Here is a 72,089-nt window from a genome sequence, read left to right on the forward strand (position 1 = left end):
AATCAGTGATTACCAAATTAACTACAATGTAAAATCGGATCCGACAGAGGGTGGAAACATTTTGGTAAAACTATAGACATACATATATCATAATTTTATCAATGATTATCGTTTTTTTTTCTATTCAGATATGTTTTTTTTTTTTTAATTTTATTGGTCTGATATCCCTTTGGTACCTTTTTACATAAATACCTAAAGCTGAAATAATTAATAATCCAGTGACGCAAAATAAGTTGAAATAGTATGTGTTTACAGAATAAATACCTCATTAACACCATCTATAGAGTGGGAATATGATTTAAAATGTGTTAGCTGTAGAGTTATACTTACTACAACGATAAAATTGAAGAAACGGTCAATTTTTGTATTAAGGGTACAGTACAGTGAAACAGATCAAACAGTTAATACATTGTATGATAACGAATGTTGACACAGTGACAATAGAATGTTACATAATTTATCACAAACACTATATGTTCCTGCTAATATTTTAATAGATAATCAATGAATTTTTTGGATACGTTAACCAGTGAGCATCACTAAGAGTTGGTATATTTTGTTTTTATCACTGATGATTCCAAGTACGTTCTAAAGATGTTGTATGAATTTCAAAGTTAACACGAAAAGTTGTTACAAGGAACATGGACACTGAAAGTTCAAACATAAATAATTTTTCATAAGATTACCCTATCTTTCTCTTAATGAAACGACAAGCGTGTGTCGTGGAAAAAGTTGTTTTTGGACGTTAAGCAACACATATTGAATGATTGAATCAAACATTAAATAGATAGTTCAATCATTTTATCAATCCTTTCTGCCACGGAAATAAAGTAAACCAAACGAATATTAGATTTTTATTTGTACGAATATTTTGTTTGTCTTCGTTACCGTTGTCATATCTGTAAGTAAAAGAATTCTACACCGATGCATGGTGCTTTCTTATTTTAAACATTAATTGATAAGTGCAAAGTTCTGATCAAACCAAATATTTTAGTAATCTTTTATGTTTCAGTTGTTGAAGCTTTTCAAAATGTTAAATCTATAACATCGAACAAACTAAAACATAACATCAAATATGGTAGACAGCAACCAACCACAACCAATCAATTACATGAACCTGATATTGGAGGGACACATACAAAATGATTTGAGGTTAAATATACTTCTAAGCGCTCAACCAACTTCTTAATTTTGAACAGCTTTAATTCTAAAAGAACATTATTCAATAGATAATAGACAATTGATTGGCAAATACATCACTACTATAAAACGCACGCTTAATATAAGAAGGTTGTACACAAAGACATGCCATAAACTTATGAATATATTGTATGATTACCAATGAAACAACTATCTACCATAGAGTACTTTACAAAGATATAAACATTTATTGGTAACAGTATGGCCTTCAACATGTTCAACAATTAGAAACACTTCAATCGAGAAAATAAATGGCATTATTTAAAACAAAAAAAATTGAAACTACAATTATGACTGACAGTAAACTATTATTACCACTGAATTACAAGCGCCTGACTGGGGACTCGATCATACGGAATGTGGCGAGATTAAACATTTCTACACATACTCAATCCTTCTTCCTTAACATTGAACAGTTGTGTAATAGCCACACATAAATAACTATAAAAATCGGTTGTAAATGGCTGAACTCAATAGATGATTCAAATATTTTACAGAGATTAGACGAAATTGCTTACCAAAATGGCTAGTTTAAAGAGAAAATAATCCATTTGTTTATTCTTAAAATACGGATGTCATTTCAAATTTCGGCTCGAATCATTTCTCTATAATGCGGTTTCTAGACCCCACTCTTCTCACCAATATAACATGATAAATGGTTTCAGAGAGTTAGAAAGTTTTGTCCAAAGGGTTATTGCAACCTGCTCTTTTCATTCAATTTAAGTAGTATTTTCTTGCCATTTCAATGGTGTTAAATTGAAATGTTAAACTTGCCAATACAGTTCAGGGCTGTGTCAGTAACGAGTCAATGTTATTCAATATAATGTTTTGGGTATATGCAAAATTCCTAAAGTGCTTTACTTGAAGGACGATATATGAAAACGGTTATGTCATTGTTTTTTTTATATCTAGTACAATTTTTAAATATTTAAGTAATATTGCATGAACCTAATCCGAAAGAAAATAGTAAGCAATGTTGAATTATTTACAATTTAGCAGTATAATAAAACTCGGCGAATGTTCGGTAAACTTTGTGTCATTTTTTGTTTCAAATGCAAATATAAAACAGCTTAAAAATTAATTCAATGTAACCTTTAGCTAGTCCTCATTTGACTTATAATTCCTCGCGAAATCAGTCAAACGAAAAACTTTAAATGTAGCCCTGAAACTTTCAATTCGGCAGGTTTTATACATTTTTTTTACAGATTTCATTATTAATTTTGAATAATAAATTACCAGACTGAGTGTAACAGCGAGTAGGCAATTGTTTGTTTGTATCTGTTTTTGTTGTCATAGAAAACCCATGTTTTCATATTTTCTATCTGCAAATCTTAATCGTGTGGTATCTGTTATATTTTACAGATGAGAAACCTTATTGCAATGTTGTATGTTAAGAGGTAAATCATTTACATAAGCATAGCCATATTGATGCCGGTTATTAACGTTACTTGACTTGTATAGGCTTTTTTTTTTAGATCGGACTTTGAACTACAATGCTAACTGTTTACAGATTGTAACTTTGATGGAGAGTTGTCTTATTTTCACTCATACCTAAGTTTTATCCTTTTTCATGCTTAACGAGAGGACAAAACTAGAACCGTAGCATAGTAAGTAGCAATCCTTATAATGTTTGATAGAAAATCATCGGTGCACGTATAAACATTTCTGGCAATTTCGGGAAAAGAATGAAAAATGATTAGATCTTTTGTTAATGTCCTGTTAGAGAGTTCAGTGCCAATAGTAGATCTTTGATAAATACTGTAAAATTGGATTTGTTTATCGTTATCTTCTCTTCTCTTGGAGATTGCAATGTTACGATCAGTAGTTATATTCCCACGGTTTACTTTTATATTTAATGCCCCTGTACCATGTGTACTGTGTGTCACATACACCGAAGGGAAGACCAGCCCTCCAGAAATAAAACACGTTTTATCAGATTTCGGAATTCGTATTTGCCCGTATACTGCACCTTAAACCTAAAACAAACCCTTAACAATAAATTCCTTAGGTTAAAGTAACATGCATCAAGATCGAAAACAGTTGACCTCTAAAAGTATGGAGAAGCAATGAAGCCAAAAATAGTAACAGTACAACCCGCATGGTAATGGTTAATTGATTGATTTTTTTCACCTAATCTAGAAACACGTTTTATTTATACTGAACGTTCTTACAGATGTTATGTTTCTGTTGTGTCGTAGTTGTCCTCTTAAATTTGATGTGTTTCCCTCGGTTTTAGTTTGTAACTCGGATTTGTTTTTTTTCTCTCAATCGATTGATGAATTTCGAACAGCGGCATACTACTGTTGCCTTTATTTATAAAAAAACGAAGATGTGGTAGGAGTGCCAATAAGACAACTCACAATCAAATCACAATGTGTAAAAAGTAAACAATTACGGCTTCAAAACGGATCCTTGGTTATAAATAACTATACATAACTATAGGTGTAAAATAATTCAAAATGGAAAACCAACGTTCTCATCTTAGCCATATCTTTGTTTTCCTCACGTTTTCTTTAATACCTTTATAATTTTACCTCTGGTCAGTTGACTTAAGCAGATATTTCCTTATATTCTAAAACAAAATTATTTAGCAAAATAAATGTGAGAATAAACTCAGCAGAGGTAAACACTGATATAGAATAAGAATATTGCATATCTATAGCATTAAAAAAAGCATTTTCAGCTCATATGGCCCATTATTTCCATTATCAATTTTATCATATCTATCTAATATAAGATTTAAGTTAAGACAAAAGGTGAAATCGAAAAAAAGTTGTAAACAATCGTCAGTGTATTGCGTTTACTCCTTTCTTCACAGTATAAACGTATAAAGACATTTGGTAGAACTCAATTTTCCTAATATTTCCGGCCCAATTGAGAAAAATATGCATTTTATTACTATGCTCCACTTTAAGCAATGTTGGTTAGCAGACTGGTCAACGGACACATTTCTTGACCTTGATAACCCAATGTCAATTGTTGACAAGTTATGTTAAATAAGGCCCAGATGTTTCAGAACAGACGATTGTTGTAAAAGTAAATAGACGACAACGGACAACGGACTCCAAATGATCAAAGAAAATCACTTGGATGGAGAGTTGTCTCATTTGCACTCATACCACATCTTCTTATATCTATAGGTTACAGGTTCTTGAAATGCCAATCTGTGATCTTTCACTATAATTAGATAAAGGATAAAATATATATATAAATACAGATGTCTTTTTTGCACATTGTCCAAAATGAAATTGCTATCAATAATTGTCCTCCCGTTGAATCAATGGCATAATCATTAGATTTAAAATTTTCAGAAAAAGAGCTGATGTCATATCATTATTAAAGGTCAACAATTTGAAAAAAAACTCAAATATTACAATTGATTATCGTAGATTATTTGTGCGTTTTCTGCGATGTGTTGTTTTGCAACTGGTTGTTTAGTGTAGTTTTTATAATTGCAGGAATTTTGCATTTCATACTTGGATGGCTGAAGCGGTCCGCTACTGACTCAAAAGAGTGGCGGAAGATGGAAATGGTATAAATATTTCAAAACAATACACGTAACACGTTTTTATAATTAGATATAGGCATTCATATCATTTATCATTCAACGAGGAAAATGTTTAAGAACAGTCCAACGCTAATAATAATATAATAAGTCACGATTCTTCATAAATACAAATTGGTAACTAAAAATATCATACATAAGCTTTAAACACTGATCGTATTTTGTTTGTGTCAGGCCATTCTTCCAACGTACTCATATCACACCAGTTTAACAAATATTCATCTTTTGGTGTGCCATCTGAGCTCAACAAAACTGCAAAAACATTTCATTTATATCACGTCCTCTTATGTTCAACATTTATGCAACAATGCAAGAGTATCTTATCGTGAGCCGGAAGTTGGAATTATGTCAAAAAATTTAAATGAATGATACATATTGAACTTTATATTACCTAGGAGACAATATCACCTGTTATTCTGTTGATAAGGGTAAGATCACATTATCATATAAATAGTGCAATATTGTGTAAGAGTTAAAGATTGTAAAACTGCATAAAGAACTGAGCAATGGTAAGCACATTATTTCAATTATTATCACAATCATTTTTATGATTACTGTAAACATTTGGTAATAAGGTTTTGAATATTTATAGGAAAATTGTTTTTTTTTAATTCCTACACTTATATACTTTGATTTGATACATGGCATAAACTCCACTTCGAAGATATGTTTATAATCGCCTCCGTGACACTAGTACTGCCAGTCTCACTGTTTGCACTGTTGTTTTTAATGCAAGAATAGCTTTGCAATTATTTTAATCTCAAATGTGATGAACCGTTGGGTTGAATGTAATTACAATTTGCACATTTCAAAGTTCAAAATATTTTATTTATCTTGCTGTTGATGAAATAAAAATAAAAAAAATAAGAGGAAGTGGTATGAATGGCATTGAGACAAGTCTCCACTGGACACAAAAATGGAATAATTAAAACTAAAATTTACTGCCTGGAATTATACACAGTAAACCAGAAATCAAAAATAGTAATAACCGTTTTCGAAGATATGTTCCAAAAGTGGGTATAAATTTTCTTTGAAGGTTGACAGTTATCTGTGAATACAAATACATATTTAATTTTGTTACGGTTTGTTATGAAAAAACTAGTTTTAGCGTATGAGGTAGATATACTTTTGTTCAAAGGTGCATAATAAGTGAAAGGAATAGCGCATCTAATGATTGTGGTGAATTGTTATCTTATTTTAAAATGAACTAAATCTGGATTGATAAAAAATTAAAAAATGTATTATTTTATCGTTTGATGTACTAAGATCGTACGTATTTGCAACATTGGTCAATTTTAACATATGATGTTGAACAATTAACTCTTTGCAGAAATATAAAATTGATGCATTGGCACAGGGAATAAACCGCTCATATTCTGAGTTAGCAATATTGCATTTTAGTTTTCAAATACCTCCATCAAAAATGTCATACTTGCGATACCTCTGATATATTACAATACATAAAATATATTCTTTTTTACTTAAGAATTAAACATTGGTTGCCCTCCTTTCACTCTCCTCTAGCGGCATGTGATATTTCAATGTTTTTTTAATAAACTGTTTGATTAAGATAAGTGGAAAGTTTCTTTGCGTTTTAATATCAAAATTCGTAATTCAAAATTTTGATAGTACATTTAGATCAAGAAAAACAAGAAGACTTTAGGTAGATGTGTTAGATAGAGCGAACTATGTATTATCAGATAACAATTCCCGATTATCGTAGATATAAGCTATATACCTCTGGAAAACAGATGCATATTTTGTCTAAATCAGACTATAAAAATAGCAAAATTGTTTCTGCTTTTCAACGGTTTTAAAAATGATTTAAAGAATATGAGAATTTTCTATATCCCTTATGTTTAAACAAATCCTCGAGTCTTCTTATCTTTATCGGTTTATGAAACCATGATCCAATTGGGTGATCGGAAAATGTGTGTTCTCTATAAAATCTAACACTTCCGACAGTGTACATAGTAAAGCTGTTGTTTTCTAATGCAAGCACATTTTGTTAAATTTATATATAAGCAAATTTACAGATCTAACACTGTTGGGTTGAGGTTTAGACGAGTTGTATATACATTATGTACACAGCCATGTATCACCATCATTGATGGCGATCCGATGGATACATCTGTTGTAGAGTTGTCACTGACTCAGACGTACTTATAAATATATTTTTTTTCTGTGACTGTATATTACATTAACTTGTAGGATCCTTTACTATAGATAATTTAGCTGATCTGTAATAATAACATCTTCATGCCTTATATATCATGTACTGTAGTACGCCGCTAGATTAAAACTGACAAGGAAAGGTAACACACGGCCAGGGAAAGCTCTTTTTTTAAGAGCCGAGGTGGTCGTGTGGTCTAGCGGGACGGCTGCAGTGCAGGCAATTTGGTGTCACGATATCACAGTAGCATAGGTTCGAATCCCGTGATATCGTGACACCAAATCGCCTGCACTGCAGCCGTCCCGCTAGACCACACGACCACCTCGGCTCTACAATAATAGAGCTTTCGCTGGCCGTGTGTTACCTTTCCACGTCAGTTTTAATCTAGCGGCGTACTGCAGTACATGATATATAAGGCATGAAGATGTATATATATATATATATAAACAAATATATAGAAGTACAAAAAAGCATTCGTACTCCGTATCTACATCTCACCTACGTGACTTGTACTGCAGGCGAGAAAGTTTCGTTTGTTCACTATCATTGATGATAAAAAATAAATTCTTTCTCACAACCAGGAAACCATTAGTCTGTAGATATTCACTGTGAAATAGATATTTGCATGTATAAAATACAATTTTGAAGATCAGATAGAAAAAACCTATTGTTTGTACCTCCACAAACTGCTTTTGATTAAATTGTGGTTATCTCTCATTATTAGTTTGCATTGTTACATACCAAATATAGAACAAAAACATATCAACTGAACTATATGATATTTAGTTGAGTGAAGGATATGTACCGCAAATTTACCTTTCACATAATGACTGCGTTGTTAGTTTCACGATTGCCTTTCTTGTGTCAATAAAGCGTCTTCTGTTTGAATTTGTCTTATTAATTTATTGCTTGTGTTACTTAATCAAAACAATATCTGAAACTGCTTCATCAAGATGCTTGACAACATAAAAGTCACTTTTAGGGGACATTTGATGAAAAAATCTGCATTCCTATTTATATAGGACACAACTGTGTTTTTCTTCTTGACGACATTTCCCTTTACTTATGAACTTTCGTGCAAATTGCATTTAGGGACTTTACAGGAAAATGAAAAGACGCTAGCACTATTCTTAACTTCCGCTATAAAGATAATGTCCTCTCACTAAAAAACAAACAAAGTTGTAAAACATGTTGAATATGTTGAAGCATCTATCCTATGGAAATCTTTAAGAATATCACGGATAAGTAAACATAATATTTTGACTAACATCTAGAAACTGACAATAAAGGTATGTTAACAACAGAACTATACGCAACACTAATAACTACAGCTTTCTCTTTGTGAATCGACAATTTCTTAGAAAAAATGTTCAACCAGCGACTAAAAAAAATATTTATATTATAGTTGATACTGTAGAACTTTCGTTATCTAACACAATTTCCTTATTAACAAGAACACTAAAACAACACTAAACGAGAAAACAAACGTTGTGTTGAGTTTTAAATAAATACAGGCAACATTTTGTGCAAGCCAGCAGATAACTAGTTCTACTCAATTATGATCATACTTGAGTAGAACTAGTTGTCTGCTGGCTTGAACAAAATATTTAGAGGACTCTAGCTGTTACACTGGGGTAAAGCTGATGACCGTAACTGCATTCACGGTCATCCCAAGATGTCGGATGAAAAATTAGGTCAGTTTCTGTATTGTCTGTTAAAGTGTTTCTATATCATTTTCTTTACAAATCATACATTGAAACGATGTAAATTTATAAAAGAATCACTCGAAAATCACTAATTACTTCCGAGAAATGTGCATGAAACGGGAAATTCGATTTGAAAAAATCGTTAAGATGACCGTAAATCATAATCAAAATATTTTCAAGATGACCGTAACATAAAACAAGGATGACCGTGATTGGTAAAAAGATGACCGTAACTTGTAAAGGATGACCGTAATTTGTAAAGACTGACTGTAATTTATATAGGACGACCGTAACTTTTATAGGATGACCATCAATTCTAAGAATTAAATATCCGTATTGTATTCAAAGCTTTTTTGTTGAGTTTGTCGATCTCAATAGGGGCTCGGTTAGCGGATATAAATATGTTTCATAAATTTCTTTTTTTAAACTATAATATAATTGGCCATATTTAGGATTTATAACAATGATAGTAAATTGCATATTTCTCGTAAACAATGAAATATTTATTGATATCGACAATAAAATTTTAACACAAATTTACAGCGATACGACGAAAATTTGAAGAAACATGAATGTGTCCCTAGTACACGGATGCCTCATCTACACTATCATTTTCTATGTTTAGTGGACTATGAAAATGGGATAAAACTGTAATTTGGCATTAGAATTAAAAAGATCATTCCATAGGGAAAATGTGTACTAAGTTTCAATTTTATTTAACTTGAAGCTGGACAAACGGACAAACAAACAGACGAACGGACGAACGTACGCACAGACCAGAAAAACATAATGCCAATAAATGGAGCATTAAAAACATTAATAATACATACGAATATTTGGTAATCGAGCCCATGTGAATTGGTCCAGAGGAAGCAGATTAAAATCTTAATTTGTCTTGATATATGCAGGCGGAAACACTTTTGAAATAGAACAAAAGAATCGAAACTATCGTGTTTATCGAGAAAGCGATAAAAGTTAACTGAAATGTTTGATATAGTAACAAAATTTTAAAAAGTTAATAAAAACAAATAAAACGACAATTTTCTTATTTTAAAAACACCATTTGCATAAGTTTTCAATGTATCTATTACATATAGTAATGCAAAACAATAAGATATCAAGTCGACGACATGGTTCTTATCGGGGCCTTTTATAGCTGACTATGCGGTATGGGCTTTGCTCATTGTTGAAGGCCTTACGGTTACCTATAGTTGTTAATGTTTGTGTCATTTTGGTCTTTTCTGGATAGCTGTCTCATTGGCAATAATACCACATCTTCTTTTTTATATATAGTATCTATAAGTTGGATGTAGAAAATGCATAACCTCCGATTTTTTTTTTATCACGTACAAAGCAAGAGCATTTTATGTAGCATCTCGCTTCAGATTCTATCATTATTATATATCAAAGCTACAGGTTGACTTTATAACGTAAAAAGATGACAGTACGAAAAGATGAAATATATGGGTCAATTGAGATACCTATCTAATGAATCACAAAAACAGAGTAGATGTGTTCCAATAGCTATTTTTTCTAAAAGTACTTGACGACAGTCTTTTAATTTGGATGATGAAAATGTGTGTGTGATAACTAGGGTTTATAATCTTCAACCACTGAAAATGTTTAGTCTGCCCTTCCACGAAATATTTAATTAGATTTTTTTTAAATGCTTAAGAAATTTCAAAAATTCCATCTGACATCCAAACAGACAATATTTTTAAGTTGAATCAATGCAGACAAGATCATTAACTAATGCTCATTAGCTAGTAGATACATTTGTTTTTTAAAATATAACTGACATATAACGATCGATCGTAATGGTGCTATGTGGATACATTTATCAGTTTTCAAGAGCAAAATTGGTAGAGCGTCATCCCTACAATGGCTTCCATTTCTACGACTGTGAGCATGAACTGGCGTAATGGGGAGATAATTTTGAAGAAGTAGAATCCTGACTGTATGAATAACATTTCTGTATATATACAAATTGACAACGTTCCGCCTTGTGATACGCTTTTCGTACAATACTATTTTAAGGATCTACTTTGCTGGAGCTCACCTTCACAAGTTTATTCGAATGATATTTTCAAAATATTTCTGTTATTTTATTTGCACGACAAAATGAAAGACGATATAATATCAATGGGTGTACATGCAATTTTTTGGCATTTTTAAAAATGTGTATTTATTATATGTCATTAAAAGGAATCCCAGAAACAAAAAAAAAATCTTTTGTCGATTAGTTGAAGGTTGTGCACCGCATGTCTTTTGGCAAATTCATTTTAAAAATTGAACCCTCTACTGTAAAAAAGATACATATGGTAATCTTTGCATTTGAAGCACGTCTTATTTTCTTCTACCTATAGGATAAAACTTTCATATTAATATGTGTATACCAACACGATTAATCATTTGATACAAAAAGATAGTTATATAAATACGGATATTTCTTAGAATTGAGGGTCATCCTTTAAAAGTTACGGTCATCATTTACAAATTACGGTCATCTTAAAAGCAGTTACGGTCAGCCTTGTTATGAATCCCTGATTCTGTTACGGTCATCTCGATTGTGATTTACGGTCATCTTGGCGATTTTTTCAAATCTAATTTCCCGTTTCATGCACATTTCTCAGAAGTAATTAGTGATTTCCGAGTGATTCTTTTATAAATTTACATCGTTTCAATGTATGATTTGTAAAGAAAATGATATAGAAACACTTTAACAGACAATACAGAAACTGACCTAATTTTTCATCCGACATCTTGGGATGACCGTGAATGCAGTTACGGTCATCAGCTTTACCCCAGTGTGTTAGTGCAATTGTCAACTCTTCGGTTAGATAAAAAAAAACTTATTTTAAAAGTCTTATATTACTTTATGTGCGTATTTTTCAGGCCACTTTGACAACTATAACTCTGCTACTTCTGTTTCCGCTGGTGTCATTCTATTTTGAAGTTGCAGTTGCAGCATCAGCAGCAGGAGGTAGTAATTTTTGCATTTAATTTAGGCATTTTGGAAATACTAAATAACAAATCCTAATTCTGAAATATAAAATGCACATGCTTTACACGTTCCAATTGTTAGGGTTCATGGAGTGTTCATATATTCAGTTGTATAAATGGAAGCGTACTCTACTCAAACTATTGGCTCTGTGACAACACATACACACACATGATTATAATTACTGAAATGTTTTATTAAAATAAAATTTGTTTATCATGGAAAATGAAATATAATTATGTTTTCATATCATTCTTAAATATATGAGGTATTGCAATAGTTCTTAATTACTCAAATAAGATATTTTGGAATACGGAAGGCAATGGCATAATTAACATGGTTCCCCAATTTGTTACTGGTATATTCGTAATATCTTTTACTAGTTCATATGCATAATAGAGTTGTGGGATAATTTTTAATGAGATACCCACGCAACAATGTCCAAACGACATGAATTTAAAAACTATTATAGCTAATGTTCTTTTATAAAAATTCTGTTTTAAAACCATGTACTATTCTGGAATTGTAATCCGGTATTTCCTTTCCTGAATTGATTTCATTATATCAAGTTGCTACGACCTTAATTTCCAACCACAATTGACACTTTCATGTGTTCAACTAACTATAAACGTTCTTGTATATGTATACATGAAAAGTTTTATTCCAAAAAAGTGCATAAATATTTGGCCGGAATTCAACTTAATCAAGATGATCTACAGACAGATGGACGCACGGCGCTCTTTTTAGCTTCAATATAAAATAAAATAATGTTTGCTTTTATATTTTCATTCATATGCACAAACGATTTGCAAATGTACAAGTATTATTTAGCATCAATGGTTTCGTTTTGTAAATGTACACTAAATGTAAATTTACATACTTGTGTATATGCGTTCACATATGTCCATTTTACAATAACAGGTTGTCCTACTTACATATAAATATAAACAAACATGCGTAAATGATTACATGTAAACGATGGTCTATTCCCTCGGTTATTGTAAATAACCCTGATTTGTCTTCTCTAAATCGATTTTTGAATTTTGAACACTAGTTTACTCCCAATGCGTGTATCTGATACATTTTCTATTTGTGTATTAAATAGGAGTTCGTTTAGGAGGCGCATGTACTATCAACACGAACTGTACAGTTAATGTTACAAATTCAGAATGCAAGAACAAAACTTGTCAGTGCTTATCGACATTCTTCTCACAAAGTAATACATGCCAAACAAGTAAGTATATGCAAGCACAAGGTACTTTGTTTAAGTTCATAAGACAGTTGAGCAAAAATTAACACATTGACTGTGATATACTTAATGATGTCGATGTTTAGCTGGGTTGCATGTGATGAAGCAGTGTTTTGCTTACATAACAAGCGAGTTTCAGAAGATTTGGGACCGGTAATAAACATGAAGTTTTGTGCTCAATCGTTAGAAATTGTTTTCTACCATAGCAGATAAGGACACAGGATAAATAATAGTTTAATCCTCCTTGAAGTTCGGTTTAAAAAAAGGATGTACATATTGAGCAGATAAAATTACATTAACAATTAGCACTATTTCTAAATCTTCTTTAAACAATATTGTACAATCTCATTTCATGCAAACACGTAATTATAGATTATCGGTGATCATCTCAACGGGATTTATTTTCTCGCTTGAGCCGGGACGGCGAAAACAAGAAAGGCAATCGAGTTGAGATGAACAATGATAATCTTTTTATCGCTATTTTACCTATGACGACTTTGTCAATTTCATGTTAATTTCATGGCAATTTCGTTAGCAACGCCACGTGCATGCTTAGTTTCTAGCGATAATTTTCCATCTCAAGCGAGTAGCATGATATGAAAATTATCACTAAAAAAGATCAAAGGAAAAATGCACAAAAGAGCGATAATATGAATTATTAACATTATATAGATCACAGCACGGGTCACTGGCTTATTATTGATACTTGTGACATAAATTGCTTTCTTTTTTTACAATTTTGTTTTTTAAATTTTGTTTACAGAAAAAGCTCTGGGTACCGCATGTAAAGGAAATGTGGAGTGCAGTGATGCTAACGCTATATGCATCAATAATTGTAAATGCAAAACATCGCATTACAAGGACAGTACCAATAACTGTAAACCACGTAGGTGTAAATTTTTATAGAGTACCAACATTAATTCAAAACACTGCATAGCCACGGGTAGTAAGGTCGTCATATCGAGGAGCGTTTAGTACAGTGATTTTGTCATAGTTTGGATAAGTTGACATGGTTAATTTATGTTGCTTTCCTAAAATATTGCCTCAGTTCTATTCACATGAGCAGATAAAAAGCAAATAAGATGCTTGAATATGTATTGGAGGTCAAATGATCTAAATTGGAATTGTTGTTTCACGAAATTAACGCAGAATAAGCAAGATATCGGAATTGCTATGGTTTGGTTAAGCGATTGACATGGTTCGGTTAAGAGTCTAGAAATTCGTCATGGTTTTGGTCAAGATTGTCATGGTTTAGATCGAAACAAATATATATGTGTTTCACTTTAATACTGAACGGTTGATTGATAGCGCCTGTTATTGAACTAAGTTACACTATATATTAACTGCCAGAGAAGAAAAAAACCTGTTTAACCAAATTTAGTGGGTGTAATCGTCAAAGCGTATGTTAAGCATGTCATGTTACTTTTTGTAAGTTTTCTACAATATAAATTTAAAAGTCACTGCTCTTTTAAACTAGCTTTCGATATAATTTTACAAAAAAAAAGACAAAGCGTTGCTTCTGTTTCACATATAATCTATTGTCCATAAGTCCAAAGTCATGCTTGACTCTGCCGGGGATATCATGAGCGGCATCACTAGCCAAATAGCTAAAGACTTCTATTCAAAAGTGGCAGCCAGTCAAAAAGTAATTCTTGTTTTTCATGTTCTTTTCTAGAAAACTATTCATTTGTTGGTTTTTCTTTATTGTGAATTTTGAACTAGTTTATGATGAATAAAAGGAGATGTGGGGTTATAGGTCCATGATACAGTAACCCAACTACAAAACTAACCAAATGATATTAAGAGGACATCATAAGTCTTCAACCATTTACGAAACCCCGAATAGTTATGCGTGACATGGACAACAGTTTTATAACTTATTGGTTTTAAAACTATAATAGGTGAAATTACAATAAAAAGAACTTTCAAAGTTCGAATTTAAAATATGAAAGATCACAACTCTAATTTTGGATTTAAACCGATATAATGTTCAAGTTTATCAATTATTATTAGGAATCAATAATAATCTTTGTAATATTGTATAAATGCATCGTGTATAGTATCATTGAATTATTTCAAATATTTTACTTTTTATGTAATACAGTTTCTATATTATCTGAAAAAAAAACTCCTGCTATCTAGTTTTAAGTATGAGGTGGTATATTATTAAATGTGATTGAAAAAAGGATTGAAATTCAAAGAAACACGTGTTATATTGCCTGCTACATGTACATTTAAACTGTGTACGACCTTAATTGACCTGGGTAGACAAGAAATAATCGTTTGTAATAGGACAGAACGCATTATAAGATGGACGAAGATGAAACAGATGGTAAGTTTGTTGATATATATCACAAGTACACTTCATTTGAACTTCTTAGAACATTCAATGATATTTTTATGCTATCTATATTTGCCCTTTATCATTTTTGCTTATTTGATTTTCAATTTACGAGGTAATATCAAATGTAAGATGACGTGGGAAATACATAAATGAGACAGCAAACCAACAACACAAACATGAATTCTTCAACAATACTAGGATGAATTAAATTGGCCAAACTCTATATCTGCCTGTTTCTATAAAATGGGTAAATAAATTGAACAGAGACAACCAGAATCTGAAACCATGCATCAAACTATTCTCAGTATAGCGTAAAACAGTAATGTATGACATAGGACAACTTGTCGCGTCACTAGGTTCTGGACTTTTTTGGTGAGTCGCATTTCGGAATTCAGTAAATATGTTTTTGAAATTAAATGTGTAAAACCATTCCTTTCACAATAGTTAGCACTTATGAATGCCTGTTTGGTGTCTGTGTTGAAAATTTATATTTTCATGATTTCGTAGTTTATAACTTCTTTTCAATTTGTGTACCTAAATATGTTTAGCATAAAAAAAAACGCAGCCAAATTCATTATTGTTTTTTTGTTGATATTCATTTACACAATAAGGCTACAAATTTTACACAAATGCATTGATTGGACTCGTATAATTTTTCAGAGGCAATTGCATCTATTGCTCCTTTAGACGGGTCATTTGAAACTGTTGGTGATACTGATTTAATTGAAGAAACAGTGGTTTCACTCAATAAAGATGATGACAAATTACTGAAATTAGATGAAAACAATAATGAAAATCAACAGGGCTTGCCAAAAAAAACAACTAAAGTTCAGTGCGACATCTGTTCTAAAATTGTCCAAAGAAGATGTCTAACACGCCACATGAGAAAACACAGGGATCAACTGATTTGTTCTCATTGTCCAGCGAAATTCTCAGATAGATGGGCCTGACGGAACATGAAGCACGACATTCAAACCCTTTAATGTGCGATGTTTGCGGCAAAAATATACTTCAAGAATCGGCCTAAGTCGTCATTTAAGAGACCATGCTAGTTCACGCCCAATAGAGTGTGATATTTGACATCAACGGTTTAACGATAACGCACATTTTGAAGGTCATCGCAGTAAACATTTAAACTACAAACCGTTTAAATGTACCGTATGCAGCAAGGCTTTCGCTTATAGACAATAAATGGCAAGACATGTCAAAGAATGCCAAGGGAATAAGTCCTACATCTGTATGGAATGTAATGCTGTGTTTAACAGCAAGCGTTCACTAGACCAGCACCATAGTGGGAAACACGAGCAGAAAGAGCATACATGTATGTGTGGAAAGTCCTTCCGTTGGGTTCGATCATTCACCAGACACAGTAAAATATGTAAAACAAAATTATATTTAATAAATTTAAAATTTTATTTTTGATTCATTTCTAGCAATCATAAAGTTTAAATGATATATTGTCTCATTTTCAAGATAATGATATTTTTAGATATCATAACATGCTCTTTTATGAGGAAGGATTTTTTCTTCATCTTTCCTATGGTACTGACGAATTCCTTGAGCACCATGTGCAAATCATCATATGGGTTCATGATTGCACTATTTACGTTTAGCAGTAGATCTTCGGGGTTGGTCAAACTTTGCATGGCTTCTAAAATAAATAAACGCAGTATTGTTTAATTAGTTCCTTTGGATTCAAATTTATAATATGACTGCAGCAATAAAAGATTTAAAGATTAAAAAACAAATATTGAAAAATAGGATCCTCTCAATATTGTTTCATGTAATGCTATTCAATGAAACTACAGAGTTAAATATATATCGTTATTTATTTGTGTCTTTAGTGTTTCTGTTACTTGATTTTCTTGTTTAAACCCGATCTGGTGAGTTTACATGTGTGGCATGGTTAAGGCGAAAAAGAGGGTGGGGAGCCCGCAAACATTTTACTCCGCAATATTTTGTATATACTGTCTCAAATTAAGTGTCTGTAATGCCGTGAATATCGTTTGTAACTGTGTATCATTCATATTTTGCTATTTATTTTGGACAGAAATTGGGCTGATGATTTTCTAGTTGGAATTCCTATACATTGAATTTTGTCGCAGCCTTTTATATCTTGCTAAGAAATATGGTTTTGCTCATTGTTGAATGTTGAAGCCTCTTGATGACAAATAGCTGCTAACATCTACGTCATTTGATAGTTATCTCATTGGCAATCATATTACATCTACTTATAACATATTACTACATTGTTTGTGCGTTTTCATTCCTTTTGTGTTTCAAATGGAACGATTTTTGTGAATTTTGATGTAACTCTTCATTATACACGAGAAGAATTACATAACTGAACCATGTCGAACATGAACTTAACCATGACACTAATGAACCAAACCATGACACAGATATTTCAGTAATTTTGAATTGATTGCAAAAGTAGGTATTTTTCAGAATAATTGACCGCAGTGTTATATCACGAAGATATATATGTGATGTAACAGACTGTAAGAAAATAACTTTTTTTATGCACGATAAACCAATTAGCAAGTTTTAAATTTTGACATACGCAAGCTTTGTTTTGTGTTAAATCATTAACCATATGATACCACTTGTGATGTACTAACATATTTACGTTATACAAAGGTACTTACCAGCTTGAATTAATGATCAGAAGTTCCGTTTACAAAATATCCCAATGTTTACATTTTTGCATTGATTGTCATCAAAAAGACTTAACACCGTCATGTCAAACTTATCCAAACTATGACAAAATCACTGTACTAAACGCTCCTCGATATGACGACCTTACTACCCGTGATAGCTGACATTTAAAAATAACTCCCAACATTAAAGAACCAATAAAACTATATAAAAGATAAGACTATGATACACTTATGACAATGAGACAACTTTTTAATAATAGCAAAAAGGACAATCTGTATACAGCTATAGGTCACTTTACAATTTTCAATAAAGAGCAATACCAACAAGTCTACAAAAATACAGAAGATTCAAGGTCTTATTTCTGGCAACGAAAACATAAAAAGTGAAAAACAACATGATGTTCGCCATGTTATCAGAATAATAATTTCGCTTAACTTAACTACGGAATTTCTTTAATCAGCTTTGATCAAATATATCCCTGTATTTTGTTGTTATTACTTTTGATGATTTGTAATTTGTTTTTCTTAATCGAAAAGGTCTAGTGATAAAATCAACCAAAAGTGGTTTTGGCGTTATTACATTTAATAAATTTTCTGACAACATGTTAGTGATAAATATGAAAATAAGTTGTTCAGATATGTGTATACAAAAATTCTTATTTGTTTGCACCTGTCCCAAGTCAGGAATCGGATGTTTAGTGGCTGTCGTTTGTTGATGTTGTTCATAATTGTTTCTCGTTTCTCGTTTTTATATATATATCAGGTCGTTGGTTTCCCGTTTGAATGGTTTTACACTAGTTTATGGCCCTATATAGCATGCTTTTCGATGTGAGCCAAGGCTCCGTGTTAGAGACGGCACGTTAACCTATAATCGTTTCCTTTTATAAATTCTGACTTAGATGGAGAGTTGTCCAAGTAGCACTTATACCACATACCACATCTTCTTATATCTATTTTCAGAAACTTACACATACATTGAAAGGTGCCTTTGGCGATATTTAATGTTTATTAAAGTGGTTATATCAATATTGAAAATCATCACGGGAGATTTTATACTGACCTTATCTATTAGTGGTTTTGTATATATTTCATACTGTACAAAACATTAGTTCATTTCAATAACTAATTACATTATCGGTTGTATAAAGTAAAATCACATGTATATTCAGTAGAATATAATTGCTCGGTTTTCATATTGCATTTTGGGCAAAAACAGGAAAAAGGCGAATATGAAATCGAATAACTTACCAAATAAATATTACAATGTAAAGTAATTTTAAATACAAAAATTACATTTTATAATACATTAAAATGAAAAACTTTAAAAAAACACTTTCTAAATATGATTTTTTATTCCATACAATAAAGTTCACTAAACAAAAATATATGTTATCTTAAACTCCATTATAGGCATTGCTCCAACCAGTACGTGTGGTAATCCAAAGAACACTTCGTGTGTAGCTAATGCATTTTGTAATGCAACCAAATGTGCTTGTTATAAAGGATTTGAAACCACGAAAACTGGATGTAAGTAGATTTTGTATCTGTATCAATACACCTGTCTGAATATATACATGTAATATCAGTATCAACAATGCAAGTTATGTAAAGAGGGGAGAGTGGAAAAGATACCAGAGAAACAGTTAAACTCATACATAAAAAAAACACAAACAACACTGACAATGCCATGTCTACAACAGAAAAAAGACAAACAGACAAATAATAGTTCACAAGACAGAACATAGAAGACATATTTTCTAAAAACAATTTAACTTGTATGTACATTTTGGATTTGAATACATATAGTTTACAATTCCCATACATAATGGCAATGTTCCTGCTGAAGTAATTGATTACAAATTGTTAACATAATGCAATTTTTCAAGTAAAGATGCAGGGTTAATACCCATAATGACGTTAAACCAACGTATTTTTTTTTAAAAGTTAATGAAAGAATGTCTAATGTAAAGATTAAGAAACATTAATTTTATAAAATCTTGCTGTAAGTTTGGGTAAAGATGATCAATGTAAAACACCTCAAGTTAACTTGCATTCTGAAAAAGGTTCCCAACAATGAGATAAAACCCGTACTGTATAAAAAGATCAGGTCGCTTAGTAATGACAAATTCTGAACGAATTCAACGTAGAGGACCACATATATATTACGTTCCAAAAGGAAATTGCGTGAAATAATCTTACAAAAAACATCCATTCGCCGTGTAAGTTATTCATTGTCATATAATTCAACGTTCCCTTTCTTTTAGTTTTTGAAAATATTTAAACCAATACGGTAAATTCAGAAATGATTGCGCGCATATATTATTGTATTTTCTTTCATTTTAGACTAAAATGCTATTTTAATTTTGCGATATGGAAAAAAATCCTGTTTAATTCATATAGCAAATTGCAAAATGCGAGTTAAAATTATTGCAATTAAAACTAAGTCGTAATTTTCGCAATAGAAAATACCTCGCAATAATTTTTGAATTACGGTAGATACAGTGCTCATGTTAATTATTAGAAAATTACTATAAAGCATAGAGAATTATTTGCATTTGACAGGACTATCGGGTAATACTTTGAACACGTTAAGTAATTCACAACAGTAATTTACTGTCAATTAATCTATCAAGGAAAATCCAAAAAGTGTGTCTTTAAATATTTTGCTTGATAAGATAGATAACTGTAAAATATTGTATACATTACTACGTACTGTTAAATTGAATCAAAATCACATATTATGTGCTTAAAGGCCCAATAATGACAAAACAAAAGACTTGATTAATGCTTTGATAAAAACTTAAAACATTATTCAAGATACAAATTCCTCGGTTTGCCTTCATCATGTTTAGATGGAACGCTCAAACCCAAACATTAAAAAAAAACTCTACAGAGTACAAATCAGGGATGTATAAATACGTTGTTGACTTAGTCTTTCAAATACAGAGAAATTCATAAGACATGTCAGATTTCTTACATTTTTAAAATATTTGAATAGCCACCAACATGATGGAAAATATTATGCGTAAATCAAAACATCATCCCCAGATGGATTGTCTGATTCTTGAATGACCAAAACAACTATTTAAACTATTTACGAAGGTTAAGGGCAATACTAAAGTTGAGAGTTCAAAATATTCTAATTGTTTTTTTGTCTAATAAAATGGAGAAATTTGTTAAAACTAAGAGGTCGAAATATTCATTGTTAGTAATAAAATTAACGGTACCAATTTTCTTGCACCAGATGCGCATTTCGACAATACATGTCTCTTCAGTGATGCTCGTGGCCAAAATATTTGAAATCCAAAGCTTAGATATAGACTTGTGTTTCTGTAACGTGGGATCCATGCTTTATTTATTATTATCGCTATTTTGTGCATTTTTCTTTTGATCTTTTTTTGTGATAATTTTCATATCATGCTTCTCGCTTGAGATAGAATAATTATCGCTAGAAACTAAGGAGACCACGTGGCGTTGCTAACGAAATTGACATGAAATTGACAATGTCGTCATAGGTAAAATAGCGATAAACAGATTATCATTGGTCATCTCAACTCGATTGCTTTTCTCACTTTCGCTGTACCAGCTCAAGCGAGAAAATCAATCTCGTTGAGATGATCAACGATAATCTATAATTATAGCTTGCTATGAAACCAGGTTTAACCCATTATGTTCTACATTAGACATTGCCAGCACAATTTTTCAGTTGTTGTATTTCTTTCCTCTGATGTAATTCGGATGCCCATTCAGGCTTCTAGTTAAAACAAGAATGGTGCATGCTATAAATTGTACGATGATGTAAAATAGTTATGTTAAGTATCTGTTTCAAAAGAACCAAAGCATTTAGAGAACTTAAGTATTGAAATATACACATCTGCTCCTCCAAAGTCGCATGAAAAAAACCCAACATTTTGGCAATATAAAAAAAGCAACCAATTGTCATTTGGCATGCTAAAAACCAATTGTTTCAATTCATTTTGCCTCTGGATGTTCCGTTGCACGGCAAATGGTTTCAATCCTACCTTACAGTTGTCTTTGTTGGTCAAAAGTGCAGAAGGAGTTAAGCGGATATCGCTCAATAGTGGAAACTTCGGTATTGACATGATTTGTAACAAATTTGACCGTTTCTAAATATTGTTTTTGAAATTAAAAAGAAAACAAAACAAGTTTACAACTACATCTTGCAAAGTTGACCTCAGATTTTTGCCTATTTTATTTAGGTCAGTTTGATCGTTTAGCTCATCAACATTTTTAATATCTATACTTCATTGGCTTCAAATGTTTGACTTTAAGAATTCTTGTTAGCGTAAACACAGAAAAACGCGTCGGCGCATACATTAACAACGTATTTATTTTTCATTGCTTATGATCCCTTAAGTTAACAATGCATTGATTATTTAATTCAATTTTATCAGTTAAGCAAAACATTTACTTCTGATGTAATAAATTAACGAGTTGTGTCTTTTCCTTTGATTAGCAATAGTTTGCATGCATTTGAAAAATCAATTTATAAGTCTGTTGTTTTTAATTTGGAGTATTATATTAATGTGTTTTTATAATAAACATAAAAAATATTTAATATTCATTGTACAATGCTGTAAGGTAAATATTAAAATAGTGTAGTTAATGCGGATAACGAAGAGAAGCAACCAAAAGGTTTATCAACTATGTCATGTATGTATCTTTAAGTATGTATCGTTTTATATTACCAGGTAATGCTGCAGTTACCATGGCCATAGTGGAGATGTCAACCATTTTAATGTGCTTTATGCTAGCGTACTTCGGAGTTTTGAAATAAGTTTCAGTCCCGAATAACACAACATGTGTTAACATTTAGAAATAGATTCTTATATAGAGTAGGATTCATGGAACATACTTAACTTCGAACCGAATATGGTACATGTGTGTTAAAACTGTTTTCAGTCAAGCAAAGGTCAAATTCAGCATCTTCGTATAAAATACTAAAATGGATGAAATAAATCACCTTCCATTCATATCGAAAAACAATAAAATGGGTTCATTTTCATAAAAAAGACAAAGAAAAAGAACAACAGTGAACCAAATGACAATTCTATCATTTTGAGAAAGGCTATTTATGAAATAATCCTTTTGTCATTCATTATTATATTTCATTTCAACGGGTTTTTGCGTACGAATCGGCTGGATGTATCTTCACGAGGATAATATGATTTATGAAACGTACATTTAGATGCAGGATATAAATAATAAATTAAAGGAGTAGGTTCAGTAAGACCCCTTTTTGGCCCCAAAATGTAGCAGTATTAGAAAATTGTGACAATGTAATCTTTAAGCTATATTTTGGAAAGTAAAATGCTTCTGCTACAGAAATATGAGCTGTTTTGACAATACAATGCACAAATATCGCGTTCTAGCATCATTAAGTCATGCTAAATTACTGAAATCTTCAAAATTTAGCATTTTGTTTAAATTTTAGACGGTTTTCGTCTGAAATGAAAGTGGCCGCATTCGAGTTTATTCATAATATTGAAATATAAGTTGTATTTGATGATAATACAAAACATATATAAAGGTTGAGGATGAACACGGATGCGTCCACTTTCATTTTTGACAAAAACTATCTGAAAAGTGACGTTTTTTGGAATATTTGATAGATTTTTCATTGATTGAATCAGAGCGTTTTTAATGACATAATCAGTTAAAATTTTTCAGATAAACTAATCGAATCAATTGAAATAGACACGTAAGTGTTTAAAAAATGTCAAAAAACTTTCGTTAGATGAACCTGAAATTTGAGGCCAAAATCGGCACTTACCGGACCTACTGCTTTATTTTAAATAATTTTGAATAAAAGTTAAGTTTTGTAATACCGTTTTCATTTTGTGTTATTATCAAATTGTATTTAACAGTCTTAAAATATTATTAGATATTGTATCAACATTTTTTTTAAATTGAAGGACAGTTGAAATTGTATTCAACTTTACAAAGTAACGCAACACATGTTAATGAAGGTTGTTATTGTAGTTTGACTTGATAAATGCATGAGTTAACTTAACTTTATAATTTAATAAACAGTTTCGTTCTGAGATATTGATGGTTTTGTTATTGCCAACCAAAAATTATGAACCACTTCCTTGTAAAATAAAGCAATGATCACAAGTCATACTGTTTTGGGATTCTAAACAAGTGTAACGTATGGATAACACAATATGGAGTGACAAACAGGTGTTTGAACACATAACGTTATGAAGTTATAATTATCTTTACAAATCCTTATGTATCATGTTTTGAACTACACTACATAAAGTGTTCACGAAAACCAATGAAACAAATATTGCAACTCCAATATCCTCCACCTTAAGCTTCATATACATACATCTAAGGTATATGTGAACCTCTTGTTTAAGAAATAAAAGGGGCATTACAACAAGGTATGAGCCAACTGTAACAAAACAAAACACAGAAAGCTTCTACCTGGACCCATCTTAATGATGTTTAGATGAAACATGACAAATGAAAACTAGTGTAAATTAACAAACTTGAATTTTTAACATTTTTTTATGTTTCAAAGGTAACAGTCTGGCAAGTTCATGGTTTAAAGGTAAAAAACTGATAGTAACACGTTTTTTGACTTTTGCTAAACGATAGTTATTGTGTTTCGCTCATACATTTCTTGGCAATTCTTATATAAAATAAGCATCTAATCAGGCTATACACACATTTTGCAATGATATCATTTTTCAACCAAAATTAGTTTTCGAAAGGTTATTGAAATGAGGTCTGCACTTCTCTCTCATACACTGCACTGCATATAGTACGGTGACCAAGTAAAGAAAAGTCGCTTATTTAAGGAGTTTAATCGTCATTCGTACTATACGGCTATAAATCACAGTCTTGGTAGATCAAATATTAAACTTCACATTTTGACTTGTCGTCAAAAAATCGTACGGTGCAATTTTTGTAAAATGGGCTTTGAAGTACGTAGTTTAACTTAAACTAAAAATCGACTTAGAAAAGTTTTAAGGTCTACATTGTAAAATAACGTCCGTGCTATGATTTCTGTTATTACAACATTGTTGTTACACCTTATTTTAACGATTCAAAAATAAAGTTTAGCAAAATTAATCTGTTATTAGGAGTTTATGTAAAAATGACACTACGAATATTCTGCAGTGAATAGAGTACGTTTCAATTCAATTTCATCATTTTTTAACGCAAAATGTACATTAATTAACATTTATATGATATTTCATACCTTTATTAATCAATAATAATAAATTCATTTATCTCAGAAGCACTAATTAAGCAATTCTAGCCAAACACAAGTCCTTACGCTCATATGACAGAGCTATTCGAAGCACCTATACAGCCTCTTATAAATACGTATAAGCAATGAGTGCTGTATCCCTTACATTCAAATACTGGGATGTGTTCCTTGAAGCATTAGACATTTTGCTGGCAAATGTTAGAGCAGGACGAGAGGGAAATTGGTCACTTCCTTGCGATCGTCATCTCAAATGTAACCTTATGTTTTTGTAACAAACCGTAATATTTACTGAAGGTGGATGACAGTTTACATAGTCGATATGCTTCAACTTTCTGCGAATATTCGATCATCTTTTATGGATGGCTACTTTTCTTAAAGACAGACTCCTGGACAATCTGACGGTCAAAGACCGACATGGCAAGAGAAAAGACCGTTATCAAAGCCCTAAGGGGATCATGTGACACTGTAGGCATAACAAATCAAAAGTCTGAGCTTGTTAGATGGACCCTTACTAGAAATTTCCTAGAACCCCTTAGTCGTGTAACGCTGAAAATGGCTGGAATTGCTGCAAATAATGCAAATTCACAAGAGGAAACAAAACCAACAGCAATGAAGAGAGGAGAAGAACATGTTATTGCTATTGTGAACCATCTGAATTATCCATGACTGATCCCTTTGATGATGAATCCCATCCTCCATGTCTTATCAATATCTCTTCTAGAAAAGGCATGCTACAAGAGATATTCGAGATTCTTTGCTCATAGCTGTAGAGGAAGTATTGAACATGTCTTAGCATTGTTTCACTAGTTCACTTTCTTTATGTCCTTCAAGGAGTTTTTATAGTCCAATATCAAAGTCCAAACTAAAAATGTTGAAAACATGACCACAAAAACAAACCTTAAATACAAATCGGGGGAAATACTTTTAGGTCACATACATCCATAATTTGTATTTAGACGTACACTGAATGTGGCAAAATATAGAGATGATGTACCATAGAACATGTGCTGTCGCACCCTGTAGGTCCCATTACAATTTCCCTTTTTCAAGATGACGGCACCATGAGAAAATCATGTAAGACTTATTTGTTGAAGTAATTATAATCTGAGGTTCCTTGAGCACTTTCCGTACCTTCCTTTGTACCATCACTCCTAACTTACAGGTGGTAAGGCATTGGTTCAATGTATTGATGTTTAGAACGGTAACCTAAAACATTCGGTGACATTGCAGCTGTCTATTAAAAAATATGCCAACGAATTTCTATAACGCAAACAGTAGCAGATGTTTTTGACCGCTACGTAATGAACAACTCTATAAAGTCTGTCTAAAGGGAACGCCGCACAAAGACTATAGCTTCCACCAAAGTGTATCAGATAAAGAGTTTCGGTAATATGGACAAAGTGAAGCCCTTGGTTGGGCATGGAAGTTAAATTCAAAGCTATATGATCAGAAATATCTCTTTAAAACCATTCCATCATAGTAATTATCCAATGCACTTCAAGCTTGCCACCAGTAAAGACGCAAGTTTAGTCAGGTTACCTACCTGTGAGGCAGCACTGATGTGGATACTTAAAAATTCAAAAGATCTTTTAGAGTACATACAATCTAACTCTCTTTCATCTTGTAACAGTATTAAAACATTTGACTTTTCTACTCTGTACACAAGTATTCCACATTCCAAACTAAAAGACAAATTGAAAGAGTTGGTATTAATTTGCTTCATAAAAAAGAATGGCCAACGTAGATACAAGTATCTTGTCTTAGGGAGGGATAAATCCTACTTTGTAAAGAATCACTCTGATTCCAACAAAAAATTCTCTGAAACTGATATTATCAAGATGCTTGATTTCTTGATTGACAACATATTTGTTACGTTCGGAGGACGTGTTTTTCAACAGACTGTCGGCATTCCAATGGGAACAAACTGTGCCCCTCTACTCGCCGACTTGTTTCTTTATTATTATGAGGCTGACTTCATGCTGGAACTTCTTAGGAAGAAAGATAAGAAGTTTGCAATATCCTTTAACTCTACTTTCCGCTATATAGATGATGTTCTTTCACTGAAAAATTCAAAATTTGGTGACTATGTGGAACGCATCTATCCAATCGAACTAGAGATAAAGGATACTACAGACACAGTTAAGTCGGCTTCATATCTTGACTTACATCTAGAAATTGACAATGAGGGTCGGTTGAAAACAAAACTTTACGACAAAAGAGATGATTTCAGCTTTCCAATTGTGAACTTTCCATTTCTAAGTAGCAGCACCTGCATACGGGGTATATATCTCCCAATTGATACGATATTCCCGTGCTTGCATTTCCTATCATGATTTTCTTGATAGAGGTTTGCTGCTCACAAGGAAGCTATTAAACCAAGAGTTCCAAATGGTGAAGTTGAAATCATCCCTTCGTAAATTTTACGGACGCCATCACGAGTTGGTTGACCGTTATGGAATAACCGTTTCACAAATGATATCGGATATGTTCCTTACGTCGTAACTACAATCCCCTTCCGTTTCATGAATATGACCTACCGAATTAGACTATTTACCGGATTTGTAATCACATAAGCAACACGACGGGTGCCACATGTGGAGCAGGATCTGCTTACCCTTCCGGAGCACCTGAGATCACCCCTAGTTTTTGGTGGGGTTCGTGTTGTTTATTCTTTAGTTTTCTATGTTGTGTCGTGTGTACTATTGTTTTTCTGTTTGTCTTTTTCATTTTTAGCGTTGTCAGTTTGTTTTGGATTTATGAGTTTGACTGTCCCTTTGGTATCTTTCGTCCCTCTTTTTTTACGTACTTTGTTTCAAACTAAAAATTTGGAGCGCATTTTACATTGCTAACCCCCTTATTTCGTCAATTTACAATACGGTTGGCGAAATTTAAATGATTCATTACACCCCGTGTATTTTAATGGGCATATGTCAGCAATATTCTTGCAGGATCTTGTGTTTTCATTGAAGGGAAAATGTCCATGTAAAAAAAATCATGTGTTTGTTCACAACAAAACCCTACATGTCCGGAGCTTTACTCCTGTAAAGGGTCAGAATTATATGGAAATTGCAAATCATGTTCCTTGACAGATTTTAAACCAGAAGATACTCCTGGCATAACTCTGTTGTGATGATGTCTTTGGTTGGAATTTTGAATTATAACTGTTTTCGTGGTATCGGGTGCTTTCAAGTTGTCATGAATTACATGAATGAGCTTATGCAAAATACGCCTCCATGATACAATGTAGCAGGATTCAGTTAAAATAATAATATTTATCATTTATTGATGAGGTTGAATGTCAGCCGGTAAGGTAACTACTGTAACTTTATTAGAATATTTGCATAATAGATCTAGATCAAGTGTTTGAAAAAAGCCAATTTCCAGAAAAAAATCGATTTCCTATATAGCTAATTCATTTTTTTTCATTTTCGAGATAACTCATTGTTTAATGATTCAAAAATAATGTCTGTATCTGAAATTTTACCTAAATAGTTGTACTAAATTTAGAAATGGGAAATAGTGGAAAAACAATAATAAACTTAATTTCAAAATTATGGAAGAAAAAAAAAAAAAAAATTTGATCTTTGACCCTATTTATGCAAAACTATTACCACATTTCTCTTTGACGACATTGTTATTTCAAAAGTACTTATTTTTTTCCCGAATCCAATGATATATACTATAGCCATATAGTATGTTTGACGATTAAATCTAAAATATATTGGGTCTGGTCACCGTACTAATAAGTTAATTTTACATAATAAACATTTTCTCAATTAGCTCACTACATTTTTGGTTTCGGTATCGGTTTCGGTATCGATTTCAGTTTCGGTTTTGGTATCGGCGTATGGCGTACATGTCTAAGAGAACTGATTGTTTTGATCCATTCTAACAGAGTGTCCAATTCAGCTTCTACTCGTTTTGCGTAGTCTTGGAATCCATAGATATTTTGAAGCTATGGTTCCAATTGATTTGTTGTGGTTCTCGAAACATAGGACCATGTTATATCACCTTTTGTTGGTGTTCGTGTTGAATTATGTTTGTATCTGCAGTAATAACATTGCCAGAGGATCTGTTAATATAGGTATACTCATCATAGATACCAGGACTAAATTTTGTATATACGCCAGACGCGCGTTTCGTCTACAAAAGACTCATCAGTGACGCTTGAATCCCAAAAAGTTGAAAAGGCCAAATAAAGTACGAAGTTGAAGAGCATTGAGGACCAAAATTTCTAAAAGTGTTGCCAAATACAGGTACGGTAATAAATGCCTAAGGCGAGTGAGAACAGTCACAAGTCACAGGGTTTTTTGGGTATTGTTCCAAATCAAGGTCCTGCAATGCATGTTTATGGTGCAATGGTTTTGGTTTTACTATAATTTCTGTTCTTGCATAATTCATATAATCTCGTAAATTTACCTTTTTGCTTTGTCTATCATACTATCTTGTATTCGTTATCAAATAGTTGTACAATACAGAAAATAAAAAATGACCTACGATTGTCAGGAAGATCATACTCATAGTAATTGTTAACACGAGTGTTATGTATGATTGACAGAAATGTGAATGACAGAGATAAGAGGATCTGGGGTAATGTGATGTGGAAGGTAAAATGAAGTTTATTCAAAAGGCATATATATCATGTATATTATATTGATGCACCATTATGGGTCTGACGTTGCAAATTATGAGTTTCTATTGATTAATTAAGGATACGGGATTTTAAAAAGGGTGAAATACTTCTAACCATCAACAAATGATCTGTATAGTGGTACATGATGATAAATATCGAAAAATGTGGATAATAACTTTAATTTCAAACTGTCTTGGTTTGAATATAACAGACAAATATTTAAACAAAAAAGAATTACTATTTAAGAAAAATGTCATTATAAAGTGTATAAATCATATAGTCTTGATTCAAATGTACACAATTATTAAAGAGCTCCCATAAAATGTTTGTATATCAAGTATTAGAAAATACAAAAACACACCAGTGAAATCGCGAGTCCGGTACTAAACTAAAGTACCTAATATGCCTTATTTTAGCCAGGATTTTAAGTATTCCTTATTTCTTCTGATAAAGTCATGTTGATTGTAATGTGTAAGGTAAACAGTATGTTTTTTGTCTTTTCAAAATTTTTCTTATGGAACCAGTCTAGATCGTTTCAACTGAAATTAACTTACGATAAACTAAATACATTTTTTAACTACTTAACCAAAATAAGTGTTGGTTTTGAGACTTGTTGAAATACGTACCATGGTATTTAATAAATATAAAACAACTATTAAATAAATCCACGGTTCTCCTTATAAAGGTGCGATTTAAAGGAGGAAACAGGTATCTACTGCCGGAGACTTTCAAATTGTACTTACTGTACTTTTGAAACCAAAGGATAATGTTAGGATTCAATTTTTTCATGCATGCAGAAGATGCAATTTATCTATTTCAATAAATTTTCAGGAGACTCCTTTTGTTTCTTACAGGACCTCATAGCTCGGTTCGTTGGCATCTGGCTGTTGTTTGTTATTAATATTGCAGAAGGTGTTGAAGGTATGTTTTGATCATTGATACAGCTATAGGTTGTGTACAACATATTGAAATGTTTTAGGTTAGTTGACATATTTTTTTGCTCCGTACTTGTTTTTGTTCTTTATTTCTATTATATTTCTTGTATCCTAATAGTTATCAAAGGTACCAGGCTTATAATGTGATACACCAGACGCGCATTTCGTCTCCATAAGACTCATCCGTGACACTCAGATGAAAATAGTTATAAATCCAAACAAGTAATGTGTATTTATCATAAACTGCAAGCTAGGTGATATTTAAGTATAAATGATAGACTTTTGTGTATATTTGTTGAAACATTATCGTTTCGCACATGAGTCCTTCTGGGAATCATTAAGTGGATAATGAGCGGAGCAAAACTATCTAAAAAACTTGGCTATTGGGGATCTATTCACACGCATCTACATTCGGTCGAAGTGGAACATATACCTCGTTGGCTTGTGCGTTGGAGTGACAAGCACTATGCACGCGTTAAAGTCAGACCTCTAGCGACAATTCACTGTTGGACTTTAGTTAGACTATTGCAATGCAAGATTAATGCGATTATTCTACATAATCTGCTTTCTACCGTAACAATTATGTTATTAATCCAGAAATCAAGCATTATAATTAAGACTGGTTTCATTGGACCAAATTAAAACAACAACCGACTACTCATGAATCATTATCCTGATTCGTTACAACCACTGTAGTATTAAAAAAAAACTAAAATCATAAAAATTGAGGTGACAGAAGATTTGTTTTAATGTACTCATTGTTATTGAACATTTGGAAACTAATCTTATCTGCTAACATGTAAGTTCAAACATACAGAACTCGAGTGCAATGTTTACAGCTGACAGAAATCATGATGCATTGAGAAGGTTTTCTTCTATTTCCTGTACAGATAATGTATGCGAACTTGTCATAATTTTTATTAACTGAACAGCATTTAAAATAATAAACTATTTGACGATTTTAACTATATTATATTGTTCGGAGCAACACCTTTGCTGTCCCTAATTATATGCAAAATTTAATTTTACAAATAACGATTCAGGATAATGAACAATATTAAAACCTCACACGTTATTTTTCAGGAGCGGCTTACGGTGAAGATTTGTTCAGGGGCAGCCTGTGCAGACACACATAACATATGTGACACTGGTAAAACTAATCTCTGCATATGTGACACAGATTTTTTCTGGAAAACCACTGCTGCAGAATGTGCCACACGTAAGAGTTGTTATTTTAATCTGGCATTTGCTAGTTGGCTCATTGACACATGTCCCTGTCGTCTCTTTGGTCAGTACTATATGTGGTTTGTTCAATTTGACCTCAAGAACACTTATATATGGTAATGGCATGCATGATGTCACCAATGTCTTTTTTAAAAGACCAAAATCACGGCATTGAACAAAACCAACCTAAAAAAGATAAATACTAAAGAAGAAGAAAACATTGCATGCATAAAATAAACCTTGAAAAAGAAATTATTCAGATTAATAAGATAAAGCACAGTCGCCTGATGATATATAAAACTGCAAAACATTTTCTTATGTTCTCCATTTTTCGCTATATTATAAAATCGTCAGGCGACTGCGATGAAAGTCAGGTAAGAATGTGCAATTATCATCACCGTAAAAAAGTAAAGGCTAATCGTTTTAAACACAAGCAGGTTAATATCACCATGATACCTACAATTGTAGCTAAAAACTGGTAAATCAAGCTATTTTCATATATCTCATAGACTTTTAGCACTTAAAAATGCAGTACAATACTCCCAATGCACAATGATAATCACAAAGAGACCAACCTTTTATACTTGAAATAAAAAGAAATGCATTTATCGTAATTTTGATTACTTGTCATATAGACCATCTTCCTGTGGCTTAATTGTATGTATGAGAAATAGGAAAACGATCTCACCACATTTGAGTTTTATTTGTTTAAGTTTTACCACCTGGTTATTTACTTTGACGTGTATAAATCCGCACTCTATCATTGATTTCCGGAAGAAAAAAATAGATCCCTTTTGATCGCTTTGTAAATGCATTTAATATTATACTAGAAAATAAAAATATACATAGTTTTAAGAAGTAAGGCTTCTAGTGACCTTACTATACTTAATGTCAAGTTATTTTTGCCTCTTAAGTTAAGACAGGATTGACTATGAAGTTATCCATTAAATTGTTTTTCTTAATTGCTTTACTTTTAACATAAACGTTTTTTTTTTAAGTTCTCCTCTGTGAGTGGCATAAACGTACTAATTTTAGATATAAATAAATAATAATTACTTCTTTTAAAATCCTTAAAAAGGCCTTTAATTTTGTTTAAAACTGGTGTAGATTCCAGAAGAATTTTCTGATGATAAATATAAAACAAATCAGAAAATGTGTGATAATTGACAAAGAGATAACTACCCACTAGAGATCAAATGACATAGATGTACAATGTTAATATATATAGGTTAAAGTACGACTGTCCGCAATATGCAAAAATACAAGTCTTGTAAACTAGATATTTTCTTTGAGAATTATTAATAACCCTTTAAAGAAAAACACAACTTCCATTTTTTTCTGTACTATCTCAAGCTACTAGTATTATAAATATCTATTGACCTATTGGAATGTGACCATTGTTGATCAAAAATGTACTTTTGTGATTTATAAAAAAGTACTGAACGTTTCTCTTACATGAGTTTACAGTATTACATTTATTTAAGAAGTCGAACCATCACACATACTTTGTTTTCTTCTCTGATTTTCTATGCAAACAGATTTTAAAATGGATATTTTCAGATTTTTTTGGTAAAAATCTGCTTTCACGATCCGATCCCAATGCTTGACCATACATATTTATTCACAATTGTTTTTTTTTTTTTATCGATAAACAGAATGACAGCAATGATTTCCAAGTGAGAGAAGTAGCGCTGTAAAACAAGGTTCAATCCAACATTTTTATTACATTTGAAAATGTCTGTACCACGTCAGGAATATGACAGTTGTTGTCCATTCATTTGATGTGTTTTGTCATTTGATTTTGCCATGTGATTAGGGACTTTCCGATTGCATTTCATCGGAGTTCAGTATTTTTGTTATTTTACTTTTTACAAACCATGACTTATTTTGGTTTAATTTATGACATTTCTCAGGACTAATGTATGGTTGTGAAAGGAGAAATAAATAGTATTGATCATTGGCGTGCATTGTGATCAAACATGTGAAAAAATCATAGTTAACGTTTTCCATAAATGAAGAATATGGATAAGAAGACACACCAACGATACCGGTTCTTTTTATCTAGTCAGATTATATTTATTCCTTGGTTTAAGATTTGAATTTTAATAAACTGCACATGAAAGGTAGAGAATCAGAAGTTTCATACTTTTTTTTTGTTACTGATTGTGTTCCATTACCTACTTTTCAAAATGTACATATTTGAAATATTTATTGATATTTCTAAACTTTGTTAGCCTAGATTCAACTGCATATTCTCAAAATTTGTTTTAATTGTTCACAAATTATAGAGGTGGCCTTAAATAAAGATTGCGATGTCGCACAGACTGCCTCAGATCAATGTAGTATAGCCAACTCTGAATGTAGAGATGACTCAGGAACTGATAAATGTCTCTGTGAAACTACCCATTATGCAAATGGAGGCGCATGCGTACTCAGTAAGACTATAAATATAATCATTTGTTTGTAACTTAATACTTGTGCGGATTTTAATAAGGATTATGTAATACCTTTCGTTTTTGCTCTTCCAAGAGTTGTATATGTTAAAAATGCTTTTCCGAAATGAATTTGAAATCTGACGATTTAAACATGCTGAATGTATTTGAATGCAATATTTGGTGAATAACATTTTTTGAATACGCCTCTTTTTTTATGGCAATATTATGATTAACAGTTATTACAGGTAGTATAGTGCATTCTCATTTAACTGACATTAAACTGCTTTAACAAATAAGTAAGGAATTTTTAAAGAGTATATCTTATTAAGCAATGAAATTGTAAGTTTCATTTTCATTTTTCAATTGTAAACATGAAAATGACAAACCTTATTTTATATCTATACGCTCAAAAATGGTTATTCTTCAGAACCCAATTTGACCATAAAGTTTGACATATTTTGATTGATAGCTTTTAAATTCTGACAGTTTTTATGATCTTCCTCTTTTTGAATTCGCCTTGAACTTGACGGAGTTATACGTTTTGGTAATAACACATGATTATTTTTCAGTATTACAGTCATGAACGTGCCTTATGAAGATAAATTCGAATAAGTTTAGCGGACGCGATAAACTATTGTGGAGGTCCAAAAATTTATTTTCAAAAACTATGAGTGTTCATGAGATTATCAAAATTACCCAACATTTACCGTTAGAGTCAATTATAAAATCTGCGATGTCACTGCAAGCCAATCGTTAAAAAGTGAAATTTATGCTGTCTCACATGTGTATTTGAAACCATGTGTCCAAAAATTAAAATGACACCAAATGATTTTTTTACGTCTGAAGCGGTTATCTGGAATTTATCAAGAACGCTCATTGTAACCTTTTTAAAGGCATGGATGTTAAACTACCTTTACATACAGGACTTAAAAGGGCATAATATTATAAACATTTTCAAACATAAAGATATGAAATTGTATCAAAATAATAATTAGATAGAGTACTTATTATGTTATCAACATACAAATTGTTTAAGATTAATATGGAGAACTAAATGTTAAAACATTTTGTTGAACTGTTGTCAGATAAAAATGTATACTAAATAAGTATAAATTATTTATTCTCTTAGTGTAAATGTGTTTTTTTGTTTTTAAAATGTCAATTCATTTACTAGTATATAAAGGTTTGAATGCACAGAACTATGAAAATTCTTATGTATTCTTCGACTTGTATAAAGATAAAGTTAAAACATTATTTTACAAGTCATACAATCAAACATTACTTGATTTTATTTTCAAGCAAGCGAACATATAATTAAAAAAATGTAAAAACAAATTCTGATATCAGTTTTGTCATCAGAAATATAAAAATATCAAGCGGAATCGATTAAACATGCTAATAGTTTTACATAATAATCAATATTCATTATCTATTCCAATCAATCTTTGACGATAAATCCAAAAAATCAAAATTGAAAATCTTCAGTTTTTCTTGTGTTCTGCTGTTACAATCTTGTTAGGGTAAAGAAAGGAAAGATGTTTTACACAGACATGTTCCTAGTTTTTGTGACCGTAGCAGGCATAGACTCCCTACAAGTATTCCAGCGAGTGTTGTCTTCTTATAAAATTTCACAATTTACAGTTGAAAGTGTCTAAGAAATTTTATACAGATTTTTTTTAATTTAGAAAAAACGCTCAACTCAGCATGTACAGATGGACAACCGGTTGGTCAGTGTAAAGACACTCTTGCAGAATGCCGAGATGAAAGCGGATTTAAATGCTTATGCAAAACCGGTTATTTTGAAAAAAAAGACGGAACATGTGCTAAACGTAAGACTTTATTAAATTAACATTCGGACATAATGAATTTAAATAACCTTTTATGATTTTAACTTTATATTTATTAAGTGCTGTGTCTTGAGGTTAATATTTTGGTCTTCGTCATTTTCTACAGGTATTCAATGGGACCATATTATTACTATGATAAGTAAAACATGAAATTATATTGATGCACGGACGCAGATTGGACATTTAATAAGTTATTCCAAATATGTTGCATTGTCTATCTGGCCAAAGTTTTGGCTTAAATCATTTCAATTGTCCTGTAAATATATATTACGTGAAATAAATTAAAAAAACAACCAGTGAAATCTCTCTAAAGATTCTTCACTCCTGTCGATTATTTGGCTAATTAGAAGATTATATAAATGTGTGTACAGAACGGAATGCCCAAACGATTAAATGTTACTGAGTCATTTATACTTTACGAAGCTCTCAAACGATTTGATTAAATGAGTTCACTTGCAGGAAGAATAACATGAATAAGATGTGATTTCGCTGCAGAATAAATCTGCTGTAAAACGACCATAAACTGATAACAAATTGTTTGCAATACTAATTTATAACGTCAAAGTACACAAATTGCACCGGGAACCCAATTGTTATCCAATGATGTGTTTAAGCTTTTGATGTTGCCATTTAATTGGGGACCTTCCGTTCGTTTGCTATTTCTTGCTGCACGTACTGATTTTGTGTTATGGGTGGATAACTGATATCCTTTGTTATTCTATTAAGAACTATATATTTAAATGTTTGAAAAGATATTAATGAATACAACAGAGTACTACTACATCACAGTTATTACATGACAGTTAACATTTGATTATTTGTTCTACTGAATTTCAGTTTAAATGAGTTTACCAATCATGACTTGTTTAAGACCTTCGACAGATGATAGCGATATGGAGTTTAGTTATACGACAAAACGTCAGCAACCCATACAGAATTTTTTATAACTGACATTTTTGCAAGAAACTAGTCTGACTGTAATGAGACTTTTAACTACTGCCAATACAGAATTGCATTTTTAGCTCACCTGTCCGTCGTCCGTCGTCCGTCGTCCGTCGTCGTCCGGCGTTAGCTTTTACAAAAATCTTCTCCTCTGAAACTACTGGGCCAAATCAAACCAAACTTGGCCACAATCATCAGTGGAGTATCTAGTTTAAAAAATGTGTGGCGTGACCCGGTTAACCAACCAAGATGGCCGCCACGGCTAAAAATAGAACATAGGGGTAAAATGCAGTTTTTGGCTTATAACTCAAAAACCAAAGCATTTAGAGCACATCTGACGGGGTAAAAATGTTTATCATGTCAAGATCTATCTGCCCTAAAATTTTCAGATGAATCGGTCAATCGGTTGTTGGGTTGCTGCCCCTGAATTGGTAATTTTGAGGAAATTTTGCTGTTTTTGGTTATTATCTTGAATATTATTATAGATAGAGATTAACTGTAAACAGCAATAATGTTCAGCAAAGTAAGATCTACAAATAAGTCAACATGACCAAAATGGTCAGTTGACCCGTTTAGGAGTTGTTGTCCTTTATAGTCAATTTTTAACCATTTTTCGTTAATCAAAGTAATCTTTTACAAAAATCTTCTCCTCTGAAACTACTGGGCCAAATTAATCCAAACTTGGCCACAATCATCTTTGGGGTATCTAGTTTAAAAAATGTGTGGCGTGACCTGGTCAACCAACCAAGATGGCCGCAACCGCTAAAAATAGAACATATGGGTAAAATGCAGTTTTTGGCTTATAACTCAAAAACCAAAGCATTTTGAGGAAATCTGACAGGGATAAAAATGTTTATCAGGTCAAGATCTATCTGCCCTGAAATTTTCAGATGAATCGGTCAATCGGTTGTTGGTTTGCTGCACCTGAATTGGTAATTTTGAGGAAATTTTGCTGTTTTTGGTTATAATCTTGAATATTATTATAGATAGAGATAAATTGTAAGCAGCAATAATGTTCAGCAAAGTAAGATCTACAAATAGGTCAACATGACCAAAATGGTCAGTTGACCCCTTTAGGAGTTATTGCCCTTTATAGTCAATCTTTAACCATTTTTCATAAATCTAAGTAATCTTTTACAAAATCTCCACTGAAACTACTAGGCCACAATCATCTTTGGGGTATCTAGTTTGAAAAATGTGTCCGATGACCTGGCCATTCAACCAAGATGGCTGCCACGGCTAAAAATAGAACATAGGGGTAAAATGCAGTTTTTGGCTTATAAATATGAAACCAAAGCATCTAGAGCAAATCTGACAAGAAGTTAAATTGTTAATCAAGTCAATATCTATCTGCCCTGAAATTTTTCAGATGAATTGGACAACTGGTTGTTGGGTTGCTGCCCTCCAATTGGTAATTTTTAAAGAAATTTTGCTGTTTTTAGTTATCTTGAATACTATTATAGATAGCGATAAACTGTAAACAGCAATAATGTTCAGCAAAGTAAGATCTACAAATAAGTCAACATGACCTAAATGGTCAATTGACCCCTTAAGGAGTTATTGCCCTTTATAGTCAATTTTTAACAATTTTCATTAATTTGGTAAATTTATGTAAATTTTTACCAAATATAGTTCTCTGTTACTAATGGGCAAAGTTCATTATAGATATAATTGTAAGAAGCAAAATCGTTCAGTAAAGTAAGAACTTCAAACACATCACCATCACCAAAATACAATTTTGTCATGAATCCATTTGTGTCCTTTGTTTAATATGCACATAGACCAAGGTGAGCGACACAGGCTCTTTAGAGCCTCTAGTTTTCGGTTGTTCCATTGTTTTTCTCTTATATATGTGTTTCCATCGGTTTAGATTGTAGCCTGAATTTGTTTTCTCTCAAGCGATTTATGATTTTTGAACTGCGGTATACTACTGTTACCTTTATTCAATTTATTTCCGGTAAATGTCAAATTGATGCCAACCAAATGCTCCAAATTGTGTTATAATTTTCATTCTTCTGATTAGATTTATGACACATCTTTGAGCTAGTGTAACTTCGTAAAACTATATACACTGATCATTGACGTATGACTTATAAACGTAAACAACAGTAATCATTATCTATACTTAACCCATTTCTCTGACGTCAGTCTATTGTTCTAACAGTGGATTATTTTTCAAGAATCAACTGGCCACCATGTTAAGTAGTAGAGAATTGATAAGAAGTAGTGGATTCGTAAACGATAATCAACGAGCGACTTTACGCTGCGACATTAAGGTGATTTTCCCGCAAAACCGAATAAAAAATAGTGCAGGAGTTATTTCCCCTATCTGGATCAAAATGTTTAATGGCGGGCGACTTTTGACGTTGCAGACACAGTACTAAATGTAGCAATAGGTAAGCTACGCGTATCGCATAAATGATGAACTATATCTCATATGGTGTCTTTTTTCATATTATAATGTATTTTCACACCAAATAATGGAAATAATTTGAGTGAAAGCTGTATTTATCAAAAGAAAGATCGCAAGCGGAGTTTAAGCTCCGCCCACTTTTTACCTTATTTGGAAATTCAATGTAGTCGTGAAGCTTGCAGTTTGCAAGTCTGTTAATTGAAGATAATTGAAGCAGCCGTGCACTTGTCAGTTGAGATTAAAACGATCTGGTTGAAGAAACTGATGAGAACAAATGGAAAATTTATTCAATATGATCCATTTTCAGGGCAAAACATGATTTAAAAGGATAATCATGGTGTAATTTATCGCTTTCAGGTATAATAATCTAGAGATATACTAAAATTATGCAGACGGCATGACTGGCTTGTGCATCGGATAGATCAGATATAACCACGTGTTGCAATATTTAATTTCAACCATAGCCAGTATCTATCACAGGGGTTCTTCTTCACAGGTGTTTGTTAATCCTATGGTCGGTCCACACAAATTATGAACGTTCATCTTGTGTCAGATAACTTAGGAAAATGAAGAAATAAAATAAAAACATGTGCCTGTGCCTCTTATCGCCTTTTTAATAATAATATGCATTAACATACATGTATTTCAATTGCATGATGCCACAGGGGCGGATCCAGCCATTTTATAAAGGACGGGTTCCCGGCCAACCCAGGACGGTGACATCCCATTAGTCCGACAACCATTATTCCGACAGCCCATTACTCCGACAACCCAATATTCCGACAGCCCATTATTCCGACAACTCATTACTCCGACAACCCATTATTCCGACTATGCATCTATCTTGTGTGTATGGGTAAACATTGACCTATATTGGTTTACTTTTGTAAATTGTTATTTAGATGGAGAGTTGTCTCATTGGCACTCACACAACATCTTCCTATATCTATTGATACTGAATGTTGTTTGATATCAATGTGTAATTTTTTTTCTTTTTTCCTATTTTGTTTAGGCTCCGATTTCAGGGTTTATTGAACATGTTGAAGTCGGCTATATCGTGTGATGCGTTTTCAGATTTATAACTCAATTGATAGCCAAGTTGAAAATTCTCGTCATATTTTTCTCAGAAACTACAAAACAATGATTTCTGAAATTTTGTTTCAATGTTTATATAAGTCTGTTATACTGTCTGGTGCTTTTCAGATTCACAAATCAACAACTTTCGGCTATTTACCGAAATATTTAAGCGGGGTATCGTCAGTAGCTCGCACCATCACTGGTTGGTCATCTTGATTTATATATATGCTCTTAATACCCTGTAATTTGGAAAATGAAATATTCTTTTCTGTTCTATTCTGTATAGATACAGATTTCGAATTGAGTATATAGAAAGTATTCGAACTATCTTAGTCTTATGTAACATATGTATACGTAGTTATTTCTTAAAATCTGTTATTACATAAACGTAATAATATACAGACAGACAAATTTTATTTTACCCTGATACCCTGATATTTGACTTGAAAAGTGTCGGACTTATGGGTTGTCGGAGTATTGGGCTGTCGGAGCAATGGGTTGTCGGACTATTGGGTTGTCGAACTAATGGGTTGTCGGAACAATGGGCTGTCGGAATAATGGCGTGTAACCCCCAGGACAAAGGGGGGTTCCAACCCTTGGATCCGCCAATGTGCTAGTCCAAATAATTATGACGTCTTGAAAGGCTAATATAATTTTTTTTCTTTGACGCCTAAGTTTTAATTTTTTTCTTTGACGCCTTACTTAGGCGTCAAAGAAAAAAATTATATTAGCCTTTCAAGACGTCATAATTATTTGGACTACCAATGTGCCATCAGTTATGTAAACATTGTACTTATTTACATCATGCCATTTGTCCAAAGTAAAAAAATTATTCCTGCAGGACACATAAAATAAAAAAACTTATTTACCGGGGCTAATTATTCTTCATCAAAACTACTCCAAATGAATATGACGTGTTGAAAGGCTATTATATTTTTTTATTTCGAAGTAAGGTGTCAAAGAAAAAAAAGAAAATAGCCTTTCAAGATCGAAAGTAATTAAGGTGTCAAAGAAAAAAAATAAACTAGCATTTCAAGACGTCATAATTATTTGGACATCAAAACCACCTTTAAATAATTATTTCAATTCATCATCCCTAACAAACATTTTTGTGTTGGTCTGTAATTGGTAATAGTCTATATAATTAAGACGTCTGGCAAGACTATTTTTATTTTTTATCTGAGACAGCCAGTAGGAAGCTTAAGGCGTCCAAGAAAAAAAATTAGATAGCCTTGCCAGACATTATAATTATTTGGACTAGGTCTGTAATTTAGCAGTTCATGTTCAGATGTAATTGTAACCTCTTACAAGGCTACATGAAGCTATTTCATTTTTCGCAGGAAGGCCCAAAGCTAAAATAAAATAGCCTTGCAAGATGTCTTAATTTTTTAGACTAAGAATAGACCATTTGCTATTATTATTGTGTGCAATATAGATAAAGACTGAGAAAGCATTGTCCACTTGAATGTTTCGTACATGTAATATGGGGCTGTATCTTGTAATTATTTGGAATAGAGGAAAGAACATTTTACACCGGAGTTGAATTTCTTTAATATACAGTCTAATGTTATTGCATGTATTTCTTCTTTCAATTTTTTTGCTGCAATTCCTTTCTAATAATGGATTTTGCCATTCATAGTATGAAAGTTATTATTACATGTATAAGGCAAACACAATATTTGTCTGTTTAAGGTTACATACATCAAATAAATAGGGTAGGTAGGTCGGTATTTCCATTTTATTTTATTTTTTCATTTTAATTTTTTGGCATCATGGATTTTAGAGTTATGTGGTTTTATCTTGTCATGGGCCGAGTTCACCTGTATTTTTAAAGATTGAATTATTTCCCTTTGTTATTGGTTGGAAAAAATGGTGGCGAAGTGTTTATTTCATCACACGAGTTGCGAAATTTCCTTAAAACAGCTGCTATATTTATGATTGTGAACATTAGGATGTATCAGGCAATTGACTTATATTATTGGCAACGCTACAAAAATGTAAATGCACTTTTGACTCTAGTTCAGTTTATTTTTCACTTTACGACGGAAATAAAATGACTATATAAAAGGATCGGTGCTCAAAAATAGGGTAGGTCAGGTAACCGTAAACAGACATATATTTTTTTGGCCTAATTAGGAAAGACTAAAAGAAGCAATAATCTGAGGCTTGTTAATATGTAGTTTGCTCATCAAGACTGGCTTCTTTGACATATTATTTTTTTATATATATATATATATAATAATTATTATCAGTATTAAAATTGAATAGTCACTGCATGCATTTTCCCTCTAAAAAATAGAGTACATGTATGACATCAAATATCTGAACTGTGTCCCTGTTCAGTGTTGGTTGGAATTAAATCCATTACTCAAAGCTAAATCCCCAGTAAACAGAATCAAACTATAATGGTATTTGTAAAATTTTATTTGTGAAACCACATGACCAAGAGGCAGAAAAAAGCCCCACTTGTAATAAAGCTGTGTATTCTGTTACAACAGACAACTGTGTGCAAGCATGAAAGTATGCAAATCATCATTTTTGTCGAGCCTGCAACTTTTGTTGCAGAAAGCTCGACATAGGGATAGTGATCCGGCGGCGGCGGCTACGGCGGCGGCGGCGGTGTTAGCTCACTTCTTAAAAGCTTTGTATTTTAGAAGGTGGAAGACCTGGATGCTTCATACTTTGTATATAGATGCTTCATGTCACGAAGTTTCCGTCAGTCACTTGTCCAATGTCCTTGACCTCATTTTCATGGTTGAGTGACCACTTGAAAAAAAAGTTCAAATTTTTTGTAATGTTGAATTCTCTCTTATTATAAGTACATTTTTGTGTAATAGGATAACTATATTTGATATGTGCGTACCTTGCAAGGTCTTCATGTCTGTCAGACAGTTTTCACTTGACCTCGACCTCATTTCATGGATCAGTGAACAAGGTTAAGTTTTGGTGGTCAGGTCCATATCTCAGATATTATAAGCAATAGGGCTAGTATATTCAGTGTATGGAAGGACTGTAAGGTGTACATGTCCAACTGGCAGGTGTCATTTGACCTTGACCTCATTTTCATGGTTCAGCGGTTATAGTTAAATTTTTGTGTTTTGGTCTGTTTTTCTCATACTATATGCAATAGGTCTACTATATTTGTTGTAGGGAATGATTGTAAGGTGTACATGTCTAGCGGGCAGACGTCATGTGACCTTGACCTCATTTTCATGGTTCAGTGGTCAAAGTTAAGTTTTTGAGTTTTGGTCTTTTTATCTAATACTATATGCCATAGGTCAACTATGTTTGGTGTATGGAAATATTCTATGATCTTTATGTCATTCGCGCAGGTTTTATTTGACCGGGACCTCATTTTCACGGTTCATTGCACAGTGTTAAGTTTTTGTGTTTGGTCTATTTTTCTTAAACTATAAGTAATGGGTCAACTATATATGTTGTATAGAAGCATTGTTAGCTGTACATGTCTGCCTGGCATGGTTCATCTGACCTTGACCTCATTTTCAAGGTTTATTGGTCTTTGTTTAGTTATCTTGGTTAATGTTAAGTTTATGTGACAGTTGTAATAAAGCTTAAATAATATTCAAGTGAAAAACCTGAAGAAAGACTTTGTATTTTTTGTAATCTTCAAGAAGCCGAAACTGAACTACACTTTATCTTTAATTGTCCGCTTTATTTGAATTGTCGAAATAACATTTTTGGTGAACTTTTAACTACAGAACTCTTCTTAGATCTGAATCATGAACAAAAACTGAACATTTTAATGTCTCTTCACACAAGAAAATTAGCAAAATATATCGTTCGTGCATTTCATATCCGACGTCAGGTGCTATATAATCTATGAACATTTAATTTTTGTGTATATTTATTCTAACTTTTTGAACTTTAATTTCAAATGATTTGAGAAATTGTGTATATATACATGTATAACGTGATTATGTTTAACCTTACTGATATTTTAAAAAGGTGACTTATAGGTCCAATGGGCCGGGTGTAACTTTGACTATAAACTTTGTAATTGTATTATATTTATGTTCACAAGTCACTATAATAAACAAATTACTTACTTACTTACTTACTTACTTAGGACTATCAACATAATATCAATGATTAGTATAGAAGGCGAGACATTTCAGCGTGTGCACTCTTGTTTAAACTAAACAGCTGTTTAGAAACGGTCAAACCGATAGATGAGAGGGAGGGTCTCATATTCTTATTGCTGTGAATGTAAGTCTACCTCAATCTACTAATATTTATTACATAGTGCTCTTTTTTAAAATGTGTGAAAATTTAATTTTTGTTCAAATGTTGAATGAAGACATTTATATACTACAGGTAAAAAAGGATGGGAATTATTTTGTTAGCATTTTAATTGTACCTTTTTGAAGAAGTATGTTTGCACTAACTTTTGATTACTTTTTTCATTTTGAAAATTTCATTTGATATATACATTTGTACATTGTACATGTATTATATTTGGATTTTTATATTTCAGGGATAAAGACCTTAGACCTGCAGTCAGACACCAGTTAAAAGTTACTTATTATATAACTCATGATCATCATGGCCATTATCATGATATCATGATTATGGAAGATCTGATTAAAATTTGTTTAGAAAGCTACCAAATATGTCCGTGAAAAATAGAAAAAAGACAGCAATTCTACATAATGTACCGTACTAAGCAGAAGCATTGAATGTTTCAAGACCAAATGAATTGGAATTTAGTGTTTTGATGCTGAAAAACGAGGAATATTAATTTTCATCATTATTGAAGTTAATTATTGAATTGAAGATTTTTTTACCTCAGTTAAAATGAATTCCAAATATACATGATATCAGCAGTTCGGAAATTTGTGAATATTCTTAGAATAGGAGCTTCAAAAAGGATTTCAGTTAAAAAATTGTATTTCATGGATGTAAAAAATGTAATTTGTTGTCTCTTTCATGAAATATATGAAAAAATCTGCAATATCTAACCAAGACGAGTGAGAGATCTACAAATAGACATGCTATTCAGTTGAATTGTAAACATGGTAAAGAGGAATTTTGAAATATTCATTTATAAGACTTATATGAGTGTTTTGTTATTTTTATGGCGATTACAGGCAATTCAATATAAATATTAATCATACCAGTAAACCTACAGATATGTACATTTTCATGAGATATGTACATGTATGCATGCAAATCACTGATGTACCACTAATGGAGTTGCATGTACAAAAATGTACATGTAATAATAAAAGTAAGAATATGACATATGAAACAACTCTCCATCAGGGAACAAATTATAGTCCTATACATTTTGTACATGTACATTTATGTATTGGCCACCAGAGAACAAGAAAATCATATTTTGTCATTATTTATATTTCAATCTCATTTCATAACACACAAACTACAGGTTTACAAAAGGTTTAAAAGCATAATAAAGTGTTTTGATTGCAGTTGTTGGTCATATTGATGTTGGCCTTCAATACTGAGCAAGACCTCTGTACAAGACTACAAGTGTAACAGCCACACAATGTTTGAACCAAAAAAAAATGGGTAGTTTTCTTTGTTTGCATTTATATCATGTAGCTGCTATTTTGTACATGTGTACATTTACATACATGTTCATGTGTATCTAACTTTTCTACAGGTACGTACATACATGTATACTTGGGAAATCGGAATTATATTATATTTGTCCTGTCCCCTATATCATGATTCATTCATTTGATTACCACATTACAATGTATACATGTATGGCAATGAGACAGCATTCCCAACACACAGACAGAAATTACTTTCTTCTTATTTTAAATTTACATGTATCATATTTATGTACATATAGTACAGACTGTACAGCTAGAATTTGATACAAAAATAAGATGATGTGGTATAATTGCCAATGAAGTTTTGATTAACAATTACAATTAAGTTGTGTTACTTTTGTGATTGGGTCAGGTAAAGATAGGTTATATATACTGGTACATAGAATTTCTTTTATTCTGACAGAAAAGTTGGCTCCGATCTCAGCAATGAAAACACGATTGATCATGTTGATTGTGCTGAATGTCACGTAAGCACTTGCAGCTATTTCTTGGCTGTCCATTTGTATTGGTGGCCACTTTGTACAGTAGGCAGGATTTTAATACGAAATTAGCGACCTAAAAAAATAAGTCACTATTTCCAACGTCATGGTAAAAATGTATACTTTTAAAACTTTTGAAAATGTTAGAATAAGTAAAATTTTGCTCCAAATAGCAATGAATGGGTTGAAAAGGAATATTCTGTCCAACAAAATACAGGAAATAACAATGGACATAAAAAAAAGCAAGCCATACAAAATTAACTAGCCTGACAACTGTTGAAAAATCAATCATTTAGAGGCCAAAAAAAAAAATCACCCTGCGTATGCCCCCCCCCCCCCCCCCCATGAAAATAAATTCAAAAAGACCTCCAAATCATGATTTACACCAGTCACTTGATTAACAGCAGATATTCAACAAGTAAAATTTGAATATTTTTATGCAGGTAGGTTATTTTATTTAAATTTTAAAATTGCCAATGACACACCGATCAAACACAAAAATAATGAATTTCTGAATTCTTAATGAAAATGCAACTTTTCCCAGTAAAATGTTAATGGTTTACAATACAAAAACACTAGAAGAGACATAGTAGGGTAATCTATTAATTTATATTATGAACATACACTTGTTAAAATCGGAGCTATAATACAAGCACCCCAGATGGCGAATTTAAACAAAAAAGGGGGAGGGCTGCGTGCCCCAACAATAATCGACGTTTGGAGTGCTACACATAAACATAAAAATGACCTGAATAATTCTGAATTTGTTTCCTTCAAATGATAAAGCAAGCAATAAGGGCATATTTGTTTATTCGCTCAATTATATTATTACATAAAACGCCGGTGAAAACAAAATATACACATAGTTTTTCCGTCAGCCGATCCGACTATTACATGGTCTTTTAAACGCTTTTTTCTTGCATTTCATGGCGATTATGTTACTACACGTTAAATTAATTGAAAAGTGCAGGTACAAGAGCTATACCAACCCACTACATTCTGGTATTGGTAGAAAGGCCACATTTCATATTTTTCAAAAAGTGCTGCTACTAGTTATATAGCGTTCGTGTAAAGGAAATTTTACAACCCGAAGTGCCAAAAAGTCAATAAATCGATAAAATTCTCCATGTTTTATTGTTTTTTATTTACAAAACATCTAATAAAAAACTAGTAACAGCACTTTCCAAGTAAAACAATGTATGCCGATTACAGGGAGACCAAAATCAGGGTGATCCGATATCATCTTCAACCTGCACTTTTGACTTTTTTGGAAATTGTCGTTACTTTCAGTTTGAAGTCATGTGACACTAGTGTATTTATATTTTTCTAAAAATAAAAGTTTGGAATGTAAATCAGAATAGACCCTTTTCCATCCGTTTACTCCTTTGACGTGTATTTTGACTTTTAGACAGAGAAAAATATCTCTGAGTTCAATATGATGTTTCTTGTGTATAAAAATGGGAAATTTCTTGAAATGCCCTTAACATCGCTGCGTAGTCGCGAGTTGATTATCGTTTTCGAATCCACTACTTCTTATCAATTCTCTAGCTTAACCCATTTCTAGTAAAACAACTATCTGTTTCATGATCTGACAATGAATCAACGGAATTTCATGAACATAATTTCGTATTTTGTCTTTTTTATTCTCTGATAGCTGGAAATGATTAGATCCACACGGTTCACATTTTTATATAACTTAATATAAGTTAAATTTAACTTAAATGTGTTGTTATCTTCCCTTATTATTACCAGATTTTATATTTGTAAATAATTATTTCATTCTATGTTTAAGCATTACAAATTATCTATATTGATTAGATTTTAGTATTTATAATTCATTCAAAAAGACACATAATTAATATACGTAATTTTTTAAATCTTTTTTTGAAAGTTAAAAAAATTTGACTACTAACATTTAGAAACCTTTAATATTTACATATATTGTTTTTAGCAACCGAATGAGCAGTCAATGCCGTCAATATCTCCCAATTGATTAGGTTTACAACACACATTAAAAATGACTTAAAAATTTTAAATCTTATTGAAGTGAAAATGTCACAGTAACATCACTTCTCTAGAAACCAGTTGATGATAAGATAGATACAAGTGATTAGTCTTATTTAAAAAATTATATATAAATTTTGTGTAAAATGGTTCCCTTTCATTATCTTTTGATTATTGTAACATTATTTCATTTGGCATCCATCGACAATCAGTTAATGAACTAGTATTATTTGTGGTACTCATTCTGAAACCCAAGCAGACCTGCTCTTATTACAAATGTACAATATATAAGGTATTCAATTTTGCAGAGTATCATGCAAGCTGTTCATAGCCGTGATCGTCTAGTCGTTGACATGGTAAAAAAAAATTGTGATATCAACAGTGCCAAGTTCAAGCCTAGTATCCTGAATTATTTTTTTTTGCAATATTTTTCTCTACTAAAAAGTAAAATCACAAAAATACTGAACTCAGAGAAATCAATTCGGAAAGTCCATAATATTGTTTTTAATCTTAGGGGTATCTTTATTTCATTTTTACTATAAAGTTGACGATTTTGTATCTAGTTTTGCCGCCAAAGAAGTAGTTTTATAGTCAAAGCTTATCACTCTTTATTAAAATTAGAGTCAGTAAGATGTTGATTTATATAATCAAACAAAGAAAAACTAAGTGATCATGGTATGATATCATTTTAATACTAAAACCAAAATTAAGCATTTGCCATGATCAAAAGGGAAAGGCCTTGTACATTAAAAGTCATAAGTGTAATGTGTACATGGATGTTTATTTTATTAAGGAATTGTACTAATAAGTAATATTTACAATTCATTGATTTAAAAATCACCTGTGTAGATATTTTATTAGATAACAAAAAGACTGAAATTCAGTATATTGACATGCATTGACAGATATACGATATAAGAGTGATATTTAATTAGTAATATCGGCACTCGTGGTCTAGTGGTATCATGCATAGACTACAGACTTTACTGACGAAAATACGCGCGAGTTCGAATCTTTCATTAGTCACTCGTTTTTGAGAATATCACATGCCGTAAGTTAAAAGTTTAAAGTTATGATATAAGTTATCTTAAGTTAACATGGTGGCCAGTGGATTCTTGAAAATTAATCCACTGTTAGAACAATAGACTGACGTCAGAGAAATGGGTTAACTTAAGATAACTTATATCATAACTTTAAACTTTTAACTTACGGCATGTGATATTCTCAAAAACGAAAACTAATGAAAGATTCGAACTCGCGCGTATTTTCGTCAGTAAAGTCTGTAGTCTATGCATGATACCACTAGACCACGAGTGCCGATATAAATTACTAATTAAATATCACTCTTATATCGTATATCTGTCAATGCATGTCAATATACTGAATTTCAGTCTTTTTGTTATCTAATAAAATATCTACACAGGTGATTTTTAAATCAATGAATTGTAAATATTACTTATTAGTACAATTCCTTAATAAAATAAACATCCATGTACACATTACACTTATGACTTTTAATGTACAAGGCCTTTCCCTTTTGATCATGGCAAATGCTTAATTTTGGTTTTAGTATTAAAATGATATCATACCATGATCACTTAGTTTTTCTTTGTTTGATCATATAAATCAACATCTTACTGACTCTAATTTTAATAAAGAGTGATAAGCTTTGACTATAAAACTACTTCTTTGGCGGCAAAACTAGATACAAAATCGTCAACTTTATAGTAAAAATGAAATAAAGATACCCCTAAGATTAAAAACAATATTATGGACTTTCCGAATTGATTTCTCTGAGTTCAGTATTTTTGTGATTTTACTTTTTAGTAGAGAAAAATATTGCAAAAAAAATCATTCAGGATACTAGGCTTGAACTTGGCACTGTTGATATCACAATTTTGTTTTACCATGTCAACGACTAGACGATCACGGCTATGAACAGCTTACATGATACTCTGCAAAATTGAATACCTTATATATTGTACATTTGTAATAAGAGCAAGTCTGCTTGGGTTTCAGAATGAGTACCACAAATAATACTAGTTCATTAACTGATTGTCGATGGATGCCAAATGAAATAATGTTACAATAATCAAAAGATAATGAAAGGGAACCATTTTACACAAAATTTATATATAATTTTTTAAATAAGACTAATCACTTGTATCTATCTTATCATCAACTGGTTTCTAGAGAAGTGATGTTACTGTGACATTTTCAATTCAATAAGATTTAAAATTTTTAAGTCATTTTTAATGTGTGTTGTAAACCTAATCAATTGGGAGATATTGACGGCATTGACTGCTCATTCGGTTGCTAAAAACAATATATGTAAATATTAAAGGTTTCTAAATGTTAGTAGTCAAATTTTTTTAACTTTCAAAAAAAGATTTAAAAAATTACGTATATTAATTATGTGTCTTTTTGAATGAATTATAAATACTAAAATCTAATCAATATAGATAATTTGTAATGCTTAAACATAGAATGAAATAATTATTTACAAATATAAAATCTGGTAATAATAAGGGAAGATAACAACACATTTAAGTTAAATTTAACTTATATTAAGTTATATAAAAATGTGAACCGTGTGGATCTAATCATTTCCAGCTATCAGAGAATAAAAAAGACAAAATACGAAATTATGTTCATGAAATTCCGTTGATTCATTGTCAGATCATGAAACAGATAGTTGTTTTACTAGAAATGGGTTAAGCTAGAGAATTGATAAGAAGTAGTGGATTCGAAAACGATAATCAACTCGCGACTAAAGTCGCTCGTTGATTATCGTTTACGAATCCACTACTTCTTATCAATTCTCTACTACATAATAGATATGTATAAATAAAATCATCAAAGAATCGATAATAGTATGGCTGTCTGTTTTCTTTGATGTAATATTATGATTATATGTAACTTTACTGTATAAGAAAGAGAGAGATTCGAATCTTACATGACTTTGAGTTAATTTCTCACTGTTTGTCTTTTTAGCTCACCTGGCCCAAAGGGCCAAGTGAGCTTTTCCCATCACTTTGCGTCCGGCGTCCGTCGTCTGTCGTCCGTCGTCCGTCGTCCGACGTCGTTAACTTTTACAAAAATCTTCTCCTCTGAAACTACTGGGCCAAATTGAACCAAACTTGGCCACAATCATCATTGGGGTATCTAGTTTAAAAAATGTGTGGCGTGACCCGGTCAACCAACCAAGATGGCCGCCACGGCTAAAAATAGAACATAGGGGTAAAATGCAGTTTTTGGCTTATAACTCAAAAACCAAAGCATTTAGAGGAAATCTGACAGGGGTAAATATGTTTATCAGGTCAAGATCTATCTGCCCTGAAATTTTCAGATGAATCGGTCAACCCGTTGTTGGGTTGCTGCCCCTGAATTGGTCATTTTTAGGAAATTTTGCTGCTTTTGGTTATTATCTTGAATATTATTATAGATAGAGATAAACTGTAAACAGCAATAATGTTCGGCAAAGTTAGATTTACTAGTAAGTCAACATGACCGAAATGGTCAGTTGACCCCTTTAGGAGTTATTGCCCTTTATAGTCAATTTTTAACCATTTTTCATAAATATAAGTAATCTTTAACAAAAATCTTCTCCTCTGAAACAACTGGGCCAAATTAATCCAAACTTGGCCACAACCATCTTTGGGGTATCTAGTTTAAAAAATGTGTGGCGTGACTCGGTCAACCAACCAAGATGGCCGCCACGGCTAAAAATAGAACATAGGGATGAAATGCAGTTTTTGGCTTATAACTCAAAAACCAAAGTATTTAGAGGAATTCTGATGAGGGGTAAAAATGTTTATCAGGTCAAGATCTATCTGCCCTGAAATTTTCAGATGAATCGGTCAACCCGTTGTTGGGTTGCTGCCCCTGAATTGGTCATTTTTAGGAAATTTTGCTGCTTTTGGTTATTATCTTGAATATTATTATAGATAGAGATAAACTGTAAACAGCAATAATGTTCGGCAAAGTTAGATTTACTAGTAAGTCAACATGACCGAAATGGTCAGTTGACCCCTTTAGGAGTTATTGCCCTTTATAGTCAATTTTTAACCATTTTTCATAAATATAAGTAATCTTTTACAAAAATCTTCTCCTCTGAAACAACTGGGCCAAATTAATCCAAACTTGGCCACAATCATCTTTGGGGTATCTAGTTTACAAAATGTGTGGCGTGACTCGGTCAACCAACCAAGATGGCCGCCACGGCTAAAAATAGAACATAGGGGTAAAATGCAGTTTTTGGCTTATAACTCAAAAACCAAAGTATTTAGAGGAATTCTGACAGGGATAAAAATGTTTATCAGGTCAAGATCTATCTGCCCTGAAATTTTCAGATGAATCGGTCAACCTGTTGTTGGGTTGCTGCCCCTGAATTGGTAATTTTGAGGAAATTTTTGCCGTTTTTGGTTTTTATCTTGAATATTATTATAGATAGAGATAAACTGTAAACAGGAATAATGTTCATCAAAGTTAGATTTACAAATAAGTCAACATTACCGAAATGGTCAGTTGACCCCTTCAGGAGTTATTGCCCTTTATAGACAATTTTTAACCATTTTTCATAAATCTAAGTAATCTTTTACAAAAATCTTCTCCTCTGAAACTAATGGGCCAAATTAATCCAAAGTTGGCCACAATCATCTTTGGGGTATCTAGTTTTAAAAATGTGTGGCGTGACTCGGTCAACCAACCAAGATGGCCGCCACGGCTAAAAATAGAACATAGGGGTAAAATGCAGTTTTTGGCTGATAACTCAAAAACCAAAACATTTAGAGGAAATATCTGACGAAGTAAAAATGTTTTACAGGTCAAGATCTATCTGCCCTGAAATTTTCAGATGAATCGGTCAACCTGTTGTTGGGTTGCTGCCCCTGAATTGGTAATTTTGAGGAAATTTTGCTGTTTTTGGTTATTATCTTGAATATTATTATAGATAGAGATAAACTGTAAACAGCAATAATGTTCATCAAAGTAAGATTTACAAATAAGTCAACATGACCGAAATGGTCAGTTGACCCCTTTAGGAGTTATTGCCCTTTATAGTCAATTTTTAACCATTTTTCGTAAATCTTAGTTATCTTTTACAAAAATCTTCTCCTCTGAAACTACTGGCCCAAATTAATTCAAACTTGGCCACAATCATCTTTGAGGTACCTTGTTTGAAAAATGTGTCCGATGACCTGGCCTTCCAACCAAGATGGCCACCACGGCTAAAAATAGAACAGGGGTAAAATGTAGTTTTTTGCTTATAACTCTGAAACACAAATCATTTAGAGGAAATCTGACATGGAGTTAAATTTTTAATCAAGTCAATATATATCTGCCCTGAAATATTCAAATGAATTGGACAACCGGTTGTTGGGTTGCTGCCCTCCAATTGGTAATTTTTAAAGAAATTTTGCTGTTTTTGGTTATTATCTTGAATACTATTATAGATAGCGGTAAACTGTAAACAGCGATAATGTTCATCAAAGTAAGATCTACAAATAAGTCCCATGACCTAAATGGTCCATTGACCCCTTAAGGAGTTATTGCCCTTTATAGTCATTTTTTAACAATTTTCATTAATTTGGTAAATTTAAATAAATTTTTACCAAATATTTTTTCTCTGTTACTAATGGGCAAAGTTCATTATAGATATCATTGTAAGAAGCAAGAATGTTCAGTAAAGTAAGAACTTCAAACACATCACCATCACCAAAATACAATTTTGTCATGAATCCATTTGTGTCCTTTGTTTAATATGCACATAGACCAAGGTGAGCGACACAGGCTCTTTAGAGCCTCTAGTTTTGGTTTATTATGATATTACACGTTTGAATTATCTATTTACCTTAAAAGAATTTTTACTTATTGATTCAATTAATAGAACCATATTTCTGATTATCATTCCAAAATGCAGAGATTGCTGGCTTGGGTGGTCCTTGCGTCGCCTCGGAACCTGCTCCAGATCAATGTGCTGTAGAAAACGCGGAATGTAAAGCATATGGAACTGCTAAATGTAAATGTAAAGTCACCCACTATGTAAATGTAGCAACTTGCACAATCAGTAAGGCTACATATTAACTAATTATTGTGTATCAATATAAAATGACAAATCAATTCTAGCTTTACCAGAGGTGCGTTTTTGTACTGTTTTTGTCTGAGTTATCTTTAATAACCGACTACTTAAAGGTTCCTTTTTGATTTAGTGTCAAATTGTAAGAAAAGAACATTTTAAAGCCACGTTCCTTTCAGTGTCATTTTGTTTTTTGTAGATTATTTTTTCTGTGTTTATATGCTTATATTTAGTGGAAATTAATCTGCATACAGAAGATGTTTTTACAATTTATGTTTAAGTCATTAAAATTTAAGCTTTGATTGTGTTTTTGTCATGCAAATTTTTATTTAAATACATTAATTAATTGGGCACGTGCAAATAATTGGTTAACAGTTAACGAGTTAACCAGTGTGAATAATATTTGTACTTTCTAGGTTTTCAATATTTGTGGTATCGGTCTTCCAAAACACGAAAGAAAGTTATTCTTATATGAAATGATTGATTGTAAAACTACATAAGGATTATACATATATATATAAATGATGTACTGCCACGCTTTAAAATAACCCAGATTGCCGTGAGTGACTACACCTTTTATATCTCAGTGCACTTGGGATTAAGGATACTACTGGAACTAAACGGGCTGCTGACTATGTTGATATACAATTGTTGAATAATCCTTTATTGAGATATGAAATTGAATTTGCCATTTATATTGTCGCCTTTCGATATAGCTAGTTTTAGAAACCGGTCAGAAATTTATTTCATGCCCTTTTAGCGGTGTAAGATTTGTATATGCGAATTTGTAAGAAATACATAGCTTTGATAGAGTCAATGTTTATACGTACTATTTACAATTGTAGACTCTTCTCGATTAATAGCTTGACGTAATATATTGATACCGTTCTAGTGTGTATAACCAGATATCGGAAAGGAATAGTCTCTGTATTGGAGAACTGTCACAATAACCTATACTTAATATTTATGTTGCTTTTTAATTACAGGAAAGAGTCCAAAAGTCAGTTGTGCATCAGGTGAATGTGTAACCCATGCATCCTGTGACTCTGGTACTAGTATATGTGTGTGTGATGCCGGTTACGATCCATCACTAACTATAAGTCCTACCATGTGTAAGTTTAAGTTAGGTTATAATGCATTAGTAACATAAAATAAAACTCGTCGACATTTGGCACTCAATTGTTTCATTTCTATGATCTGTAAGTTAACTGTGATAAAAAGTTAAAAAAATTCTAAGAAGGAGATTCTCAAATATCATACATCGCTTACTGCTATTTTTTATTTGCGCGTCTCTGATGAGTCTGATGTAAACGGAACGAGCATCTCGCATACCAAATTCTAACACTGATATATTTGACAAGTGTTTAAAAGTCTTTGCTTCCTTTACATCCCAAGTTACTGCCGTCCTTTATTCTATCAATCTTATCAATTACTCATAAAAAATTCAATCAAATTCATTACGACTAATGGTATAGTGTTTTGTTTATTTGACGTTTATTTCAGTTACTAACAACGACCATTAAATTGTGTCTATGTTTGCATGTACCTTCATGTTCTATTTGTCGAGTATTTATGAATTTAAAGGTTTTCAATACACTTATTGTATTCCTTCAGATTCCTAAAAATATCTCACAAATGTAGACTTTAAAAAAAAAGAATCAATAATATAAGGTCTGTTTTAGCATTTCCTTGATCAAAATTTCATCAAATCTGGAAGAAAATCTTAAAAAATCCAATCTTCATATAAGTTCTATTTTGTAATATTTTGCAGGCAGTGGTGTTGTCAAAGTCATAACTCAGTCATATATGTTCATCATACCTATCCTTGTATCCATGATGTTGCCTATAAGATGGAAGTGTTTTCTTGACCATTTTGAATTGTTTTGTTTTTTCGATATGTGATTAGTATTTATAAGATTTATATTTGAATGGTCAACTTTCTATTAATCTATATGATGTTTATGATGCTTAGTGAAACATTATATCGATTTATTATACTGAATGTCCTATCATTATTGTCATTATACTATTTATTAGGTCTTTCCACTTTTCGTGGAAAGACCTTTTGTTTTTCTTCTGATTATTTTGTTTTTCTTCTGCCGTCTGAGATGCTTTTTTGTCTTACAACATATCGAATGGATTTTTGGCCCATGATGTTGTACAGAAATGAGGATTTCAAAACTCAACCTGTGTGACCGAACACTAATTCTTATGGGAGTTGTTTCCCCGCGTCCCCTTTTTCCTGTTATCGCTATATCTCTAAAACCGTAAAAGATTTAAGAAAACTGTTTTCACCAAATTGTTTGTCTACTCTTAAGAATAATTTGGTTTATTTTGTCTCGAGTGATCAGAAGACATCTTATGGGAGTTATTTCCCTTTGAAAATTTACGATAGGCGATTTGTTGGATAAATTTATACGTTATAAGTCGTAGAGGCCTACAGTCTTTTGATATAAAGTCCTTGGTCCATTTGAAGGAAATTGTGGTCAAGGTCAAAGGTCAAGGTCATGTTCTAAATTTTGAATTTTGCTTGTTATCGTTATTCCAAAGAAACTGTGACAGTAAATGATATGATGTCTTTGCCAAATAAATGTTTACAAAAAGGCGCAACTTCAACCTATTAAGTCGAAGAGTTTTGGTTAACCCTTATAGGAGTTTTCTCCCCTTTTGTTTTTGAAATCAGTATTTCTCCACAACAATACAAGTGATTGACCTGGGATCTTTTGATTTGAGATCACTGACAAATGATCTCAAATTTGAGGTCAAGGTCAAAGGTCAATTGGACGTTCTAGATTTTGACCTTTGCTAAAAATTCTTTCTGGTTCATTATTAATCAATTAAAGTCTTCTGCATAAACCTATTAATCTTATTTTTTTTTTATATCAGTTTGATTTACCCCATTACATCAACATGGAGTGACATTTTCTCACATCGTTTTTTAAATTTCATTCTTATTATCGAGGTGGAAAGACCTTCAATTGTTCTCTGAAGAATTGGTTTTTAATCATTTTTTCTTCTGCCGTCTGAGATGCTTTTTTGTCTTACAACATATCGATTGGATTTTTTGGCCAATGATATTGTACAGTAATGGGGGTTTCAAAACTCACCCTGTGTGACCGAACACTTATTCTTATAGGAGTTATCTCTCCGCGTCGCCTTTTTCTTGTTATCGCTATATCTCTAAAACCGTAAAAGATTTTAGCAAACTGTTTTCACCAAATTGTTCGTCTAACCTTGAGAATGATTTGGTTTATTTTGACTTCAGTGATCGGAAGACATCTTATGGGAGTTATTTCCCTTTGGAAATTTAAGATAGGCGATTTTTTGGATCAATTCATAAGTTATAAGTCGTAGAGGCCTACAGTCTTTTGATATGAAGTCCTTGGTCCATTTGAAGGAAATTGAGGTCAAGGTCAAAGGTCATGTTCTAAATTTTGAATTTTGCTTGTTATCGTTATACCACAGAAACTGTGACAGTAAATGATATGATGTGTTTTCCAAATAACTGTTTACAATAAGGCGCAACTTCAACCTATTTCAGTCAAAGTGTTTTGGTTAACCCTTATAGGAGTTTTCTCCCCTTATGTATTTCAAATCAGTATTTCTCCTCAACCATACAAGTGATTGACCTCCGGTCTTCCGTTTTATGTTCACTGACCTATGACCTTAAAATGGAGATCAAGGTCGAAGGTCAAGGTCATGTTATAAATTTTTCGTTTTTCAAAAGGAACGGTTACAGTAAATGATATGATTTGTTTGCCAAATTGCTGTTTACAAAGAGGCGCAACTTCAATATATTTCAGTCGAAGTGTTTTGGTAAACCCTTATAGGAGTTTTCTCCCCTTATGTATTTGAAATCAGTATTTCTCCACAACCATACAAATGATTGACCTGGGGTCTTTTGATTTGAGATCACTGACCTGTGACCTTGAAATTGAGGTCAAGGTCAAAGGTCTATTTGACATTCTTGATTTTGACCTTTGCTAAATATTATTTCAAGTCTTCTGCATATACCTATTAGTCTTATTTTTTATATCAATTTGAAGAACCAAATAACATCAACAAGGAGTGACATTTTCTAACATCGTTTTTTTAAATTTCATTCTTATCATCGAGGTGGAAAGACATTCAATTGTTCTCTGAAGAATTGGTTTTTAATTATTTATATAGTGTTTAACTTGATTTGAAATTGTAATGATTATTGATTCTCGACGAATTTACGGTCCGCATGTTAATGAAGGTTGTTATTGCAATGCAACTTGATGCACATTCGATTACGTAATATAGATAGCCTAACAATGTAATTTTAACACACTATTTAGTATGTAAATATAAGAATGTTTAAAATATTTACAAAATGATGAAAATAAACGCAATATTTCGCTAGACCAACTAGCTTTATCAAGCGTGCATCTATCCAGGTGAAATCGGATGTAGATGATAAGAAACTTTTGTAGCTCAATGTTTATGTTGCACTTAGCTGACTTGAAAATAAGAAAATTTTGCAGCTCAATGTCTATGAGCTCTTAAATTTAGCTGAAAAATGTGCAGCTCAATGTATATGTTGCACTTGGATTTTGCTACCTTAAAAATACATAATTGGTAGTTGAAGTTAGCAACGTCCATTGGCCAATATTACGGGATAAAAAGGACGATGCTTTGTTTTAAATTATTTTTTATCTTTCCTGTATCTTTTTTCGTCTTTTTCGTTAAGACCATCAGGTTCTAAAGTGCGGAGTTGGTACGTAATATATATATATATATCAAAATATGTGTTTTTTGTGTTTTCATGATTCATAAAGGGTATACATTCTGAGTAGGATTAAACCTCAGAAGTATTATACCATAATCAAAAGATGAGAATGAAAAACAAGACATAAAAAGAAACTGGACGAAATCAACAAAAAGTAGTAAAAACAATTCTTTATTTAGTGATGCTCCTTTTCAAAACAAAGACGCTCAAATGAAAGGCCGTGATTTTCCAGTTATATCACTGAAGTTATTGAAATAAGCATTACAGATCTTGTTTGTATTTAAAAGAAGAACAATATAGACATATACAGTGGAATAAATATAAATCAAGGTTGTAAAATTGCACGTGGACTAACAGTTGCTATTAACTTCACATTTAATAAAAAAGATTGACTACATCATAGCATAACAATATAATTTCTGTTCAACATAATGACACCGAATAAAAGACGGCCGAAAGTACTAAAGTGACATTCCAACTTATAAGTCAAAAATACATTAACAATTGTAAAAAAGAAAAATACCAACGGACAAACAATAGTACTGAAACCCAACAATGAAGACTGAACAAAACGAACCCCGCCATTAACTGGAAGCTCCAGAAATGTAAGCAGATACTGCTTCACAAGTGGCACCTGTTGTGTTGCTGGTTTTATTACACAGTTTATACTTGTGTATTTTTGTTGATTTTTCAACGCATCTATGTGTATTTTATTTTGTCGGGGGATAAGAGGGGGGCTTCTGCAGTTTCTATAGTATGATACGCTATCTCGTTTCCTGTTCATGGTCATTATCATTTTGATGTATCGTTCATTCTGTAATTAATTAATCAATCACCACTTCTCTGTTCTGATGGCGTAACCATGTTACTACCGGAGAAAAAGCATGATGTAAAGAATAAGAGTGCTTGAATTGAATTATCTCGCCTTCTTTACCACACCATGTATATAATGTTGATAGTCCTTAATGTAAACTTTACATTGATTATAGAACTATTAAACTGAGGCCAGGGTCAGATGCACACTGCCAGACAGACATGTAGAATCATAACAAGCATTACATGTTTTGAATATAGTTGACCTTTTGCATATAGCATATATGTACTAACTAGATTAGGAAAACTTAATAATGACCAATGAAACATGAAAATGAAGTCATGGTTAGATGATAATTGCCAGACAGACATATACACTCTAAAGCCATTCCATACACCAAATTTTATTGACCTAATGGTAGGAGTATAAGGTAAACATACCAAAAACCAAAATCTTAACATTGAGCTATGGACTATGAAAATGAGGTCAAGGTCAAATAATAACATGCATTCAATAATGACATGTAAATCGTAAAATATGTTCTTACACAAAAGATAGGTGACCTATTGCATACAGTATTAAAAAACAGACCAACACAAAAATCTTAACTTTAACCACTGAACCATGAAAATTAGGTCAAGGTTAGATGACACAACATTTAAAGTAACCAAAATGACCATTTAAACTGGGTACATAAATGGCTAAGTGCGTATATTTCTCAATTAAAAAACTAATTTGTATTTGTGAATACTATATAATGATAACTATTGACTCTTAAAAAGACAATTGATCAACTTTGGTATGTATACGAAGTAGCACTAGCTAATAATTTATAACAATTGTGTTAGTAAAGCAAGGTAACTTTAGCTTCCTGATTTTACAAGGCATTGTTATAGCCTGTTTCAAAATAATCAAAAACAGAAATTTAAGACTAAAAGAATAAACAAATAACCATCCCAATTTTTTTCATTACAAGCCTTCTGGTAAGATTTAAGAAGTTATAGTTTCATTATACCCTTTAAAAAGGGATCCATGTCAATAGATCTTTATAAAATTAGAGTTATCTCTCCTTACGTTTTTCAAAATATTTACTTGTACAAGCAATTTTTTTGTGGAGGTTAAACCTTGTTTCTTTGTTCAGACAACCACACACAAAAATTCATTACTTATTACGTGCAAATTACAGGAGCAAAAAAAAGAATAATGCTTGCATATCTGCATGCTTCTACAAATGTTACTGTATTAGTGATCTAAGGCTTTCTAACGTGCATTTTCTTATCATATCATTTCCTTAATTTTGTTGTTAAGTTGTTGTCTTATGCAAAGAACATTTATATTCAATGTTTTATAATTATATGAATTTTTCAAAAAGAAGATGTGGTATGATTGCCAAGGAGACAACACTCCCCAAGAAACCAAATAGCACATACATTAACAGACACAAGTGACCGTACGGCGTTTAACAATTATCAAAACCCATACCGCATAGTTAGCTTTAATAGACCCCGAAATTACAAATGTAAAACAATTTCAACGAGAAACGCATGGTCTAATAAATGTTTGTTTGTTTATTATTCAATAGTTTGCAGGTACTGGCATTTGAGATATAAGTAAACAATTTATTGGTCTTCTTACTAAATTTGAAAATAAAATAATTAAGGTGATCATCTTCTGTATCCAAAAACGCACCTATGACTAATATTAGAAAAAATCCTACACAAATGAATGTAGATATAATGTCAAATAAAAGTATTGTTCTTCTAATTATTAAAAAAAAAGAAACAACAAGGGCCAGTCACTATATAATATAATAAAAACATTCATTACATTTAAGTTACAAGGTAGATTGATTATCAGTTCTGAAGAATGATTACTGAAGTTGTGATACCCTTTTAAGATAAAAGAACCAACAATCTTTATTATTAACACATCAGATTTATCTTAATTGCAATGTTCAATGACCCTCCACTTTTATCTCCAATATCTTGTTGACATGATGAACCTGTTGTCACAAAATAATATATCTACTAGTAATCTATTAAATTTGAAGACCAACATTTTTCAGTAAGTTTGTCTCCGATCAGACCATCGTCTATAATATTAAACAATAATAAATAGTTACTGTATGTAATGTACTTAATAACTTCATAAATTAATTGAAGTTATTAAGTACATTACTTCTATTTAGCGTACCTTAATGTATTAAACTCACAAAAAAGTTCCGTAACTGGTTCCTTACAGTCTACGTTTTGTAATGAAGCGGTATTGGATTTGTATTAAATTTGTCTTGAATTTTGGACAACTCGAAATACGGCCAACTTGCTCAACTCAAACATTTTAACTTATTACAACTTGCATCACTTTATCAAACTTGCACCACGAAATAAAAAGAAATATAACAAACACGAAGAATCAAGCTTTAGTTCCGAGGTACTATATAATGATAAATAGTTAGTGTATGTAAAGTACTGCATACAGTGATTGCTTGAATAAGTGTAGCTTAATTGATTAAACCATAAATAAAGATCCGTATTTGGTTCCATACTGTCTACGTTTTGTAAGCATGCGTTAATATTTCTGTATTCATTTTGTCTTGAATTTATGACAACTCGGCCCACTGCCAACTAGCATAACTCAAGTGTTCTCCTTTTTATTACAAATTGCACAACGTTATCACACTCCCACCACACAAAAAAAACCCAGAAATATAACAAACTGGAAGAAATGTGTATAATCATTAATTTGTTTTCTTATTCACTGAGTAAATTCCTCCTTTCTCGTAGCTTCCGTGTCACACAGAGACAGAACTCGTATTACTCGAACAAAATATATACTACAAACTTGCATCACTGAAGAAATGTTTGGTATCATCAGAGAGTTCTAGATTGTCTTTTCTTTGTTACTTTCTCCGTTCTTTAAGCGCCTGTATCACACAGAGACATAACTTGACTAGCAACTTTCAAAATGAAAAGAAATGCTAGCACCACTGAGAAATGTTAAATCAACAGTGTTCTGGATTGTCTTTTTCTTCTCTTAGTTATTTTCTCGGTTGTTGGGTCAGCTGTGTAAAACCGAGACAGAAGCTACTACTTTGACATTCCAACTTCAAGGAAAGAATATCTAACAAACTATTATCAAAACTATCAACATAATGCATCATCATGATCATGGCAAGTAAGAATACGTGTGTTAATGTCACAATCGAAGAACTCACGACGAATAGCGCGACACCGACAATAGGAAACTATCGGTAAATATATTTTGAATGAATTCTGCTGATGCCTTTGATCAATGTCCTCTAAAAATTTTAACCCTCATAGTTGCTGATTGTTATATCTTTGAAGACGAAACAAAAACATATTGACCAACTATTCGCTACCAAAAGACATGAGCAAGACTTACAGTTTCATAAAAAAGGTCAATGAATACAAGTTTCCTAGTTATATTTACAGACCCAAAATAACAGAAAAATGTTTTATATAGTACTTTGACAAACATCACCCATTCTGGTGAAAAATAATCATGCAAGTCGATTAATCAGACACTGAAAAAAATATCTCTGTTGATGTTTAAAGTTAATGAATCAGTCAGTAGAATTCATTAGTTACGACAAACGGCAGATGCTAAAATATTTGCGACAAAGCTGTTAAACTCTGTTTGATATTATATCACTGAAAATTTATATGTACATCATTTTCCTGTTTGACTTAAGCTTAATCTTTACTGGGCCCGGGGTTCATTCTTTTGAAAAAATTAAACTGCCGTGGCGTATGAAATTAGCAACATAAATTCTATATTGATCTAAATGAGGTCAGATTTCTGTCTTGCAAACCAGTAATTGTATAATGTATCAACGTAGATTACCGACTTACTTTGAAGATATAAATTCAACATGTTCAATACTGGTATTATTCCGTTTCTTTATAAAAAAATATCATTTAAATCATTTCATCCGTACTGTCAAAATGATAGACGTAAATTAAAAATCGATATGTGCCGGACAAAAAGATGTGCCGGCACTACATCTATAAATGAAAATATGAAAACCCGCTTCCTTTGCAAAAGAACAGTTTAGGACAAACGTGACTACTATATTGCCAAATCATTGTTCAGTTTTAATATGCAGAGGAATTAAACGCTTATTTATAAGCATTTAATCGATGAACACAGTGATGACAAACAAATTTGTTTTAACTTTTTACCTTGCATTCCAACTGCCGTAGTTGATTGTTGTACATATCCAAACCATTTATTTGCATACATTGTATTAGGATGATATTGAATCCTATAGTTATAAATCCCACTTCAAGTAATTGGATCGATGCTATTACTTAGGTGACTTAGAGTGTTATGCTTAGCGTAGTCGAACTATTAAGAGGTTTTGTCATGTCTGAACCACCGTGTATGAAACAGCTTACTGATTTACGGTTATTTACTCCGTGCAATTGACTTAATTGCCTTAACTAGCTATATATAGTACAAGATGAAAGGATTTTGACTTACATAATTTATACTGCCGTCATTATTGTCATGTATCTTGATCATCCGTACTTCATGTATCCAATACATGAAGACCGTTTAGTTTTCGATTTTAATGATCTCCAGGTAAAAATCACTTTCCTAAGATAGACAAAATTTGTCTCATTGTTCATTAAAAGCTCGATATGAGAAATCGTTTTTTTATTATTTCAGTGGAATGAATTATTTGTGGATTCCTTTAATTTCTATATAACTTTTGGACTTTTTCTGTTATCAATTCTTACATACTTTTGATTTTTTTAACCCTGTATGCTAACATTGCCCATGTGAAATTTCAAAATTGTTTGTATGTGCATTGAACGACAAATATATGTATCGTAATTTTCTGACGTCAGACACGCGAATCAAGGAATGTATTTGTAGATAGATGTTTTTGTGTTCTGTTAAAGTGATCCTTTTAAAATTTGTTACACGATGATGACTGCTGTACCGAATTCGCATTACTATAAGACGTGTTACGGTACTTGTCTATCCCAAACTCATGTATTTAGTTTAAATGTTTAATGTTATATTTGTAATTCTCATCGGATTTTGTCAAATGTGTTGACGTCTTTTCTATTATATTTATGTGTTATGGAAACAAAAATTAATCACCGTCGTCATTTATTAGATTTAACTTTGGTCAACATAATCTGTAGGATAATTTACGTTTGAAGTTGGATTCATAACAAACTGCACATATATATATATTATAGTTAATTGCTATTAATAAGTATTGCAATATGCATTGTGTTTAAATGCAATATCAGTATTTAGTTCTATTTTAATCTTTAATCAATCCTAAGTCTATCTTACTTTTGAGATATAGTTTTTCATATGTGACGTAATTTTTCTGCTGTTTTAGAAATTTCATATATTCAAATGTGACTTAATTTTTAATGCCTTTTCACCATCGTATGTGAAGTAATTTTTAATGCCTTTTCACCATCGTATGTGACGTCATTTTCATAATTTACTGCGTTGAGGCCTGGACTGAGTCGGGTGTGTCTATTCTGTGTTGGTCATTCATTATGTATTCGTGTTTGTTTTATGTAATGAGTTAATACTTCATTTCATTATGTATATCTGTTATATTCATTTGATAAAATTTACTGTTTGCAATAGCATTTATTGTTCTAAAAAATTAGGATGTTCTTACCCCAAGCATACAAACTTAGCCGTATTTGACACAACCTTTTTCAACTTTTGATCTTCAGTGCTGTACAACTTTGTACTTTTTTTCGCTTTCGATCTTTTATATCTGGGCGTCACTGGTGAGTCTTGTGTGGAAGAGGCGCGTTTTTGGCGTATTAAAATTTAAACCTGATGCTTTTTGTTATTCATTAATCATGTGTTTCTTTGTCTAATACGTTTTCCTATATATTTGTATTGTAGTCCTGTAATATTATGTTGTCATTTCTATGTTATATTTAACATTGCCATTTAAGTGCGAGGTTTGGCATGCCACAAAACCAGGTTCAACCCACCATTTTTTCCTTTAAAAATGTCCTGTACCAAGTCAGGAATATGGCCATTGTTATATTATAGTTCGTTTCTGTGTGTGTTACAATTTAACGTTGCGTCGTTTCTTTTCTCTTATTTTTGAATGTAAATTGACATTGCGATAAGACGTGTCACGGTACTTGTCTATCCCAAATGCATGTATTTGGTTTTGATGTTATATTTGTTATTCTCTCGGGATTTTGTCTGATGCTTGGTCCGTTTCTGTGTGTGTTAGTAACATTGTAGTGTTGTGTCGTTGTTCTCCTCTTATATTTATGCGTTTCCCTCAGTTTTAGTTTGTTACCCCGATTTTGTTTTTTGTCCATGGATTTATGAGTTTGAACAGCGGTATACTACTGTTGCCTTTATTTATGTACCCATATTTTGACTATTTTATATATTATGTCTGTTTAGTTCACACATTAATGTAAATATAACGAAATTTGATAAGACTGTCATCAAAGTCAGAAGTTTAACGCTTTAAAACCAGGTTTAATCCACCATTTTCTACATTTGAAAATTCCTGTACCAAGTCAGGAATTTGACAGTTCTTGTCCATTAGTTTTTAATGTGTTTGCTAGTTTATTTTTGCCATGTGATAATGGACTTTATGGATTGGATTTTCCTCTGAGTTCAGTATTTTTGTGATTTTACTTTTTATCTAAATACTGTCAATGCAATTTTTTCTTTGAAATTTACAATTTCGCTTCAAATTAGTATGCTGAATACTTAAAAACGAATAAATAACAATATTATTGAGCATGATACATTGCTAAATGCTTTCCATTTTGTTTTTTTTTTGTTTTCGTTCAAACCAATAACTATATAACACACCACTAATATGATTCTACCAATGGCTGTGGATACAAATATGACTTAAAGTTATCTGTTAAGCATTCCAGAACATTCTTGTGGAATCATGGTGACAGAAGTCGTATAAAGATACGTTTATTGTCAAAGCTCACGCATAATAGATAAAGGCATACTACCTAATACGTCAATGGGCACAAATGTGATTCTGAGGCTACAGTCCTTATAATATGATTGAGACCAAGTGGTTTGAAGGTTAATTACACGAGACAAAATTCCGATAGTACAATGTAAACATTTATAAGGGTATGAAGTATAAGTATTATCAAGCATATATTATGAATGAATGAAACAGATTTAACATTTGCATATTTGCACAAATGTACGTGCAGAAAATCCGTCTACATGGCAGATAGTATCTTCGGGAACTAAATGATTCCACAAGCAGCTGAGACGATCACACATAAATTGCTTGAACATGTTACAACCTACTTTTAAAGTGCATAACTTGCACGTGTGTTTGAAATAACTTAGCATAGCTTACAAGAAGAACAAATAACGAATCAAAGAAGATTTGCCAAGCCAAGATAAAAAGTAAGAATTTCCTCTAAATAAACTCATCATAAAATCAATTGATAACCTTTAGTATTTCGAAAATTAAAAGTTTTGTCAACAGTTAATTTATAATTATGAAAATATCAATGATAACTCAAGTTAACACAGTGCTGACTACTTCAGCTAAGGTAATCTATTCCTGAGGTAGAAAAGCCTTAGTATTTCAAACATTCAAATGTTTGTTAACAGTTAATTATAATTATGAACTTATCAATGATAGCTCAAGTCAACACAGAAGTGCTTACTACTTGGCTGGTGATACCCTCGGGGAAATAAAAAACTCCACCAGCAGTCTTCCTTTATCATGTTTATTAAATGAACTCTGAGCTTTGAACTTCCTAGCGAACGCAAGTGTCATCTTTTGAAATCTTACAAATGTAACGCAATAAGAAAGTTTGACTCGCAGTTTTGCAGATTTAAATATTTTACCATATGACTATGATTCTTAAGGGTTTCAATACTTTGAAACCTGGAAGTTTGATTTCGAAGAGTATAAAATATGACAATAAATTCAAGGTGAGGCACCACAGAATAATTCGGATTGCAGTCATATCTCAGGTTGAACCACGATGAACCCCTCAGTCCATCAAAATCAATTATTTGAATAATTTGAGGGGAAAATTATTTCAAAGCTTAGATAAATAAAACTAGAATAAATTTAAGATTGCAAAATATTTACACAAATAAAGATTAAGTAAACAATAACCTTTTTGTTAATATCAAAAATGTTAAGGTTCAAATAAAATTTATCGTAGTTTTAAGTTGCATTTATGGCATATCAATGATCACTTAATTCATTCTATGTCATATGAACGATTTTTAATAAATAAATCCAAAGGATATTAAAGACCAAGGAGATGCAGTGTATTAATTTCAAATTCTAAAATGTATTTATTGTCAAAAATATCAAAATAAGATTATGTAATGACGCAGACGTTTGTGATATTTGTCACAACATGATATACAGTAGATATAGTAGAAGGGCTCCTGAATCTTCTTAACTTTTCCATACTTGTTATGCTTTGTACGACGAAAGGATTTCGAAATATTTTAAACGTTTTTTTTTTATAAATGCAGACAATAATTCACAAACAAGGAAGTGAATGTATTTTATTGACAATAAAAAAATGCATACATTACTGTTATACAATGTGGACCAGTTATCAGATATAAGATTGATTATCTCTAAGGTTTTAGGGTTATTTCCGATATATTTGAGTGCGTAATATTTAACAATCAAATGCTTGTCCTATATTTGACCTATTTAGATACTGAACTTTTATTTTCAGAAAATTCTATTTAACATAAATTTCATAAATCTATTTACCAAACTATATAGCTACAACGAAGCAATTTTTTTTAGAAATTGCAAAATAAGTAATCGACATTTTGATCATTTAAAAACAAAATGTATGTATGGGTAGAGGAGGGTTGTTTTAACATGCATATATACAGTATAATTACCATATGGTAACTCATCCAGAAGAGAATCTGGAAATTTGGAGATTCTTCGTTGAAAATAAACCGGATTTGCAAGAATATTGTTTTTTTTCTTTCTAAAAAAGTCATTTAACGATTTCCTTTTCATTTACTAATTTCTTTTTAACCTAAGCCTATATGTATGTGATTATCATAGATAAATACATAAAAATAATAAGAAAACATTCGCAATGTAATTATACGCAAGCATGACTACACTATTGACACGATAAAGCAGGCCAGACTTAATTTAATATAAACCTAACATCTGTTTTAATAATGTTATCTATGATGAGTTTATTAAAAATTAAGATTGACATTGAAATGGTTCCTGACTAAATAAAGGTACATTAAAAGTTACGGGTGTATACTAGTCTATATTGTTTTTATACTGATGCGACAGTACTAACTGAAAATTACACGATCGATCTCATAAAGACCATCATGTATAAAACATATTAAATGAGTGTCATTTCCTGAAAGATTTTCAAATATCATTCCGACACGTTGAACAAAATAATGTTTGTTTTGTGTAACGTATTGGTCATTATGATTTTGAACGAGTATATAAAGTTCGTTATGCTTTTCTCTCTTATGCATACCCTTTGGGTAGTAATCAAGTATCCAGACTGTCACCAAATAAATCATACGTTTTTAATAAAATAAACAATTATTATCAATTCCTGTGATCACTGATGACAACAAATCAAAAACTACAAATCATTCAACTCAAACAAATATAATAATTTTGAATAGAAAGAAAGAACTATTGACAATAAAATATATATTCTTATCTTCAAAGTAAAAAAACACGCAAGACGTGCTTACACATTAACCCGTACCAACAACTGTAAATAAAAGCAACGTATCCTTGGTATGAGCTATACAAGGTTAACTTAATTTATTTCACTAGTCATGTCTCTGCAAACGATCACCCGAATTCCGATCGAGACCAATGGCGCACGTAGTATTGTGGATTATCTTCTCTACTCAAAAGGAACTTATCTATCGCTAGTTTCATAACAAATGAAACAATTGTTAAATTAACCTAGTAGTTTAGTTTAAGCTTGCTCTATATATTCGGTGACGTACTTTCTCCGAATTGTTATTTTTTGATAATTTTCTAGAAATTAAAAGTATTCTACTTTAATGATCGAATCGTGTTCTTTGTTCTTGATATAACACCAAACAAGTAGACACAAAGAACGTAAGAAATGCAATTATAATTCCACAGTTATGATTTATTTAGCAGAAATGATAGATGTTTTTTTCACTGAAATACATTTGCTTCTGAATATACTATATTGACTACGATAATTTACCTGTGGGAGCAATACCTTTCTCGATTTTATTTCTCAGTCAGGGTTATATAAAGTTAAGCAAAATTTCCGTTAACCTTAGGAGTTTGTATTGTCTTAATAGTCAATTATTTGTGTATTCAAAATTAATACACTGATTGAAGTCAAACTGTAGACAACCGCATTATTCGCCAACGTATCGAAATAGCTTGTGTGTTTGTTTGAACATTCAAACATTACCAACGTATGACTAAGTGATGATTTGCCAAGTATAACGTTTTTCGATGGATTTCATACACGATCACAGAATGACTCGTTCATATCAGCTGACAGCTACATTAATTGTGATTGTCGTTGGCTAAAAAAGAAATGAATGAAAACACAAAGCATGGATGAATTAATAAAAAAATAAACGTTTTAGTCATTTAAGAATTGGCTTTTTGGCTTTTATTTATATTTTTGATTTATGGAATTGGGTTGTAATGGTAAAGTGATCTTCGTTAAGTTATGTTGAACTGGTATTCAGCGTCCAATGGCATACTTTACTTACATGTCTGGACGAAGATATATGTTTCAATATAGAACGTGATATCATTACAAGCTTAGATAAAAAGGATTAATATAGTTATAGAACGAGATACCAGAGTTTGGGTAATTGTAATTGTAATAATTATTCAGCTGTAATTGATTACAATTTTTCAGGTAATCATTGTAATCATTAATCAGCCCAAAATCTGATTGCATGTAATTTGATTTAATCAATTACTTTTCAAAATATCCTGATTACGTTTTGATTACATTCTGATTACAATGTACAAAAATTGAAACTATGTTTATGGTTAATAAATTAACCTTTTAAGTATTCAAATTAAATGAAGATTTAACATGTTGAAATAGTTTTGTCTACTTTAAGCATGTTAATTGATTTGTATAATTCAGTAAAAACTAAGCTCTCACAGTATCGAAAAGTCATCATTAGCCTAGCAGAAACATATATGTCTCTGGCCTTAGTAAAATATATTGTACCAATGTGCACAATTTAAAGATGTACATATATATAACTATATATATAATAGTAACTGTTATATTCAAGGAATATTTTTCATTAACCCTGAATTATAATCTTTTGTTAATATTGTAGCTTTTGTCAACTTGAATTGACAGGTAGGAGACCAATTAAGGTTTGTTTTATTGCAATTACCAACTCTATGTGTACTGCTGTAGGGCAATATATATAATAAAAGATAAATCATACATTTTAAAATTTATCTAATTAGCACAAACCAAATTAAAATGTTTTTTTAAAATAAATAGATTGGTATGTATTTGGACTGAACATGTAAAATACAATGATTTTTAGTACTTATATTTTGTTTACAATTTGATTAAACAATCATAATAAAATTTGACTTAGTTTTAAACTGGTAACTTTATTTCATCCATATTTTGACTTCCATAAACTGATCTTGAAATACATATAAAGTCTGAAA

The 72,089-nt window shown here is 31.7% G+C and overlaps 2 protein-coding genes across 2 annotated transcripts; both read left to right on the forward strand.

Annotated features, from left to right (window-relative positions):
- The first annotated feature begins 5,211 nt into the window (after positions 1-5,211).
- LOC139490325 (uncharacterized) lies at positions 5,212-23,965 on the forward strand. The gene is made up of 6 exons (XM_071277151.1): positions 5,212-5,274; positions 11,540-11,627; positions 12,751-12,879; positions 13,658-13,780; positions 19,309-19,425; positions 22,611-23,965. Exons 1-6 carry the CDS (start codon positions 5,272-5,274, stop codon positions 22,694-22,696), a joined length of 546 nt encoding a protein of 181 aa, XP_071133252.1. The 5' UTR covers positions 5,212-5,271; the 3' UTR covers positions 22,697-23,965.
- A 5,726-nt stretch (positions 23,966-29,691) lies between these two features.
- On the forward strand, positions 29,692-55,959 carry LOC139489974 (uncharacterized). The gene is made up of 4 exons (XM_071276826.1): positions 29,692-29,751; positions 31,796-31,931; positions 34,225-34,371; positions 55,796-55,959. Exons 1-4 carry the CDS (start codon positions 29,692-29,694, stop codon positions 55,957-55,959), a joined length of 507 nt encoding a protein of 168 aa, XP_071132927.1.
- Positions 55,960-72,089: the final 16,130 nt, after the last annotated feature.

Source organism: Mytilus edulis, chromosome 9 (genome assembly GCF_963676685.1).
Source record: "Mytilus edulis chromosome 9, xbMytEdul2.2, whole genome shotgun sequence".
NCBI lineage: Eukaryota > Metazoa > Mollusca > Bivalvia > Mytilida > Mytilidae > Mytilus > Mytilus edulis.

Coding starts and splice junctions, on each gene's coding strand:
- LOC139490325 (XM_071277151.1), top strand. Junction 12,880..13,657: donor AAGTAATACATGCCAAACAA/GTAAGTATATGC, acceptor TTTTGTTTACAG/AAAAAGCTCTGGGTACCGCA. Junction 19,426..22,610: donor TGAAACCACGAAAACTGGAT/GTAAGTAGATTT, acceptor TTATATTACCAG/GTAATGCTGCAGTTACCATG.
- LOC139489974 (XM_071276826.1), top strand. CDS start 29,692: ATGATTGACAGAAATGTGAATGACAGAGATAAGAGGATCTGGGGTAAT. Junction 31,932..34,224: donor TGCTGCAGAATGTGCCACAC/GTAAGAGTTGTT, acceptor CACAAATTATAG/AGGTGGCCTTAAATAAAGAT. Junction 34,372..55,795: donor TGGAGGCGCATGCGTACTCA/GTAAGACTATAA, acceptor TTTTAATTACAG/GAAAGAGTCCAAAAGTCAGT.